The sequence below is a fragment of the Macaca thibetana genome, chromosome 5, assembly GCF_024542745.1.
Source record: "Macaca thibetana thibetana isolate TM-01 chromosome 5, ASM2454274v1, whole genome shotgun sequence".
Classification (NCBI taxonomy): domain Eukaryota; kingdom Metazoa; phylum Chordata; class Mammalia; order Primates; family Cercopithecidae; genus Macaca; species Macaca thibetana.
This window is the reverse complement of record NC_065582.1, coordinates 121,390,579-121,462,667: the sequence shown is the minus strand read 5'-3', so window position 1 is coordinate 121,462,667 and position 72,089 is coordinate 121,390,579. Positions and strand designations below refer to the sequence as shown.

Genomic DNA, 72,089 nt, shown 5'->3' with positions numbered 1-72,089 from the left:
TGCTTACTTTATTTCTGTAATCCCTATCTATAATAAGGAAAATATAATTTAAAAGTTAAAACTTTATCTGTGGCATCATGTTGCTGAGAATCAATAGTGTTCTGATCAATTTAGTTATATTCCATCAATATCATCTCACATTTGTAATGTATAGTTAAAATTCAGTTGAATTCAAAATCTTTACTAAGAAATAGTCATTATATTTGTTTGTAAATTTGGAATATTACTAAATTTAAATCTCAACCTAAGCAAGATTATTTGTATACAATTACCCTTCAATCACAGCTTTTATTTTTCCGATAGGTATAATTATTTCAGTTTTACTTCAAAATAATAACTATAAATGCATTTTACCAGAATAAAAATGGAGACTCAGTAACAACATCAGTCAATTCATATCAATGTATGTACGTCTATTTTTAAAATATTTAAGAAATTCTGTCATTAGTAAACATTGCATACTTTCTCAAAATTAAATCTATAACATGTGTATAAAATAAAAAGTCTCAATATTCTGTCAAACTAAGATATATATTCAGACTGAAAAGAATCACTTACATAAAATTTGGAATATGAATGATCTAACCCTGCTACAGGTGCTGTACTTATTTCAATGCACATTTTTAAGAGCACTGCTGATGCTGGGTCATAGTCTAACCCCTCATGTTACAAAAATAAATTTTAACTCTAATAATTTTTTTCTCTCTCTTACTTTCTCTCTTTATCTGTGTTTTTGTGTGTCTTTCACCTTTGTTTCTCCATACAGTACTTCACCACACTACCAGGTGGTGTGTTAACATGAAACAAATCGTAGATAGTATTGCACCATTCATATATATATTTCTTAGTAAAAAGGCCTAATAAAGCAATGAAATGGATTCCAGAAAGCACAGTAAAACCCCACCTTTTTGATCATTTCATCACTCCATGAGATGCACTGAGCACATATATAGATATATTCAGGGTTCAGTTCCTCTCTGCTGGTGTGTAATCATGACTTAGAATCAGAGTACTTGCCTAAAAAAACACTTGGAGTTGTGTAAATCCTTCGTCTCGGAGATCCTCTTTATGTAGCTACCCTGAATCCTGTAGCTACCGTGAATCATCTCTCTCAAGTTCAAAGTTCCATAAATCTTTAGGGCAGGGGAAAAATGCTGCCAGTCTCTTTGCTAAAACATAGCAAGTCACCTTTGCTCCAGTTCTTCATTTCCATCTTAGCCTACCTCAGCCTGGACCATATTGTTCATATCACTTATCAGCATTTTTTGTCAAAGTTATTCAGCAAGTCTCTCAGAAGTTCCAAACTTTCCCACATTTTCCTATTTTCTTCTCAGCCCTCCAATAGCCCTGACTATTTTATTAGTCCATTTTCTATCTAGTAATAAAGTCATACCTGAGACTAACAAGAAAAAGAGATTTAATGGACTTACAGTTCCACATGGCTGGGGAAGCCTCACAATCATGGCAGAAAGCAAGGAGTCACTTCTTATATGGATGGTGGTAGGCAAAGAGAGAGCTTGTGCAGGGAAACTCCCGTTTTTTAAACCATCAGATCTCTTGAGATTCTTTCACTATCACGAGAACAGTGCAGGAAAGACCTGCCTCCATAATTCAATACCTCCCACTGGATTCCTCCCACGACATGTGGTAATTTTGTGAGTTACAATTCAAGATGATATTTAGGTGGGACACAGCCAAACAATATCACCCAGTCTTGGGAAGTTCATTATAGTAGTGTAAGAATGGACTATTACAGTAAACTGGTACTGAGGTAGTGGGGTACTGCTATAAAGATACTTGAGGCTGGGTGTGATGGCTCACGCCTGTAATCCCAGAACTTTGGGAGGCTGAGTCGGATGGATCATGAGGTCAGGAGATCGAGACCTTCCTGGCTAACATGGTGGAACTCCATCTCTACTAAAAATACAAAAAATTAGCCAGGTGTGGTGGTGGGCGCCTGTAGTCCCAGCTACTCGGAAGGCTGAGGCAGGAGAATGGCCTGAACCTGGAAGGCAGAGCTTGCAGTGAACCGAGATCTCGCCACTGCACTCCAGCCTGGGCGACAGAGTGAGACTGTCTCAAAAACAAAAACAAACAAACAAAAAATAGATACTTGAAAATGTGGAAGTGACTTTGGAACTGGGTAACAGGCAGAGATTAGAATAGTTTGAAATACTCAGAAGAAGATAGAAATATGTAGGAAAGTTTGGGACTTCCTAGAGAATTGCTGAATAGTTTTGACCAAAATAGTAATAATGATGTGGACAATGAAGTCTAGGCTGAAGTGGTTTCGGATGGAGAAGAGAAACTTTTGGGAAACGGGAGCAAAGGTTACTCTTGCTATGCTTTAGCAAAGACACTGGCAGCCTTTTGCCGCTGCCCTAGAGATCCATGAAACTATGAAGATGAGAGGGATGATTTAGAGTATCTGTCAGAAAAAAAAAAAAAAAAACAAACCTATGCAGCAAAGTGTTCAAGAAGTGACCTGTTTGATTTTGAAAGCATTCAGTCTTATGTGTTCATAAAGAGATGGCTTGAAATTGGAATTTATGTTTAAAAGGGAAGCAGAGCACAAAAGTTTGAAAGATTTGCAGGCTGACCATGTAGTCAAAAAGAAAAACTCATTTTCTAGGGAGGAGTTCAAACCAGCTGCAGAAATTTGCATTAATAATGAGGAGCCCAATGTTAATTCCAAAGACAATGGGGAAAATGTCTTCAGGGCATGTCAGAGCTCTTAACAGCAACCCCTCCGTCACAGATCTGGAAGCCTAGGAGAGAAAAGTGGTTTTGCAGTCCTGGTCCAGGTCTCCATTGCTGCTCTGTGCAGCCTTGGAACTTGATGCTCTGTTTCTCAGCCATGTCTAAAAGGTACTAAGGTATGGCTAAGTCCATTATTTCAGAGGCTGCAAGTTGCAATCCTCGGTGGCTTCCACATGCTGTTGGGCATAGGAGTCCACAGAAGTCAAGAACTGAGGTTTGGGAACCTCCACCTACATTTCAGAGGATGTATGGAGATGCATGGATGTCTAGGCAGAAGTCTGCTGCAGGGGTGGGGCCATCATGGACAACCTCTGCTTGGGCAGTGCTAAAGGGAAATAAGGGGTTGGAGGCTCCACATTGAGTCTGCACTGGGACACTGTCTAATGGAGGTGTGAGAAGTGGGCCACCATCCTCCAGATCCCAGAATTGTGGATCCACCAAAAGTTTGCACCACACACCTGGAAAAGCCACAGACACTCAACACCAGCCTGTGAAAGCAACAGAGAGGGTCACTGCACTGGGCAAAGCTGCCCATGACCATGCAAGCTCACCTCTTGCATCAGCATGCCTGGATGGGAGACATTAAGTAAAAAGGAGATCATTTAGGAGCTTTAAGATCTAATGACTGTTCCACTAGATGTCTAATGTACTTGGGCAGTATAACCCCTTTATTTTGGTCAATTTCTCCTATTTGAAATAAGAGCATTTACCCAATGCCTGTACCCTCATTGTATCTTGGAAGAAACTAATATGCTTTTGATTTTACAGGTTTCTATGTTGAAGGAAATTGCCTTATCTCAGGTTAGGCATTGTACATGAACTTTCAAGCTAATGCTGAAATGAGTTAAGACCTTGGGGGACTGTGGAATAAATATGATTGATTTTGTAATGTAAGGAAAGGAGATTTGGAAGGGGCCAGGCATAAAATGATATGATTAGGCTTTGTGTCACCACCAAAATCTCATCATAAATTGTACACCCCATAATCCTTATATAGCAAGGAATAAACCACATGGGAGGAAATTGGACTATGGAGGCAGTGTTCATCCCACGATATTCCTGTGATAGTAAGTTCTCATGAGATCTGATGGTTTTATAAGTGTCTGACAGTTTTTCCTTCACACACTCATTCTCTTGCTTGCCACTTTATAAGACATGGTTGCTTCCTTTTCTACCATGATTGTAAGTTTCATGAAGCATCCTCAGTCATGTGGAATTGTGAGTCAATTAAGTCTCCTTCTTTTATAAATTACCCAGTCTTGGGAAGTACTTTCTAGTAGTTGGAGAATGGGTGAACACATAAGGATTTAGTCATAAATTGTTTCCAAAGGCAAATGTCCAGAATGGTGTCTCCTAGGTTTTATTCTAGGATTCTTATAGTTTGAGATTGTAGAGTTAAATCTTTAATTCTTTGTTGTAGATCATTTTTTGCATTGTTATAAAGTAATGCATGTGGTTGCATAACTTATGAAGAATGGAATTATATTTGGCTCACCGTTTAGTAGGTTGTACAAGCATCACCCCAGCATCTGCTTCTAGTGATGGCTTCCTGAAGCTTACAATCATGGAAGAAGTGAAGTTAAGACTTTGGGGAACATTTGGAAGGACATAATGGTATTTCGAAATGTTAGGACATGAGATTTGGAGGGACGAGAGGCAAATGATATAGTTTGGCTGTGTCTGCACCAAAATCTCATCTTGAGTTGTAGTTCCCATAATTCTCATGTGTCATGGGAGGGACCCAATGTGATGTAATTAGATCATGGGAGTGGTTTCCCCCATGCTATTCTCACAATAGTAAGTTCTCAAAAGAACTGATGGTTTTATTAGGGGCCTCCCTCTTTGCTCAGCTCTCATTCTTGTCCTTGCTGCCACCAGGTGAAAAAGAATATGTATACTTTTCCTTCTGCCATGATTGTAAGTTTCCTGTGGCTCCCCCAGCCCTGTGGAATTTGGGGTAAATTAAACTTGTTCTTTATTAAGTTACCTAGTTTTGGGTATGTCCTTATAACAGCATGAGAACAGACCAATACATCATAAAAAATCTAGTTCTTAAAAAAATATCTTCAACTTACCTTCTCTCTCTTCCTTCCATTCTCTCCCTTTTACTCATGCAAGCCTGTCTAGCAAGTGAATGCACTGAAGCCCACTTGAATAACTCTCCTGAAAAGCTATTTTCATTTCAACCTAATGTCTATTCTGAGAATATTCCAAACTTTTATGCTCTTTTTCTTTTTCTTCTTAAATATACGTTTTAACTTTAGGTTCTTTCCTTGCTCCTATATCTTATCATAGGCTGTTAGAAACAGACAGGTCACATCTTGAATGCTTTGCTACTTACAAATCTCTTCCACTCAACACTCTAAGTCACCACTCCTAAGTGTAAACATTCAGAAATCCCTAGGACATGATCATAATGCAGCCAAGATTTTTGGTAAGGTGTAATATGGGTGACCCTTACTCTGGTTCCTCATATCTTCCTCATTTTCACCTGGTACCTTCTCAGTCTGTCCCTCACTGTCCATACTTGTGTCAGAATTGTGGTCACAAACATCACCCCAGTTTCAAATGAGTTCCAAACATTTTCTTAACTTTCTTTCTTCCTCTAAGCCCTCAAATCCCTACTAACCTGAGCCCATTACCCATTTCCAAAGCTACTTCCATATTTTCGGGTATCTCTATGCCAACATGCTACACTTGATATCAATTTTCTGTGTTGGGCTATTTTTGGCATTGCTATAAAGTAATAAATTAGGCTGGGTGATATGGTTTCTTTTATTATTATTATTATTATACTTTAAGTTCTAGGGTACATGTGCATAACGTGCAGGTTTGTTACACATGTATACTTGTGCCATGTTGGTGTGCTGCACCCATCAACTCGTCAGCACCCATCAACTCGTCATTTACATCAGGTATAACTCCCAGTGCAATCCCTCCCCCCTCCCCCTTCCCCATGATAGGCCCCAGTGTGTGATGTTCCCCTTCCCGAGTCCAAGTGATCTCATTGTTCAGTTCCCACCTATGAGTGAGAACATGCGGTGTTTGGTTTTCTGTTCTTGCGATAGTTTGCTGAGAATGATGGTTTCCAGCTGCATCCATGTCCCTACAAAGGACACAAACTCATCCTTTTTTATGACCGCATAGTATTCCATGGTGTATATGTGCCATATTTTCTTAATCCAATCTGTCACTGATGGACATTTGGGTTGATTCCAAGTCTTTGCTATTGTGAATAATGCCGCAATAAACATACGTGGGCATGTGTCTTTATAGCAGCATGATTTATAATCCTTTGGGTATATGCCCAGTAATGGGATGGCTGGGTCATATGGCACAATTTGTATTCCTGTATGAATCTCATGTTGAATTGGAGAAAGGGCCTGGTGGGAGGTGATTAGATCATGAAGGTGGATTTCCTCCTTGCTGTTTTCTTGATAGTGAGTGAGTTCTCATGAGATCTGACAGTTTAAAGGTGTGTGGTACTTCCTCCTTTTCTCTCTCTCTCTCTTTCTCTTTCTCTCTCTCTCTCTCACTGTCCTGCCACCTTGGAAGATCTGCTTGCTTCACCCTTTACTTTCTCCATGATTTTTAGTTTTCTGAGGTCTCCCAGTCATGCTTTCTGTCAAACCTGTGAAACTGTCAGTTAATTAAGCCTCTTTTTTTTCATAAATTACTCAGTTTCAGGTAGTTCTTCAGAGCAGTGTGAGATAGACTAATATGCTGAATAATTTATAAAGGAAAGAGGTTTAATTCGTTCACAGTTCTTTAGGCTGTGCAAGCTTGTCTCCAGTACCTGCTTCTGGCAAGGACTACAGAAAACACACAATCATGATGGAATTTATAGAAGGAGCCAGGGCATCATATGGCAAGTGTGGGATCAATAGAAAGAAGGGATGTTCCCAGCTGTTTGAAGCAACCAATTATTGTGTGAATTACCTGGGTGACAATTCACTTATCACCAAGGGGATTGTGATAAATCATTCAAGAATGCTTCACCCCCATAATCCAATCACCTCCCACTGTACCAAAAGAGGGTCTGGGTGCTCACTGCTTATAGAAATAAGCCACAATAACAAAAGCAAGGTATAATAAGAAAGACAGTAAATTTTATTACTGTTGTCAGCAGAGGAGAAAGTGGCCAGAAGCATTTTCAAAATTTACCACTTCTCAACTTCTGGAGACATGGTAATGATTTAAGAAGAGGGACTTGGAATGCAGAAGAGGCAAGGTGGGATAGGACGTGCCAGGTGGTGTGACACACTCCAGAGGTATATCTTGAATTATTGTTCCATCTAGTGAAGGTGAGAGCATTATGTGCTCAACCTGGTTGCAAATTAATCACAGAGAATCGTACAGTTACTCTAAAGCTGGGAGTGAACTCCAGCCTTGAAGTAATCTCCTGCTGGGAAGAGAATTCCACAGGTGCCTGCTGCATGTGAGGCTTTGATCCCTGAAGCTTCTAATGTGTATATGGCCAGATAAGTTAGCATAGTGTGAGGTTAACAGGTATCTTGGTAAATAAATGTGCATAAGACATGGGAGCTTAAAGCGGGAAAGGAGAGTGGAGTTTTAAAGCACATTCTAATGCTGTATTTCAAGATGAAAGAACACACATCCGTAGACTGCCTCAAAGCTATGTCTTGAGACTGGAGAGAAAGAGGAAATAAAAAAGTTTTTAAAATGTTGTTTTAACCTAAGCTGCTTGGTTACACACTGATACAATTTTTGCAAAGGTGATATTGATATCTCTTTTGGCTTTCATATATCTTATTCTTAAGTTTGTGAATATAGAGATAAAAAAAGGGTCAAAACCAATTTGGCTTCTTCCTCCTGACAGAAGCATAGGTAAGGAGTTAGTCCCAGGGAAATAGGAGGGAAACCACTGCTGTGAAGCTAGCTATCTGCATGTCCTCATGAGTGTATAACAAATATGTTAATATTCTCACCCACAGTTCTAGTACAGCACTTACGTGAACAGTGACTATAGAAAGTCACTCAGTTTTAGAAAGACAGACTCAGTTAAACAACAAGAGCAAACTTAAATACATCATCCTATATCTATTTAGTCAGTGTTCTAGTCCTGAGACCAGATGAGTTCAGTTAAACAGATGTTTCCCATATCTGTTTAAGGAGGCAGCATTGAAGATGAGCTAAGCCTCTGTATGTAGGAAAGAAAACATATGTTTAATGAAAGGCAGTTATGTAGAGACCAAAGAAAAACAAAAGGTTAATGTTGAGCACAATTTTTCTATACATTAGACTTAAAGGATTTTTATTTATAGAGGAGTAAGGTAATATCAATTCCACAAGCTTTTCTCTCACCTGTACTACAAAGAACCAAAGCCTCAGAAAAGATGTAGTAACAATTTTATTGCAACCAAGTCAGAAGAAGAATTAAAATATAATTTGCAGGCATTACTTTTGGGACTTGTAACCAAGAAAGAAATCAGGATTAAGTCCACATTGCAGAAAATAATAAAATCTCAAAAATAATAGACAGAACTAGAATCTAACAACAGGTGTGCTATATTATTTTTCTGAAACATAATTTTCCTTTCTTCAATTCCCATTTTTACAAAAAACAAAAAAAACAAAAAAAAACAAAAAAAAAAAAAACATAGTAGGACAAATGTATTTGCAAAAAGTATTAAAAAAAATTCCTATTAAATTTGGCCTGAGTTTTTGTATAAAGTTAATAAGAATAATTATTTGCCTCATAGATTTCTTAAAACTAGCTTTGCTGGAACCTTATTGCATAAGAAATCTTAGCTTAGACTTTTCAAACCCTCTGTGCCTGCAAATATCAGTATGGATTGGATGAATTTCTCACCTTGAGGTCCCAAGATAATGTGGGGCTCCCGAGACTCGTTGAAAGTGACATGCTTGGCCGGGCGCGGTGGCTCACGCCTGTAATCCCAGCACTTTGGGAGGCCGAGGCGGGCGTATCACAAGGTCAGGAGATCGAGACCACGGTGAAACCCCGTCTCTACTAAAAATACAAAAAATGAGCCGGGCGCAGTGGCGGGCGCCTGTAGTCCCAGCTACTCGGGAGGCTGGGGCAGGAGAATGGCGTGAACCCAGGAGGCGGAGCTTGCAGTGAGCCAGGATCGCGCTACTGCACTCCAGCTTGGGCGACAGAGCAAGACTCCGTCTCAAAAAAAAAAAAAAAAAAAAAAAAGAAAGTGACATGCTTTACTTGCCATAGGGAAAGAATTCTTACAAGAATTGTGTAGACAAGTTAAGAGGTCAGATTTACTAAGGGGCTTTTATTGGCTCTATTAGTCAACTTTGATCCCTAAAAGCAATCTGAAATTATGCCATTCCAGTTGAAGCTTTGATATATATTTCCTAATAGTGTCCTGTTATTAAAAAGGAAAACAAAACAAAACAAAAAAAAGCTTCTTGTTTAACTTTTACATTAGTTTTAAAAATTAAATTTTATAAATTTAAAAAAAAAAAAACTTAACTAAAAAACATTGTAACTAAAGTAACTATACTGTCATAAATTAAGTAAACTTAAAATGAGTCTTCAAATCCTGCAGAAATCAGGTAGAGAGAGAAATATGTTTTAAATTTTGCTCAAAGGAGTGTACATTACCCAATTGTTAAAAGTTGTATGTGGCTCAAAAGGAAAAAAAAAAAGTTTTCTAATTTCTAAAAAGCAAAATAATTAGCAATGTTTCAAACAAAAATCCACAAAAAATTATTTTGAGCTTCCATTAGTTAGGTGTGGTTAATTTACTCCTGTTCTTTTCAATATTATCTCTTTATGAAAATCTCGGAAGTTTTGTCCTCCATTCTAGTGTAACAAACACCACAGTTATCAGAAACCTGCATTCAATAGCACTAGTCAGAGTTCTGATTATGAAGTGATCTTGAAATAACCAAATAAGTAAAATAATTGTGAATAATAAAACACTTAGAAAAACCATACGTAAAGTCTGACAATATCTTTAGCACACAATAATTAATGTAATCATCAAAATTTTTACTGAAAACATATGCTGTGTCATATCAGAATTATAAAAGCTTTATGTAATTCTGGAACACACAACAGTAACAGATTTCTATAGAAACATTCCCTAAAAAAGCCAAACACCATTTTATACTTGACAAAGCTACACCAAATATGTGTTTGTTTGTTTGTTTTGTCAAATATAAAAGTTTTAAACCATTCATGTTATAAAATAAAATTCTAGGTCACTGTAAGTCATTTATTTAGCCAAAAGGAGAACTAAAATATTTATAAAAAGCAAGAATGAAACAGAATGAAATAAGAATGAAACAAAAGAAATTTTGTTTACCATAAATGGTAAACAAAGATCTTTCATTTTTTAATATTACATGAAAATCATGTTTATAGAGAAATCAAAATTCTACCTTTGCATTAGTGTACTATTAATGCTCAATTCAATTACTAACTTACTTAATAGTTTACCTAAAATATTCCTAAAAACTGTGATAGTTGTCTTTTGAAGTTATTTTGCTATTAACCATTTTTATGACCTATGAATTTCATGAATTTATATAAGTAAAGAACTTAAACATATGAATGTTTTACCAATAACAGAATTTAGTTGCTTTGATTCAACAAACAATATTAAATGTCTTTTTTAGCAAAAATTACACCAGCAAAGATTATTCTGTTTGGAGTGGAGTTCATAGTTTTATAAACCTTATACCAAATTTTGACACCTTATAGTACTTGGCAGGGATAAGTATGAAACTGCTTGATCAATAAATGGAACAAAAAATGCTGACAATTATTAAGACATCTCTAATAGTACCTTACCAATAATTTTAAGGCTAGCTTTTTAACTGAAAATTTTACTTAAGTCTCATGAACTTGAAAGTCAGTTGCGCTTATTTTTTTTTTTAATTTATAAGTGTTCCTTAACTTTAATTTAATTTGATATCTTGCAGCCATAACACATAAGAAAATATGTGTATAAACACATAAAAACATACCTACACAATCATACAAAGATCCTATAACTTTTACGTTTGAACTCTGTCATGAAATGTTGATGTAAACTCATTTTTTACATGAACAAAACAAAACAATAATGGCTGGATTCAAATAGTTTATAAGAGCATATTTAAAGTAGGTGGAAAACAAACAAACAAACAAAAACACTTAGAAACTTTCTAGTTGGGTATCAATTTTGGGGTTCTGAATTTTTACTTGTGTGATTTGCCCATCAGTTTAAAATGTGCACAACAGACCATAATTTGTAACCAGTTGGAGTACTAGAAAACTTGGCATGCCCTCGAACTTCATTTTACACAAACATTTGCAAGTAGATGTTCGATCAAACCAATAGAGTGCTTAAAAGGGGTTTGGTTTCTTTGTTTTTCCTCATTCTTAAATTGTTTCTTACTTTTTTTTCTTAAAAAGAGGAACCAAGTTATGGCCTAATGTTTTATGTGTATGGTGGGTCACTGTGCACTGATTGTGGGCGAGACTTCAGTGTTTGACCACTAAGTTGTGTCTGCTTTCTTATGCATCTTAGTTTCTCTTTCCACAAGTCTATCGCCTCAGAGAAGGGTGAAAACACTGAGGGATAAGCTCTTATATTCATTTGCTGAATAAGCCTTTTGAAACTAATTATGTTGGGGCATCCTCTGCAGGGACACTGCATATAATGGGGGTGGGAGAAAAAACACCTAGATGTTCCCACTTAGCCTCTGGTCACCCAGGACCCATTTTCTGGGAGGAGCAAAATGTTCTTTCTCTTTAGAGCTGAGAAGCTTAGTCTCTCATTTATCTATGACAGTTCTACTCTTCTTGCAAATGTGAAGACAAGCCAATTGAGTTTATCTTTTCGAGAAAAGACAATGAAGAAGACACTTCTGGATTCACCCCAGAATTAGAATTAGAATACCAAACAACTTTTTAGGAAAAAAAATAAGCTCAGGAAAAAACAATGTCCTTCAATGAAAGGAAGATCCAGGGCTCTAGAGGACTTACCAGTTCCATCAGAGGAGCTTAAAGTTAGAAAAGCCTTCAATGGGCCCCTTCTGGTAACTTAGCTTCAAATTCAGGCAACATTTTGGGGATCCTGAGGTTTCTGTGAGTTCCCACATGTTCAAGTGTCAAATTGCTGTGAGGAAATGAGTCAAACTCTGTAAAATATTCAAAGAGATTTATTCTGAGCCAAATAGGAGTGACTGATGGCCCATGACACAGCCTTCATATTTTTAGAACATGTGCCCAATGTGCTCAGTCTACAACTTGGTTTTATACAATTTAGAGAGACATTCGACATCAATCAATACATGTAAATGATACATTGGTTTGGTCTGAGAAGGTGGGACAACTGCAAATGGGATTCTGAAGGTCATAGTTAGATTCAAAGATTTTCTGATTGGCAACTGGTTAAAAGAATTATCTTATTGTCTAAAGCATTAGAATCAATAGAAAAAAAATTGTATGTTAAGAGTCTGTGGATACCAGGGTTTTATCATGCAGATGAAGCCTCCAGGTAACAGGCTTCAGAAAGAATAGGTTATAAATGTTTCTTATCAAACTTAATGAGTCTACTCTATCAGTCTTTTGTTCTGTGGTGATGTAATGCTGTCAACTTTTCCTGAATTCCAATATGGAGGAGGCTTTAATGGAGCATGTTCCAATTCCCCCATTTCCATCATGGCCTGTGTTATGCCCAGACCGTTTATTCCCCGAAGAAGACCCCCAGAGTCCAGAGTCAAAGCTAAGCAGCAAGGATCTTTATTACAGGTTCGAACCTGGAACTCTCCCTCACTCGTGAAACGAGACGGGCAGGAGAGCTCCCCCACTGAGCTCCGAGCAGTGTTATATAGTCTAAGAAAAGTGGGAATAGAGTTATTATACAAATCAGATATATGATTGGCTAGTGTTTGAACAAGGCGATTTGGCTAACTATGATTGGTTCCCGCCATTTCTGATATTTTGGTTCAAACTTTGAGGCGGGAGAGCAGGTTTATGGCAGCAAGAGTTTTATCTTACTTAAACACGTCTTGTGACCTTGCCTCAGAACTTACAAAATCTCTGGTATGTGCAAAACAAAATCTCTGGTACATGCAGAAAACCAGGTACTCACAGAACTTACGAAATCTCTGGTATGTGCAAAGATTAGAGAGCAGAACAAGGGTGTAGCGGGTGGGGGGCGGGTACACATCTATCTTTGTGTCCTTTCACCTGAACTAGTTTTTCAGGTTAACTTTGGAATGCCCTTTATGAGAGGAAGTGTTAATTCAGATGATTGTGGGCCTTAGAATATTATTCTTGATTTACATTTTTCCCCTTCTTGCCAGGGTTTGCAGGAGGCAAGGTCAATAGCGAACAACCTCTTATTTTGTTCCATAGCATTGCTGGGATGGCATGGCTGCCAGCCCTGGGCTCCTACTGTCCATGGTTGAGACACCTATGGCTAAGAGACTTAGAGCCAAAATATTTACAGTCAATTTAAATGTCCTATACAAGACAGGAGTGAATATGGACAAGCATTATATTTGACCTTTAAAATTTTTAAACTAATATAAAACCAAGAAACAAAAAGTCAAAGGTCAAAAAACTAACTTATCTTTAACCGCTATGTGTAGCTAAGGTAATCTTAGTTACAGATTTATCGCACTTAGTTATACAATTAAGAGGCTTTTACTGTGCTGCAAGACTTTTTGAAGTCTTTTAGTAATTTATTCTCACGTGGTTTAAAAAATTTGTTTCAAATCTGTATCTAGCTAAATAAAATATCATAATTGTGAGCATTATATCCAGGACACTTTGTCATGAGGAATCGTAATATTTTCTTTATTATAATTTTACTTTAGTTCTACAGGAAGCAGAAAATTCTTTAAGGTTGGGATAAATAAACATGTGCCATATAATAGCTCAGAAAGTGAAGTTCCTAGTTTTACCAGCTGTTTATCTTCAATTCTTTATTTAGAGGGTCTGAATTAATTCTGTCCCTCAAAACTGGCCCTTACAATCTCATGCTCCCACCCTTTCTGTGGTAGTCCCTGGAAACAGAAGGTAGGTACTTGTATAGTTGTGTAGCAGGGCATTTGCAATAAAAACTAAATCAAGATGAAAAGAATGAAATAAATCAGGCACATTCCTCAGCCCCGGGCTCAACTTCCCAAGCCCAGTACAAACACATCCCCCCATATATCTCTCAACTTCCCAAGCCCAGTACAAACACATCCCCCCATATATCACTCAACTTCCCGAGCCCAGTACAAACACCACCTGGAAAGTCTCCGATAAGGACACAGCCGTTCGTGGATTTACTGAAAGCACGGGAACCAATAGAAAACTGCTAAATGTATAACTTAAAATGTTAACCAATTGTAGTGCTGTAACCAAAAGAATTCCTTTGTTCCTCTGTAACTTGACGTATCCTATTTACCTCGGGCTATAAAAGGTAAGCACTTGCATTGTTCGGGGCCCTCCTATATGCGGTGGAATGGAGGGACCAAGTTCGAACTTGTAGTAAAAGATCCTTGCCACTTGGCTTTGACTCTGGACTCTGGTGGTCTTCTTTGGGGAACAAACGGTCTGGGCATAACAAAGCCCAATAGGATTTCAAACGAGGGAGATGAACAGGTTTTGTCAAATGATCTCTAGACTTCAGAACAGCTTTATTCTGATTTTCTCAGAAGTGAAATTGGGAAACATTAATAACAATAATTTGACAAAAGAGAATGTGTGTGTCAGATCAGGAAAAGCAAACAAACAAACAAACTATTCCAGTAGGGTGCAAAATAAAAACATGAAGAAAAGTGATAACCTGGCATTCTTTAGGAGATTATTGCAGCCAAGAAATGAGTCATGATTCAATCTGCATTCAAAAATAAAAGTCACTTTTCTTTTGAAACAATTTCTCTGTCTCTCTAGTTCTTTTTCATACTAAAAAAAACCTTACAGTAAGACCAATTTGTGTGTAAAATAAGCTTTAGGATTATTATACTTGGCCTTATTATTCACATAAAGTGCATCAAGAATTGATCAACCACACTGGCTCTTTTCAAGTTAGCTTTGCTGGAACTTTACCTAAAAATATTCTAGTCAAAGCCTTGATAAAATAACTAATGTCTCCAATTGTCCTATTTTAAAAATATGTATTTTTAGTAAACTTATGCCAATAACAATATTGTCACAAAATCAAGACTCATGAACAGTTTCTAAATTTTGGAGAAGTCAGATAGAAAGGTAAATTTGCTTACAAAAGCAAATTTTACCCAATTGCTCTAAACTATAAAAAACTCATAAGAAAAAGATTTATTTGACGCTTCTTTAACTGAAGCAGCAGCTTTCCAAACAAGATGGCGTCTGTTCACTTTTGAACTGCCATTCACAAGATAAGCAGCTCTTGTAATAGTGAGAGCTTTTTATTAAGCACTGTAGAATATAATAGCTTCTTGCATAGTTAGAGTCCATCCTAAAGGAAAAAGAGTCTCCCTGCTCATAAATATGTCCTTCTTGCATCCCAGGTAGCAATATCCTGTATAAACCATTTTTATTTTACCATGGAGCTCTTTCAGTCACCATTGTTCCCACTAGCATAGAGGTAGTTTCAGTTAACATCCCATAGCAAAGCTGTAAATGATTCTCAAGTGGAAATTCTCTAGTCCAAAGTCCCAGTAATTGCCATTTGAAAGTGCTCACAGGCTTTTGCCCTAAGCCTCAATAAACTTTCCACAAAGGGCCATGAAGTGGAAAATTTGTCTCAACCAGGACTTCGGCTAGTATTCATTTAGCTGTCCAAATAACATTTCTTAAAGAGCAGGTTTACATGCCTTCAATTTTATACAACTACACTGGGAAATATCACGCAGTCAGATAGAATACCCATTTTCATAAGACATTTAGTTAAAGGAGTCACAACCACCTTACATCCAACCTGTTTAAACATCTCAAATTTCAAAATCCTCTCAATATTTACAATTTTATGTCCTAATCCCAGGAGCTTTTCTTCTTTATCTTCAAACCAATTTACCTTTCTGGTAAAAAATAAACTCTCCTAAAATAGGGTTGAGCCAAGAGACTCAAGGTCTTTTGTCAATCTTTATCTAAACTTGCCTCAACATTGCCACAGGCAATGCCAGCTTTCCCATTAGATTACAAATCTTGCTTTTTTTTTTTTTTTTTAGAGAAAAATATTATCCAATCTAAGGCAAACACCACAAAACTGGTGTAGGTCCCTTTAATGTTTGGAGACCAGTAGGCGCTCCCTTTGGTTCACCCCACATTTGATAGCATTGTAAAAGTCTTTGTTTTAAACCTGTCGATTTTTATTTTATTTATTTTATTTCTTAATAATCATCTAAAGATTTCCACCTTGATGGGATGAGACCTTTGACTCCCTTTTGCCTTCCCTATTTTTAAAAATTACCCTAATGTTTTAATAGCATTGGTAAGATCCATGAGGAATAGCAAATTTGGGAAGGCTTCTCAAACACTTGTTTGATTCTGCAGGAGTAATGTCACGGGGGATGCCCAGGTAGAAGGGGTCCAATTAACCATAGCATTTACTATGACCAGGGTAATAGATATATTTAGTTGAATAATATTCTGGTCATCATAAAGCCAGTCCCATATTGCTTTCATATGAAGCATATCAGGGGCTTCATCTGGGGAACTCCACCTGGAATTTTACAGGGTGAGTTGGGCAGTCCCTCTCTCAGGATGATAGAACATTACAGTGGCAATTATTCAGTCCACTAGGCTGCTTGTTTTCTTAGGAATCACCTTTTGTGAAGCTGGGTCACATATACTCCTCAGTGATTGTTTAATCGTGAGTTGTGGGAATTGCATAAACCCATGCTCTTTCATTCTGTAGCACTTAATATAAAAAATATTGTCTTTAAATTACTTTTTCCAATCCATTATAGTAAAGGTTTCTCAGAAACTGATTATATTACTCTACAAAATGGAGCAATTTCTTTACATTGCACCCTCTGGGTTTAATAGTTAACTTGGTGTTCCCTTTCTCCGCATTGACAACAGGATCTTGGTAACTACAGGTCTCAAAAATAACTTTGTTGCACTGGCTTAAGTTGTGTGTGTGTGTGTGTGTGTGTGCACGCGCGCGCACGCGTGTGTGTGTTGTGTGTGTCGCTTTGAGGCTAGGTGAGAAAGACCCACATAAATTTGGTCCAGTCTTAAGGCAAAACCCAGCATTCTTTTTCTTTCATTTTAGTGATTACAGATAGCACTAACTGAAGGAATTAACATTTTGTAGTTTCCTTATTAGTTTACATTTGGTTATGCATTCAGTGAACTAACTCCTGAGGTGGGAAAGACCCACATAAATTTGGTTCAGTCTTAAGGCAAAATCCAGCATTCTTTTTCTTTCATTTTAGTGATTACAGATAGTACTAACTGAGGGAAGTAACATTTTGTAGTTTTCTTGTTAGTTTACATTTGGTTATGCATTCAGTGAACCAACTACCTGGGAGTATGTCTATGATCCATCTCTAAATTCCACTGGTAACTTTTACCTTTAGTTAGTGAATGCAGTCCAGCTACAGCTCCTGAAGGCGGGTGACCATGTAACCACCCAAGAGTCAAAAGTTTCTCATTCCCTGAGTTTTCATTTTTCTATTTATCCATTTGGTCTATCTATCTATCTATCTATCTATCTATCTATCTATCTATCTATCTATGCCCCCTGCATTTTTGTTTTGTTTTGTTTTGTTTTTGAGACAGAGTCTTGCTCTGCCACCCTGGCTGGAGTGCAGTGGTGCGATCTCAGCTCACTGCAAGCTCTGCCTCCAAGGTTCACACCATTCTCCTGCCTCAGCCTCCCAAGTAGCTGGGACTACAGGTGCCCACCACCACACCTGGTTAATTTTTTGTATTTTTTTTTTTTTTTTTTTTTTTTTTTTTTTTTTGGTAGAGATGGGGTTTCACCATGTTAGCCAGGATGGTCTCAATCTCCTGACCTCATGATCCACCCATCTCACCCTCCCAAAGTGCTGGGGTTACAGGCATGAGCCATCACGTCCGGCCCATCCTTCTGTTTTTATAAACCTCTCCCAAAAAACCTTTTTATTCTACAACTATTTTAACTGTTAGCAACATAAATTATCAGTGTCCATACTGAGGGTTACTTAATTTAATATAACATAAGTCAGATTTTATACTATTGGAGAGAATTTTGAAGTTAAATTTTCTAATTTAATGTTACCAAATATTACTATAGTCATGTGAACTCAAAGGTATCCAAGCTAGCTTTTATTAGTATGATAAGCAATTAACTTTTCTTTAAGTCAATTGATTAGAGCTCTTTCATAGATTTTGATATTGAAATATCACTTCTACATGACACAAGTAATATATGAATATAACAGAGATACAGACAAAGGCAGATGTTGGAAACAGGCCTCCAAATATGGCCATAATCTGGTCCCAAAACTGGCAATAAACAAAGTCTCTGCAGCAATGTGACATACTCATGATGGTCATGACACCCACACTGGAAGGCTGTCAGTTTACTGGAATGAGGGCAAGGAACATCTGGTCCACCCGGGGCAGAAAACCGTTTAAGGTGTTCTTTTTTTTTTTTTAAATGAGAAATTATTATTATTATTATTATTATACTTTAAGTTCTATGGTATATGTGCATAATGTGCAGGTTTGTTACATATGTATACATGTGCCATGTTGGTGTGCTGCACCCATCAACTCGTCAGCACCCATCAACTCGTCATTTACATCAGGTATAACTCCCAATACAATCCCTCCCCCCTACCCCCTCCCCGTGATAGGCCCCGGTGTGTGATGTTCCCCTTCCTGAGTCCACGTGATCTCATTGTTCAGTTCTCACCTATGAGTGAGAACCTGCGGTGTTTGGTTTTCTGTTCTTGCGATAATAGCATAAGTGATCTGTGCCTTAAGGACATGTTCCTGCTGCAGGTAACTAACCAGAGCCCAACCCTTTGTTTGGGCTTTATTTCCCATAGGAATAATTTTAGTAAATCTTATCACTGGCTTGCTGTCAATAAATATGGCGGTAAATCTCTGTTCCAGGCTCTCAGCTCTGAAGGCTATGAGACCACTGATTTCCCACTCCACATGCTGTATTTCTGCGTGCGTGTCTTTAATTCCTCTAGTGCCGCTGGGTTAGGTTCTCCACGACTGAGCTGGTCTCGGCAGGCAGAACCAAAATATGTTTTTCATGCCTGTTTTCAAAAACTGTCTCCCATACTTTATTAATAAAAAGAAATGTTATAGAATTTAACAAAAGTTTAAGGAGAGAGTTACCATCCCAGGCCTTCTCAAAAGGGAAGAAGAGCTGAAGCAGCAGGTACAGCAGAAACTAAACTTCTATTAAACAGATTATACAGTTTAAAAATTGAAATATTCTTGTATTAACTCAATTTTTTAATATAATTTTTTACTCCAAACATTAGTTTTGTATTAGTTTAATTTTAATATTAAAGTCCAATTACCAGAACGACTATTATAGATTCTTTTAATTATAGCTAACATAATCATATATATTTCATATATTTTTTTGAATACATTTCATTTTACTAAACTTACTATGACCTACACAGATTATTCATAACATACTTAGACATTGAGATTTCTCTTAAACATCCATATTCTTAAACAACCTGTTATTTTATTTTAGAACACAAATTTACCATACAAGATTTATTTTCTTGTAATCTTTCTTACCAAAGGTTACTTTTTATATTGATGCTTCTTTAACTCTCTCTTATTCCCTAGTTTCTTTTGCCTTGTATTATATATACCCTTTAAATAAACTTTGAACTAGAAAAATAATTGTCTTTTTTTTTTTTTTTTTTTTTTTTTTTTTTTTTTTTTTTTTTTTTTTTTTTTTTTTTGAGACGGAGTCTCACGCTGTTGCCCAGGCTGGAGTGCAGTGGCGCGATCTCGGCTCACTGCAAGCTCCGCCTCCCGGGTTCCCGCCATTCTCCTGCCTCAGCCTCCTGAGTAGCTGGGACTACAGGCGCCCGCCACGCGCCCGGCTAATTTTTTGTATTTTTAGTAGAGACGGGGTTTCACTGTGGTCTCGATCTCCTGACCTTGTGATCCGCCCGCCTCGGCCTCCCAAAGTGCTGGGATTACAGGCTTGAGCCACCGCGCCCGGCCGAAAAATAATTGTCTTTTAATAAGAAAACATTTTTAAAGTTTCCTTATAATTCTTGAAATCAAATATTACCCATACATTTAACAAATATCTATTATTTAATATAATTTTAGATTACAAATTATATGACATTCATTTTATTACAGTCACATAATAAATTTATTTAATAGTTTACCTAGATTATTTATAAAAACTGCGACAGTCATCATTTAGTTATTTTTTGTTGTTGTTGTTAACCATTTTCATACCCTATGAGTTTCAGGTATTTACCTAACTAAGAAACTTAAAGTTAAATATATGGGTATTTAAACTATCACTCAGGATTTATTTGCCTTCATTAAGCCAACAGTATTAAATGTCTTCTTTACTAAAAATTACACAAGCAAAGATTATTCTGTTTGGGGCTGGGTTCATAGTTTTGTAAACCTCATGCCAAATTTTGGCACCTTACAATATTTTGCAGTTAAAAAAATATATTTGGCAAGAATAAGTAAGAAACCACTTGATCAATAAGTGGAAAGAAAAATGGTGACAATTCTTAAGACATCTCTAATATTAGGTTACTTATAATTTTAAAGCTAGTTTATTCATTAAAAATTTTACTTAAGTCACATGGACTTGAAAAGTCATTAGGCTTGTTGTTTCTTTGATTTATGAGGTGTCCTTAACCTTAATTTTATTTGGCTCCTTGTAGCTACAACACATAAAAAAAAAACACATATGTACAGGTAGACATATGCACACTCAGACAAAGATTTTAGCGCTTTTACTTTAGAACTCCAGACATGAGATGTTGATACAAACTCACTGGTTTACAAATAATAATAATCAAAATAAAAAGAAAATCACCAAAATAATGGTTCTAGCTAAAAGGTAATTTTTTTTTCTCAGTAGAAAACTGCCAGTAGACTTAAAGCAGGTAGGAAAAAATATGTAAAAATAGAGAAACTAGAAACTTTCTAGTTACATGTAAGCCTTTGGGTCTAAATTTTTACTTAGTGGAATTTGGCCATCAGTTTAAAAAATGCAAAACAGAACATAATATGTAACTATCTGGAGCCCTAGAAAGTTTGATACTCCATTATCACATAGTTATAAAGAACTACCTGAGACTGGGTAATTTATGAATAAAAGAGGTTTAATTGACTCACATTCTACAGGGTGTATATGTAGCATGACTGAGGAGGCCTAAAAAAACTTATAATCATGCCAGAAGGTAAAGTGGAAGCCAACATATCTTACATGGCTGGAGCAGCATGAAGGTGGGGGGTGGGGGGTGATGCACACTTTTAAACAACCAGATCTCATGAGAGCTGTATCACAAGATAACACTAGGAAAATGGTGCTAAAACATTAGAAACCATCCCCATGATTCAATCACCTCCCACCACCCTCAACATCTAGCACCGAAATTAACAATTCGTAATAGTTCATTATCACACTGCTAATAAAGACATACCCAAGACTGGGTTAATTATAAAGAAATTTATAATTTATGGTTCAATGGACTCACAGTTCAGCATGACTGGGGTGGCCTCAGGAAACTTACTGTTATGGTGGAAGCAGAAACAAACATGTCCTTTGAACAAAAGGGGAAAACACCCCTTATAAAACCATCAGATCTCATGAGAACTCACTATCATGAGAATGGCAGCATGGGAATAACCGCCCTCATGATTAATTACCTCCCACTGGGTCCCTCCCAAAACACATGAGGATTATGGGAACTACAATTTAAGATGTGATTTGGATGGTGACACGGCTGAAACATATCACAATTTAACATGAGATTTGGGTGGGAACATAGAGCCCCAAACTGTATCATTCTCTCCCTGAACCCTCCCAAATCTCATGTCCTTCTCACATTTTAAAATAAAATCATGCCTTCTCCACAGTCCCCCAAAGTCTTAACACATCCCAGCATTACCCAAAATGTCCAAATCCTAAGTCTCATCTGAGACAAGGCAAGTCTCTTCCATTTATGAGCTTGGAAAATAAAAAACAAGAGGGTTACTTTGAAGATACAGTGGGGATACAGCAACTGAGTGAATGTTCCCATTTTAAAAGGAAAAAATTGGCCAGAAAAAGGGAGTTACAGTCCGCAGGCAAGTCAAAAACCCAGCAGGGCACTCATTACATCGTAAAGCTCCAAAATAATTTCCTTTGACTCTGTGTCTCAAAACCAGGGCACATCAGTGCAACGGGAGGGCTCTCAAGGCTTTAGGCAACTCAGGCCCTATGGATCTGCCTGTCTTTTTCTCATCTTCCTGTGTTATTCTGAGCCCTCCAAACTGTTCCAACCTCTGCCTATTACCCAGCTCCAAAGTTGCTTCCACATCTTCAGGTATATTTATAATAATGAACCACATCTCTAGTTTTCTGTATTCATTTGCTGTCCCATTGTTCTCACATCTTCTGTATTACTTTGTTTTCACATTTGTTCTCATATTGCTATAAAGAACTACCAGAGACAGCAGTAATTTATGAAAAAAAGAGGTTTAAATTACTCCCAGTTCCCCAGGCTGTATAGGTAACATGGCTGAGGAGGCCTCAGGAAACTTTTAATTATGAGGTGAAGGGGAAGCCAGCAGGTCCTACCTGACTGGAGCAGGAAGAAGGTTGGGGGAGCCGCTACACACTTTTAAACAATCATATCTTCTGAAAACTCCATGACAAGACAGCACTAAGGGGGTGGTCCTAAACCATTAGACACGGAATGCCCTCAAACGTCTCCATTTTACACAAATGCTTGCAAATGTGAGCCCAATGAAACTAAAAAATTGCCCCAAAAGAGATTTTGTCCTTGTCTTTCCTCATTCTTAAATTTTTTCCCACTTTTTTTCTTAAAAGGAGGAACCAAACTGTGGCCTAGGGTTTTTTGTGTGGTGCGTCAATGTTTGCTGAGTGTAAGTGAGACTCCACATGTTTTAACGTTGAGTTGTTTCTGCCTGCTTACATGTCTTAGCGAATCTTTGAAATGCTTTTTCTTCAGTGCCATAAAGAAATAACACCTGAACATAAATTTAATTTCTTCAGCAAGGCCATTTTTTTTTTCTACTTTCTGCAGAAAGTATGCACTAACCAGCAGTTTAGTCATGAAACTACACTGAAAAAAAGAGACAGGGTCATTTATAACTTGACGTGTCCACCTTACTGCTGTGTCTGGTTTCTACTGGAAGGAATAGGACCTCACATTCTCTATTAGGGCAGATTGGCTAACAACTTAGAACTTTTTAAGAGGCAAAGGCAGAGGAGAACAAAGGAAGGAGGAAGTAACTTGTGGAATGCTGAGAAAGGTAGAAACACCTTCAAATAAGGAAAAGGAACAGGCTATTACCTAATGCTTGCTTGGACCAGTGTAAGCATGCCAGGGCAAATATTTAGACTAAATTGTGGGAGTTAAAAACATAAAGTATATTGATTTCTTTATTACGGCTAGCAGATATTTAAGAATGTTAGCACAGGTCTTTGAACAAATTTTGCTTCTAAGAGAAGTTACTATTTATTCTTAATTAGAGGGGAGGAAAGTCTTTGAAGAGGAACCTGTACTTTACTTTTTACAGTGAAGCAGCCTAGGGTCACTGGAGCAGTCTTGTTGTTGAGGTATGACTGGGAGCTCTTGAGAGGGTTGTCATTTCACAGTAGAATGCAAAGACTTTTATTAAAAAAAAAAAAAAAAAAAAAAAAAACCTAATGGGGCAGAGTGTTTCATTTGCATAAGACACGAAAAACCAGTCAGGATTGGATGTCTTATTTGCATACATACAAATTCTTGTTAGTTTCACTTCTTCCCTCTAGTGTGTATGCACGTCCTTAGCCTGACTTATTGCATGTTGTTTTATTTTGCTTACTATGTATGTGTCACAGAGGCGTGTCTGGTTCTGTGTAAGTTTCCTTATGTATACAGTCACAGGTCTGTCTAAGGCAAGCACCTTGTTCAAGTTCCTTTATCCGAGTATGCCCAAAAAGAAAAGGAATATGCTCACTGAAGGCCATCGTATATAAGCAGAGCTCACTGGTTCAAAGGCTTTGGGCTTTGCTTCCTTATCTGCGCTTGCAGCTTGATTTCTTAAACACTGTTATTTTTGGGGGGATGACTTCTACCAAGAACCTTATCCTAACTATCTGCCTAACTGGTTTCTTATTTTCTCTTCTCTCATTAGTTTCTCTCTCCAGACTTCTATCACCTCCATGAGGGTTCAAAACACTGAGTGATCAGCTCCTACATGCATTTTCTAGATGAGTTTTTTTAAACTCATTGTGTTGGGAGGGATTCTCTGTTTGACCACTATACATCATGAAGATTTTAACACCCCAGAAATTCCAAATAGGCCCCTTTGGCTGGGAGGAGCAAAATGTCCTTTCTCTTCAGTGCTGAGAAGCTCAGTCTCTCCTCTCTTATTTATCTTCAAAAATAATAGTTCAACTTCTCATGCAAATGTGCAGAGAAGCCATTTGAGCTTATCTTTGGGAGAAAAGGCAATGGAGAGGACCCTTTAGAATGAACTCCTGAACTATAATTAGGATTCTAAAAGTAGGATTCTAAAAGACAACCTCTAAGGAGAAAATTTTAAAAGTTCAGAATAAATCAAGGACTATAAACCAAAGAGAGATGTAAGACTCAAGAGGACTTACCAGTTCCACTGAAGAAGCTCAAAATTGGAGAGGCATTCAGTGAGCCTCTGTTGCTACCTTAGCTTCACGTTCAGGCAAGTTTTATGGTGTCCTGAGTTTTGTCTGAGGCACCAGATGTTCAAGTGTCAAGTTGTTATTGATGAAAAGAGTCAAACACTTTAAAATATTTGAAGAGTTTTATTCTGAGCCAAATATGAGTCAGTAATAGCCTGTGACATATCCCTCTGGAGATCCTAAGAACATATCATCATGGTGCTCAGGCTACAACTTAGTTTTAATGCAATTTAGAGAGACATTAGACATCAATCAATATATGTAAGTTTTACATTGACTTGGTCTGGATAGGCAGGACAACTAGGAGTAGGGACTTCCAGGTCATAGGCTATTTCAAGGATTTTCTATTGACAATTGGTTGAGTTATATTGTTGTCTAAGACATAGAATTAATAGACAAGAATGTCTGGGTTAGCATAAGGGGTGGCTAATACCAAGGTTTTTTCATGCAGATAAAGCTGTCAAGCAACAGGCTTCAGAGAGAATAGACTGTAAATGTTTCTTGTCAAACTTAATAAGTCTGTTCTATTGGTTTTAAGGTCTGTGTTGATGGTAGTGCTAATAAGTTTTTCCTGAATTCAAAAAGGAGGAGGGTATAATGAGGCATGTCGTATCCCACCACCCCACTTCCCATCATTGCTTGAACTAGTTTTTCAGATTAACTTTGAAATCCTCTTTGCTGAGAGTAAGGGTCCATTTAGATGGTTGGGGATACTTAAGATTTTATTTTTGGTTTACATCTACATAGAGTTGTTGAATAATTAGAACAGTAACCACAGGAAAAATAACCCAGTTAGATCATATTGATTCTGAAAACTGCTCTAAATTTTGTGCATAATATTTTACCTAATGTCATTATCTGCCTTCTGCTAATTAAGACAGAAACAACAACCATGTTTTTTCTCTTATACATTTTTTCCTATCTCAGATATTACCAGTAAATACAAATTTAAAATTAATTTTTTGCATTTACTGTTAACAATTTATGTTTCTTTCCATTAGGTTGACATGTCTCAGTAACTAATATAAAATTTTTATCATTTTCCCTATTTTTAAATTCTTACTTTTACATACCACTCTGTTGAGATGTAAGAGTTTTTTGCTAAAGAAAACTTGATCTTGTGACTGTCCTTTAAAACTTGAGTAAATAATTATTTGCCTATAAATTATCATTCAAACTCATAATTGCTTATTTAAAACTGTGTTCTCCTGTTTCAAACTAACTTTCTTCTGAAACATCCTGCCCTGAACTTTCTCTGTGATCACTACTCACTGGAATGATTTTCAAGTATCCTATACTTTCATCATGCTTCTGTTGATTGTGAAATGTTTCCTTTGGCAACAATAAATCCTACCAAAGCTTTCATTTCACCTCCTGAGTCAAATGCCTTACTAAAGTTTTTATTAATTATCCCATATTAAAGCAATTGTGCATTTTTCCCTCTGAAACACTGAACACTGTGTACTTATTATATAAAATTAATCAAAATAGTTACCCAAAGTCTCCAAGTGTATTTTCAGTAAATCTTTGTATTGTCCTTTGTGAGCAAGGGATGTGAAACATGTGCTGTCCTAAACCATCTGATACTTTGGACTTAGTGTGGAATGAATGTAAGTGTGATTGTATGCATGTTTCTGCACATGAATCATTAAATCTAAAGATTTAAAATTTTTTTTCTTTATCATCAGTATAGATAATAAAAGTATCTTTATGTATTTTATTTCTAAGTTCTAGAAGGTTGGAACAACGTTTCCCTGTTACATTGCACTTCTTTTTGATACCTTCAATAAATGTTATACTGGCAATCAACCACTGAACTTTACTCTTAAGATATTAATTTTTAACTTCTGTGCTTATATTGTCATTTCAACTCCATGCTTAGTAACTACAAAACCATTGCAGATCAGTGTGTGAGGGAACTGCCGCCATGAGGTCTGAGAAGTCAGCTTTGGTATTTCTGCTCCTGCAGCTCTTCTGTGCTGGCTGTGGATTCTGTGGGAAGGTCCTGGTGTGGCCCTGTGACATGAGCCATTGGCTTAATGTCAAGGTCATTCTAGAGGAGCTCATAGTGAGGGGCCATGAGGTAACAGTATTGACTCACTCAAAGTCTTTTTTAATTGACTACAGGAAGCCTTCTGCACTGAAATTTGAGGTGGTCCATATGCCACAGGACAAAACAGAAAACAAAGAAACATTTGTTGACCTAGCTCTGAATGTCTTGCCAGGCTTATCAACCTGGCAATCAGTTATAAAATTAAATGATTTTTTTGTTGAAATAAGAGGAACTTTAAAAGTGATGTGTGAGAGCTTTATCTACAATCAGACACTTATGAAGAAACTTCAGGAAACCAACTACGATGTAATGCTTATAGACCCTGTGATTCCCTGTGGAGACCTGATGGCTGAGTTGCTTGCAGTCCCTTTTGTGGTCACACTTAGAACTTCTCTAGGAGGCAATATGGAGCGAAGCTGTGGGAAACTTCCAGCTCCACTTTCCTATGTACCTGTACCTATGACACGACTAACAGACAGAATGACCTTTCTGGAAAGAGTGAAAAATTCAATGCTTTCAGTTTTCTTCCACTTCTGGATTCAGGATTATGACTATGATTTTTGGAAAGAGTTTTATAGTAAGGCATTAGGTAAGAGATTTTGTTTTATTTTTAATTTGGTTATCAAAAGAAATATTTTTAAAAATTGCCATACATTGTCTATGACATACATATGCAGGTCAATGAGTTTTTATTTTAGAAAACGTTGTAACTGTTTTTCATAAGGGAAGTATATTTGTTCTTAATATCAGTAATATACTTAAAAATGATCATCATTAACAAAGAGATTACATTTTATATTTCCTCCAAATAGCGCAAATCTACATCACATATTTAGAGAATCATTGATTGTTAATCTGATTTTTATACCAGTTCTATTGAAATAAGATGCTAATAATTCTTTTCTCTCTCATCATATATTTAAAAAGCAATCTTCACAAAGTCCTCTTTGAATTATTTTTTCAAGAGTCACTAAAATGAAACATTTTCTAGAATTCTTTAATTTCTTAGGTGATTACTTCACAAAAACTTGAAAAAAATATTATTAAAAGTTAAAAACCTATGGTCTTGTGGGGCATGAGATAGTAGAATGTTTGCTTTACTGATATACACCCCCGTTTGACTTATTTTTATTTCTTTGCTTTACTGATAAAAAGTTGTTTTGCTTTGCAATTTTCATATACAGTTGTGATCTGAGCTAGTCAATGCAAGACATGTTTTTATCCAAATATGTTTGAGAAATATGTAGAAACACGAACAAAAGAATAATCATATTAGAAACTAAAATACTGTTTAATGTATTCCACTGAATTCTAATATATAGACTGTTTCACAGAAATAATATTCAGAGGATCCTACTTCAAATGTCCTTAGCCTTAGGCATGATTTTGATTTACATGTATTGATTTGCCTTAAATAATTTTGTATTCAGTAATCTCTGACTAGCAGCAAATAGCCTACCAGGCTTTATGGATGTAGGTAAATAATTCAAAGACCTTGGCCTCAAGTCTATATTAAGATATGAATTGAAAGAGGTACAGCTATGTAGAGATCACTGGCAAACTTTGGTAAATTATGACTATAGTTAAAGCCCCCTGATAAGACTGAAATTTAAAATAAAACAAAACTGTTATCAAAGATGAAAAAAGGGGTGAAAGAGTATTTTCCTATAAACAAAAGTAGGTTCTGGCCATGCGTTCAGAAAGCCCCCAACAATTCTTTAAAAATCATTTCACTGATTTTTAAAAATCATTTAAAAATCATTTCAATTCTTTAAAAATCATTGAGCGGTGGCTCAAGCCTGTAATCCCAGCACTTTGGGAGGCCGAGACGGGCGGATCACAAGGTCAGGAGATCGAGACCATCCTGGCTAACACGGTGAAACCCCGTCTCTACTAAAAAAAATACAAAAAGCTAGCTGGGCGAGGTGGCGGGCGCCTGTAGTCCCAGCTACTCGGGAGGCTGAGGCAGGAGAATGGCGTGAACCCGGGAGGCGGAGCTTGCAGTGAGCTGAGATCCGGCCACTGCACTCCAGCCCGGGTGACAGAGCGAGACTCCGTCTCAAAAAAAAAAAAAAAATCATTTCACTTGATCATTGAGCAACTTGAAAAATTAATAACTAGATTTATTCCATAGCTCCAACTTACTAAATTATTGATTATTATATATTTTATAGAATTATCTATTGTGAGTCTAAATCAAGAGTACATATTAAAACAACTATAGGAAAAATGATATCAATCAATTTCAACTCATGGTTTTATTTCCATAAGTTCTTATGCACAGGCATATTTCATTTTATTATACTTTGCTTTATTGTGCTTCACAAAAAATGAAATTTATAAATTAAAGGTTTTTGAAAACCCTGCATCAAGCAAATCAGTTTTGCATAATATTTCCAACAGAAAGTATATACTTTTTGACTCTATCTCATATTGTCATTTATTGGACTTTTTCAAATGTTTCATTATTATATCTGTTATGGTGATCTGGGATCAGTTTTCTTTGATGGTTACATGTTATCCAGCTTGGGGGCACCTTGGTTTCTTTCCGTATAAGACTGCAAACTTAATTATAAATGTTGAGCATGTACTAACTGCTTCACTGATTTGTTTCCCCATCCCACTTCTTCTCAGGCCTCCCTATTCCCTGAGACACAGTAATATAACATAAAACGACTTCTACATGTTCCAGTGAGAGGAAAACTAGCAGTTCTCTCAATTTAAATCAAAATGTAGAAAGGAATAAGTTTAACGAGTACTATAGTTTAGATAGAGTTTGCTTGTCTCTACAAAATCCTGTGTTGAAATTCGATCACCAATAATGGAGGTGGGCATTGATGGGAGATGTTTGGGTAATTAGAGTAGATCCCTTATGAGTACATTAATGCTCTCCCTGGGGAAAAGGGTGAGTAAGTTCTCACTCTATTAGGTACTAGGAGAGATAATTATTAAAAAGAGCCAGGAACATCCATCCTCTTTCTCTTGCTTAATCTCTCATTTTCTGATCACTGCACTTACTGGCTCCCAACATCTTCTGCAATGAATGGAGGAAACCAGAGGTCTTCACCAGATGCAGATGTTGGTGCCATGGTGCCATGTTTCTTGTATATCCTGAAGAATTGTGATCCAAATAAAAACCTTCTTGTTTTACAAATTAGACAGGCTCAGTTATTCCTTTATAGCAACAAAAAGGACTGAGACAGGCCAAAACCTATACCATTGCACTAAACAGTTAAACAGGATGTGAATGCAAAGGAAAAGTTTTTGGAGGAAACTAAAAGTGCTACTCTAGCATACATACAAATGATAAGAATAAACAAACATTATCACTGCAGATATGGAGAAAGTTTTAGTTGTCTGGAGAGAAAATCAAATTAGCTAGCTAGCTGCAGTGATTCATATCTGAAATCCTAGTGACTTGGGAGGCTCAGGTGGGAGAATGGCTTGAGCCCAGAAGTTTGAAGTCCAAGGCTGCAGTGAGCTATGATTGCTCCCCTGCACTCCAACCCAGATGATAGAGCAAAACCACTTTAAAAAAAAAGGAAAGAAAAGAAAAGAAAAGAAAAGAAAAAATTAAACCAGCCACAACATTGCCTTAAGTTTTGGCTTTAGCTAAAAACTGATACATAGTAAAACCTTAACTATTCAGTTGCATGAAGCCTTAGAGAGAAGAGGAAGGTGCAGAAAACAGACTGAAGCTAGCAGAGGTTGATTAATGAAGCTTACAGAAATAAACTGCCTACATGATGTAAAAGTTCAATGTGAATCAGTAGAAAGTCATGCAGAAGACTTAGCTAATATTCTCAGCAAAGGCGGTTGCAGTAAACAACTGATTTTCCATGTAGACCAAACAGCCTTCTGTTGGAAGAAGATGCCATTTAAAACTTTCGTAGCTAAAGAGGAAAAGCTAATACTTGGCTTCAAAGCTACAAAAAACAGGCTGAATCTCCTGTAGTGGCTAATACAGCTGGTAACAAAGTTAAAGCCAATGCTCATTTACTATTGTAATAATTATAGAGGACTCAATAATTATGTTAAATCTACTTTCCCTGTGTTCTATCAATGGAACAACAAAGCCTGGATGATATCACATCTGTATATGACATGGCTTATTGAATATTTTAAGCACACTGTTGACCTTTAATGCTCAAAAAAAAAAAAAAAAAGGATTCCTTTCAAAATATTGCTGCTCATCGACAATTCACATGGTCACCAAAGAGATATGATTAAGATGTACAGATATTAATATTGTTTGCATGCTTCCTATCATTACATCCATATTACATTCCATGGATCATATAACCTTGACTTTCAAGGCTTATGTAAGATATATATTTTGTAAGACTATAGCTCTCAGTAATAGAGAAAGTGTTTTAAAAATCTTCTCAAAAGGATTTTTCATTCTAGATTCCATTAAGAACATTCATGATTCATGAGAGGAATTCAACATATTTACATTAACAAGAATTTGGGAAAAAATGATTCCAACTCTCCTGGATGATGTTGAGGGATCGAAGCCATCATTTGAGGAATTCACTGTGGATGGGGTGGTCATGGAAAAAGAAATAAAATTATAGGTGGGCCTGAAGGTTTATCTAAATTGCTATAATATCATGATAAAACTAAAACCTGTAAAACAGATGAGGAGGTGCTTTTTAAACAGTTGCTTTTTATAGATGAACAAAGAAATTGGTTTCGTGAGTTGGAATCTTCTCCCAGTGAAAATGCTATGAACATTGTTGAAATGGCTACAACTGACTTAGAATATTACACAAACTTAGTTGATAAGACAGCATCAGGGTTTGAGAGAACAGATTCAAATTTTGAAAGAAATTCTACTATGGGTAAACTGCTATGAAACAGCATCATATGCTACAGAGAAATCTTTCATGAAAAGATGAGTCAATTCATGCAAAAATCTTCATTGTTGTATAATTTTAAAAAATTGTCCAGCCACCCTGATCAATCAACAGTAATCAACAGCGAAGCAAGACCCTACACCAGAAAAAAAACAAACAACAACAACAAAAACCTCACTTACTGAAAGCTCAGCTGACTATTAGCACTTTTTAGCCATACTTTTAACTAAGGTATGTGCATTGTTTTTTAAATGTGATGATATTGCACAGCTAAAAGACTACAAGATATGGTGAACATAACTTTTATATGTCCTTGGACCCAAATTTGTGTGAATCACTTTATTGGCATATTCCTTTTATTGAGATGAACTGCAATTTAACCCACAATATCTCCAAGACATGTGTGTATGGCATTTCAAATAAGATGTAATTTATCTACTTTAATATAAAAAGCAAATTTAATTTTCTTTCCGTTGATCATCTTTATATACGTTACTGTATATTTATCCTTAAAATATTGAATGACTCCAATTGTTCAAAACTGAGTCTTTTTTAAATGAGAACTAATATCACATTAATTAAAAACATCTAGAGGTTGGTAATGCAGGTAGCATGTGAGGCACAGAAAACAACAAATCTAGAGGACGTAAATGCATTTGCTTGGAAGTTGAGAGATAGCTCTATTCTAATTTCTGGTAACTTCAAACTGAGTATCTTCAGTACAATTTATTCAATATCAAATTAAAGACATTTGGATTTATGACCTAGGAAAAAACTTCAAACATTAAAATGTGATGACTTTAAAAAAGAGGTTCTCCACACTATGGTGTATAACACCACCAACTTTGATTTGAATTTTAAAGAGAAAAGAATTATCTTATGGGGTTTTATCTTTTTATGAGTTGCAAAATATGTTTTTGTAAAGAGATATGAATTACTTCATTATTTGCAGTCAGCCATTCTTCTGATTAAAAGCCTAAAATTAAATCTTGAAAATGTGTTTTTCTTCAAAACACATCTTTTGAGAGAAACACTAAAGTAAGTGTATGATAATCATAGTATGTACATGGGTGCTTCACAACCCAAAAAGAGGATTGTTATGGGTAAAAATTAGTCAAAGAATTCCTACTAATAAAACAATAACCTATTAATTAATGATATGCAATTCAGCATGTTAAAAGGAACCGATCCTGGTGGGATTATGGAAAGATACACCTCTGACTATAGATTAGAAAACACAGAGATGTTGTTTGGTGAAGATATTGTGGGACTCATCTATCATCTGCGATTAACTTGAAGAGGTAAAAAATGAGTAATAAATTTATTTGTATTTTGGAGTTGTGTCTTTTTTTTAAGTTGTGAAAATACACTTAAATATGACTGTCCTTCCTTCCTTCCTTCCTTCCTTCCTTCCTTCCTTCCTTCCTTCCTTCCTTCCTTCCTTCCTTCCTCCTCCCTCCCTCCCTCCCTCCCTGCTTCCTTCCTTCCTTCCCTCCTTCCTTCCTTCTTTCCTTCCTTTTTTCCTTCCTCCCTTCCTTCCTTCTTTCTTTCCTTCCTTTTTTCCTGCCTCCCTTTCTTCTTTCTTTCCTTCCTTCCTTTTTTCCTGCCTTCCTTCCTTCTTTCCTTCCTTCCTTCCTTCCTTCCTTCCTTCCTTCCTCCTTCCTTCCTTTCTCCCTTCCTCCTTCCTTCCTTCCTCCTTACTTCCTTTCTCCCTTCCTTCCTTCTTTCCTTTCTTCCTTCCTTCCTTCCTCCTTCCTTCCTTTCTCCCTTCCTTCCTTCTTTCCTTTCTTCCTTCCTTCCTTCCCTCCCTTCCTTCCTTCCTCCTTCCTTCCTTTCTCCCTTCCTTCCTTCTTTCCTTCCTTCCTTCCTTCCCTCCCTCCCTTCCTTCCTTCCCTCCCTCCCTTCCTTCCTTCTTTCCTTCCTTTCTTCCTTTTTCCTTACCTCCCTCCTTCCTTCCTTCCCTCCTTCTTTCCTTCCTTCCTTCCTTCCTTCCTTCCTTCCTTCCTTCCTTCCTTCCTTCCCTCCTTTCTTTCTTTGTCTTCTTTCTTTTTTCCTTTCTTTCTTTTTTTTCTTCTGTATTATTTCAATAATTTTCCCTTTCATTTGACATCTAAAAGCCATGCTGTTCTAGAGGACCTAAACTTATTTTTTTCTTAATAGTTTATTGAAAGATTAGTGGTACAATTTTTATTTAAATTGTATGTTAATTCATTCTGTTATTTATTTTATTTAGGAAGGCCCACTACATTATGTGAGACTGTGGGAAAAGCTGAGATATGGCTAATACGAACATATTGGGATTTTGAATATCCTCAACCATACCAACCTAATTTTGAGTTTGTAGGAGGATTACACTGTAAACCTGCCAAACCTTTGCCTAAGGTAGGACTATTATATTAAGGAATATTATGTACTTTATGGCATGACTTGTTTTCCCCTGAAAGATTACAACCTTAGTTATAGAAAGATGATGTTGAATGTCTTCTGTTTGCAACTCTGTATTTATTTTCCATGCCACAGGGGCTTTTATAGGTGATATATGTCTTTTCTGCATTATGATAAGAAAGTAGGCAGAAGAATGTCATGATTAGAATAGATTTTAAAATACTAGTGTTACAATAGTTTGGATAATACATTGAATTAGTATGGAATTGGAGCCATGAAGATCACTAAAAAGAATGTTCAATCCTTTCTCACAATCAAACTGGGCTTATGAACAAGGATATTTGTCATGATAGTACAGAAATAATCGTATTTTCATGAGACATATTGGATACATTCCACAGGAGTTGGTGAGTGAGAGAAAATAAACGATGAAGGAAGACAAGAAATAAAGGAAATTTTCTATAAATGGAATATTTAAGTGTTTAAACATAATGATGGCTTTTACTCAAATAAGTACTTAGAAGTAATCTTGTTTGTGATTTATGTGATGAATTCTGTGTTGTGACTATTCACTTAGAGCTCATGAGAATTTTAGATGAGGTTTTATAAAAGCCACTTGAGAAAAACAAGGTTTCAATCTCTGTAGACAGAAATCTAAATATTGATAGTCATCAAGACAAAGTAGAGCTCATGGAAATGATTTTGCAGCCTGCAGGTTTCTTTTGGAGTGAAAACAAAATTGTATACTATATTCCTAAATGATCAGAGGAAAAAATTATAGTTCAAGGAATGTTGAAAGAAACAATATTGAGAAGCAAAAGTGAGTAATAGCTGCTCTAGTTTTTTAATAGTTTTGTAAGTATGTCTTGAGTTCATTGTCCCAAAAGTGGCTATTAGCTCTAGCTTTGACCTGACAAGGTTCCAGGGTATTTAGTCATGGAAATTCATAATCTACCTCTCATGAGATACTTTTTATTCTGATGAACAGCCTAATGCCTAAGTGTGCAATCTATACCAAGATTGTTCTTATAGGGAACTTGTTTACACTGGAAGACACCAATGTGTCTCTTGTATGTCCTATGTCTTCTTTATTTCTACAAAGATAACCACTCTATAGGAAATCGTGACCAGGCCAGATGTTATGTTTGTGTTGGTCAAGTGAGAAACAGAGGAGAAACTTAACCAAATACATAAAATAACAGAAGCTGTGCACTTTCACCATTTCTAGAGAAAAGAGTTCAGTATCTCTTATAGGAACATTGGGAATAAGAAAGTTCTCTGGGAAAAGCACATTCAACCAATGAGTGGAGACCAAGAAAGAGAGTGAGGGATCTGTGTTCCAAAATGTTTACTGGGATCCAGGGTGTTACCTACGTGGGTTTCCAGTGGGGAACTGTAACTGGGAGGTTTAATGCAAGCAGGCACAAGTTCCTTGGAGGCATTCTGAGACTGAAAGGTAGTCACTTGGGCATATCTGCACAGTCACTGTGGAGTACAGAGGATCAGTGATGCAAGTCCAAGTGGGTTGTATCTAGATGTCCTATAGGATGATTATCAGGAGGCAGTGTGTAAGCAAAGATACTGACTGAACACATTGAAGAAATGGAAGGAGGTGGAAGATTTTAAGCAGAGTCAGTGTTGACTGAGACCTGCTTCTGCTATGGGAAAGTTCAACTTATATTTTAAATGCATAGCTAGACAACATAAAATTGTAAGAATTTACCACTGTAGCTATGGTAACAATACTAGGTTTACCAATCACTACAGGGTGAAAAGAAAAACCTCATTTCCTGTTTTATGGAAATATAATCAAAATCCTTTTAGGAAGGGTTCAGAGCCATTAGGATTTCCAGAAAAATTATGGGCTTTGTGGTAAGATGTGTACTGATGAACACAATTTTATTTAATAATTGTTAATATAATTTTACTTACCAGGAAAGTTATACCAGAAAATCAAGCTCTCGTAAGTCATGGCATCTGTATCTAAAATAGAGATACAGAAGGAGGGGTGACAATTTTCATCATTCTCTAGGTAATCTCCCATGCCATACTAGCTTTTATTCTCACACTCCAGATTTTACACACACACACATGCAAATGTACACACACAAACACACACTCACATAAATAATCATAGAAGTCATTTTTTTAAAAAGTTGGATCCATACAGTATTAATTTATTAGGTAAAAGCTTTCGTGCTGATAATTTTACAAGTTTAATTGAGACACAGTTTAGGGCTGTCTTACACTAAATATTTCTTTTTCTTTTTCTTTTTAAAATTTGACATGTAATAACTGCACGTGTTTAAAAGAAATGCTGTGGTATTGCAATACATTTATACATTGTATAATAATGATATCAAGATACTTAATAAACCCATCATCTAAATACTTATCATTTCTTTGTGGTGATAACATTCAGAAACTTGCTTTCTAACTATCTTGAAATATGTAATACATCACTATTAACTATAGTTACCCAACAACTTAATATAATAACAGAACACATTCTTCCAAATTATAACTTTGAATCCCTTGATCCACCATTTCTCATTGCCCTCCCTACTATCTCTTCACCCTCTAGTAACCACAATTCTACTCTCTACTTCCATTATGATTAATTTTTCTGATTCCACATATAAGGGATACCATGCTATCTCTGCCTGGATTATTTCAGTTAACATTATGCTCGGCAGGTTGATTCATATTTCTACAAATGACAAAATTTCATTCTTTTATATATATATTTAATGAAATGGATATATATATACACACATTGGAAAAAATATATATATCTCTCTCCAGTGGAATGCTATTGAGCTATTAAAAAAGCTTATATATAATAGAAATAGCACTTATATATATCTAATGGAATGGATATATATATATATATAATGGAATTGATATATATAGCTATACAGAAAAACACACATAATACATATATCCATTCCATTGAATATATGTGTATATATATATTCAATTATATGTATATTAATTCCATTGAATATATATATTCAATTATATATATATATTCATTCCATTGAAAATATATATATATTCAAACAAGCATATATATATCCAATGGAATAGACACATATATATGTATATATTTTTTCCATATTTTCTTTATGTATTTCTTCATTAAAGGATGTTTATAGGTTGACTCATTCCTTGGGTATATGAATAATGGTGATGTAAACATAGAAAGACAGCTATCTCTATGACTTTTTAGTTTATTTATATATATACCCAGTAATGGAAATGCTGTATCATATGGTAGTTTTATTTTCAATTTTTGAGGAACTACCATACCGTTTTCCTTACTGATTGTAATAATTTGCATTTTCCTCAACACTTTATAAAAGATCCTGTTTCTCTGCATACTTGCTAACACTTGTTTTTTTGTTTGTCTTTTTGTTAATAACCATAACAAAGATGTTGTGATATCTCATTTTAGTTTTGATTTGCATTTCCCTGATAATTAGTGATTTTGAGCATTTTGCAATATACTTCTTAGTCACTGAGAGTCTTCTTTTGAGAAATGTCTATTCAGGTATTTTACTTATTTTTTAATCAAATTAGTAATTTATTTTTATTGACTGATGTTACTTCTATGTATATTTGAGATAGTAACTCATTGTCAGATTCATAGTTTGCAAATTTTTTTCGTGTTGTGGATTGTCTCTTCACTCTATTGTTTGCTTCATTTTCTCTGCGCAAGCTCAATACTTTGATATAACCCATTTATATAGTTTTGCTTTTGTTGGCTGTGCTTGTGAAATCCTATCCAAAAAAAAATCATTGCCTAGACCAATGTCACAAATCATTCCTCCTATAGTTTCTTCTAGTAATTGTATAATGTTTGGTCTTACTTTTAAATTTGTAATTCATTTTTACTTACTTTGTATACGGTGAGAGAAAGGGGTCTAGTTTCATTTTTTGCATGTGGATATGCAGTTTTCCTAGCACCACTTAGTGAAGAGGTTGTCTTTTTTCTATTATGTGTTCTTGGCACCTTTGTCAAAAGTCAATTAGCTGCTATCTTCCTCCATTTGTGTTGTTATAAAGGAATACATGAGACTAGAAAATGTATATAGCAAATAGAATTATCTGAATCATAGTTCTGCATACTGTACAAGAAGCACAGAACTGACTTCTGCTTGGCCTCTGGCAAGGTTCTCAGGATGCTTCCACTTGAGGTAGAAGGCAAACAAGAGGTGGTATATGCAAAGGTCACATGACAAGAGATGAGTCCACAAAGAGGGGATGTGGGAGAGTGCCAAGTTTTGCTAAACAACTAGCTCTTATAAGAACTAATAAACATACCCCTCCCAGGCAGGGGATTAATCTATTCATGAGGGATATGCTTCCATGACACAAGCACATTCTGTTAGGTTCTACCCCCAATATGGGGGATCAAATTTTAACATGAAGTGTGGAGGGCTCAACTATCCATACTATGATAGCAGTAAATGCATAAATTTATTTTGTGGATCTCTATTCTATATAGCATTGGTCTATGTATCTGTTTTCCTGACACTGCCATACCGTTTTGATGATGACATCTATATATATAATCCTTTAAGTTCTAAGGTAAATGTACATGATGTGCGTGTTTGTTACATAGGTACACATATTCCATGTTGGTTTACTGTATGCATCAACTTGTCATTTACATTATGTGTTTTTCCTAAGGCTATCCCTCCCCCAGCTCCCCAGCCAACAACAGGCCAGATGTGTGATTAATTCTATTTTTAGAATTAATAGATTCCCTGCCCTGTTAATTCTATTTTTAATATTTTTTGAGAAACCTCCATACTGTTTTCTAGTAGTGCCATTTTTTCCCCCAGTGTGTGATGTTCCCCTTCCTGTGTCCAAGTGTTCTCATTGTTCAATTCCCACCTATTTCAATTCCCACCTATGAGTGAGAACATGCAATGTTTGGTTTTCTTTTCTTGAAATAGTTTGCTGAGAATGATGGTTTTCAGCTTCATCCGTGTCCCTCAAAAGGACATGAACTCATCCTTATTTATGGCTGCATAGTATTCCATGGTGTATATATGCCACATTTTCTTTATCTAGTCTATCATTGGTGGACATATGGGTTGGTTCCAAGTCTTTATTATTGTGAATAGTGCTGCAATTAACATATGTGTGCATGTGTCTTTATAGTAGCATGATTTATAATCCTTTGGGTATATTCCCAGTAATGGGATCACTGGATCAAATGGTATTTCTAGTTCTAAATCCTTGAGGAATCTCCACACTGTCTACCACAATGGCTGGACTAATTTACATTCCCACCAACAGTGGAAAAGCGTTCCTATTTCTCCACATCCTCTCCAGCATCTGTTGTTTCCTGACTTTTTAATGATCACCATTATAACTCACATGTGATAGTATCTCATTGTGGTTTTGGTTTGCATTTCTCTGATGACCAGCAATGATGAGCATTTTTTCATGTGTCTGTTGGCTTCATAAATGTCTTCTTTTGAGAAGTGTCTTTTCATATCCTTTGCCCACTTTTTGATGGAGTTGTCTGTTTTTTTTCCCATAAATTTGTTTAAGTTCATTGTAGATTCTGGATATTAGCCCTTTGTCAGATGGGTAGATTGCAAAAATTTTCTCCCATTCTGTAGGTTGTCTTTAACTCTGATGGTAGTTTCTATTGCTGTGCAGAAGCTCTTTGGTTTAATTAGACATCATTTGTCTATTTTGGCTTTTGTTACCATTGCTTTCGGTGTTTTAGTCATGAAGCCCTTGCCCATTCCTATGTTCTGAATGGTATAGCCTAGGTTTTCCTCTAGGATTTTTATGGTTTTAGGTATAACATTTAAGCCTTTAATCCATCTTAAATTAATTTTTGTATAAGGTATAAGAAGGGATCCATTTTCAGCTTTCTACATATGACTAGTGTGTTTTCCCAACACCATTTATTAAATAGGGAATCCTTTCTCCATTTCTTGGTTTTGTCAGATTTGTCAAAGATCACATGGTTAGAGATGTGTGGTGTTATTTCTGAGGCCTTTGTTCTGTCCCATTAGTCTATATATCTGTTTTGGTACCATTACCATGCTGTTTTGGTTACTGTAGCCTTATAATATAGTTTGAAGTCAGGTACTGTGATGCCTCCAGCTTTGTTATTTTTGCTTAGGATTTTCTTGTCAATGTGGGCTCGTTTTCACTTCTACATTAACTTTAAGGTAGTTTTTTTTCCAATTCTGTGAAGAAAGTCATCAGTAGCTTGATGGATGGGCATGGCATTGAATCTATAAATTACCTTGGGCAATATGGCCATTTTCACTATATTAATTCTTCCTATCCATGAGCATGGAATGTTATTACATTTGTTTGTGTCCTCTTTTATTTCATTGACTGGTGGTTTGTAGTACTCCTTGAAGAGATCCTTCACATCCCTCGTAAGTTGGATTCCTAGGTATTTTATTCTGTTTGTAGTAATTGTGAATGAGAGTTCAATCATGATTTAACTGTTTGTCTGTTATTGTTGTATAGGAATGCTTGTGATTTTTGCTCATTGATTTTGTATCCTGAGATTTTGCTGAAGTTGCTTATCAGCTGAAGAAGATTCTGGGCTGAGATGAAGGGGTTTCTTAAATATGCAGTCATGTCATCTGCAAACAGGGAAAATTTGATTTACTATTTTCCTAATTAAATACCCTTTTTTCTTTCTCTTTCCTGATTGCCCTGGCCAGAGCTTCCATCGCTGCATTGAATAGGAGTGGTGAGAGAGGGCATCCTTGTCTTGTGCCAGTTTTCAAAGGGAATGCTTCCAGTTTTTGCCCACTCAGTATGATATTGGCTATGGGTTTGTCATCAATAGCTCTTATTATTTTGAAATGTGTTCTATCAATTCCTAGTTTATTGAGAGTTATCAGCATGAATGGTGTTGAATTTTGTTGAAGGTATTTTCTGCATCTATTGATATAAACATGTGGTTTTGTCATTGGTTCTGTTTATGTGAAGGATTACATTTATTGATTTGTGGATGTTGAACCAAACTTGCATCCCAGGGATGAAGCCAACTTGATCGTGGTGGATAAGCTTTTTGACATGCAGCTGGATTTGGTTTGCCAGTATTTTATTGAGAGTTTTTGCAGTTATACTCCTCAGAGATATTGGTCTAAAATTCTCTTTTTTGTTGTTGTGTCTTTGCCAGGTTTTGGTATCAGGATGATGCTGACCTCATAAAATGAGTTAGGGAGGATTTGCTGTTTTTTCTATTGATTGGAATGGTTTCAGAAGGAATGGTATCAGCTCCTATTTGTACCTCTGATAGAATTTGGCTGTGAATCCATCTGGTCCTGGACTTTTTTTTTTTTTTTTTTTTTTTTTTTTTTTTTGGTTGGTAGACTATTATTGCCTCAATTTTTGAGGCTGTTATTTTTCTATTCAGAGATTCAAATTTTTCCTGGTTTAGTCTTAGGAGGGTGTATGTGTCCAGGAATTTATCCATTTCTTCTAGATTCTCTAGTTTATTTGCATAGAGGTGTTTATAGTATTCTCTGATGGTAGTTTGTATTTCTGTGGGAACAGTGATGATATTCTCTTTATCATTTTTATTGTGTCTATTTGATTCTTTTCTATTTTATTCTTTATTAGTCTTGCTAGTGGTCTGTCTGTTTTGTTGATCTTTTCAAAAAACCAGCTCCTGGATTCATTGATTTGTTGAAGGGCTTTTTGTGTACCTACCTCCTTCAGTTCTGCTCTGATCTTAGTTATTTCTTGTCTTCTGCCAGCTTTTGAATTTATTTGTTCTTGCTTCTCTGGTTCTTTTAATTATGATGTTAGGGTATTGATTTTAGATCTTTCTTTCTTTCTTTTGTGGGCATTTAGTGCTATAAATTTCCCTCTACACACCGACTTAAATGTGTCCCAGAGATTCTGAAACATCGTATCTTTGTTCTCATTGATTTCAAATAACATCTTTATTTCTGTCTTCGTTTTGTTATTTCTCCAGTAGTCATTCAGGTGCAGGTTGTTCAGGTTCCATGTAGTTGTGCGGTTTTGAGTGAATTTCTTAATCCTGAGTTCTAATTTGATTGCACTGTGGTCTGAGAGACAGTTTGTTGTGATTTCTGTTCTTTTGCATTTGCTAAGGAGTGCTTTACTTCCAACTATGTGGTCAATTTTCGAATAAGTGTGATGTGGTGCTGAGAAGAATGTATATTCTATTGATTTGAAGTGGAGAGTTTAGTAAATATCTACTAGGTCTGCTTGGTGCAGAGTTGAGTTCAAGTCCTGGATATCCATGTTAACCTTCTGCCTTGTTGATCTGTCTAATATTGACAGTGGGGTGTTAAAATCTCCCATTATTATTGTATGTCTCTTTATAAGTCTCTAAGAACTTGCTTTATGAATCTAGGTGCTCCTGTATTGGGTGCATATATATTTAGGATAGTTAGCTTTGCTTGTTGAATTGATCCCTTTACCATTATGTAATGGCCTTCTTTGTCTCTGTTGATCTTTGTTGATTTAAAGCCTGTTTTATCAGAGGGTAGGATTGCAACCTCTGCCTTTTTTTTTTTTTTTTTTTTTTTTTGAGACTATGTGTGTCTCTGTATGTGAGTTGGGTCTCCTGAATACAACATACTGATGATTCTTGACTCTTCATCCAATTTGACAGTCTGTGTCTCTTAATTGGGCCATTTAGCCCATTTCCATTTAAGGTTAATCTTCTTATGTGTGATTTTGATCCTGTCATTATGAGGTTAGCTGGTTATTTGCTCATTAATTGATGCAGCTTCTTTTTTTTTTTTTTTTTCTCGATATTAAAGTTGCTTTATTCAGTGTGGGTTTCTCACATTTTTTTCTTTTTTTTTAAATTATACTTTAAGTTCTAGGGTACATGTGCATAATGTCCAGGTTTGTTACATATATATACTTGTGCCATGTTGGTGTGCTGCACCCATCAACTCGTCAGCACCCATCAACGCATCATTTACATCAGGTATAACTCCCAATGCAATCCCTCCCCTCTCCCGCCTCCCAGTGATAGGACCCAGTGTGTGATGTTCCCCTTCACGAGTCCAACTAATCTCATTGTTCAGTTCCCACCTATGAGTGAGAACATGCAGTGTTTGGTTTTCTGTTCTTGTGATAGTTTGCTGAGAATGATGGTTTCCAGCTGCATCCATGTCCCTACAAAGAACACAAACTCATCCTTTTTTATGGCTGCATAGTATTCCATGGGGTATATGTGCCACATTTTCTTAATCCAGTCTGTCACTGATGGACACTTGGGTTGATTCCAAGTCTTTGCTATTGTGAACAGTGACGCAAAAAAGATACATGTGCATGTGTCATTATAGCAGCATGATTTATAATCCTTTGAGTATATACCCAGTAATGGGATGGCTGGGTCACAAGGTACTTCTAGTTCTAGATCCTTGAGGAATCGCCACACTGTTTTCCATAATGGTTGAACTAGTTTACAATCCCACCAACAGTGTAAAAGTGTTCCTATTTCTCCACATCCTCTCCAGCACCTGTTGTTTCCTGACTTTTTAATGGTTGCCATTCTAACTGGTGTGAGATGGTATCTCATTGTGGTTTTGATCTGCATTTCTCTGATGGCCAGTGATGATGAACATTTTTTCATGTGTCTGTTGGCTGTATGAATGTCCTCTTTTGAGAAATGTCTATTCATATCCTTTGCCCACTTTTTGATGGGGTTGTTTGTTTATTTCTTGTAAATTTGTTTGAGTTCTTTGTAGGTTCTGGATATTAGCCCTTTGTCAGATGAGTAGATTGCAAAAATTTTCTCCCATTCTGTAGGTTGCCTGTTCAACTGATGGTAGTTTCTTTTGCTGTGCAGAAGCTCTTAGTTTAATGAGATCCCATTTGTCAATTTTGGCTTTTATTGCCGTTGCTTTTGGTGTTTTAGACATGAAGTCCTTGCCCATGGCTATGTCCTGAATGGTATTACCTAGGTTTTCTTCTAGGGTTTTTATGGTATTAGGTCTAACATTTAAATCTCTAATCCATTTGAATTAATTTTTGTATAAGGAGTAAGGAAAGGATCCAGTTTCAGCTTTCTACTTATGGCTAGCCAATTATCCCAGCATCATTTATTTAATAGGGAATACTTTCCCCATTTCTTGTTTTTGTCAGGTTTGCCAAAGATCAGATGACTGTAGATGTGTGGTATTATTTCTTAGGACTCTGTTCTGTTCCATTGGTCTATATCTCTGTTTTGGTACCAGTACCCTGCTGTTTTGGTTACTGTAGCCTTGTAGTATAGTTTGAAGTCAGGTAGCGTGAGGCCTCTATCTTTGTTCTTTTGACTTAGGATTGTCTTGGAGATGCAGGCTCTTTTTTGGTTCCATATGAACTTTAAAGCAGTATTTTTCCAATTCTGTGAAGAAAGTCATTGGTAGCTTGAAGGGGATGGCATTGAATCTATAAATTACCTTGGGCAGTATGGCCATTTTCACGATATTGATTCTTCCTAACCATGAGCATGGTATGTTCTTTCATTTGTTTCTGTCTTCTTTTATTTCACTGAGCAGTGGTTTGTAGTTCTCCTTGAAGAGGTCCTTTACATCCCTTGTAAGTTGGACTCCTAGGTATTTTATTCTCTTTGAAGCAATTGTCAATGGAAGTTCATTCATGATTTGGCTCTCTGTTTGTCTGTTACTGGTGTATAAGAATGCTTGTGAATTTTGCACATTAATTTTGTATCCTGAGACTTTGCTGAAGTTTCTTATCAGCTTAGGGAGATTTTGGGCTGAGACAATGGGGTTTTCTAAATATACAATCATGTCATCTGCAAACAGGGACAATTTGACTTCTTCTTTTCCTAACTGAATACCCTTTATTTCCTTCTCTTGCCTAATTGCCCTAGCCAGAACTTCCAACACTATGTTGAATAGGAGTGGTGAGAGAGGTCATCCCTGTCTGGTGCCAGTTTTCAAAGGGAATTTTTCCAGTTTTTGCCCATTCAGTATGATATTGGCTGTGGGTTTGTCATAAATAGCTCTTATTATTTTTAGATACGTTCCATCAATACCAAATTTATTGAGAGTTTTTAGCATGAAGGGCTATTGAATTTTGTCAAAGGCCTTTTCTGCATCTATTGAGATAATCATGTGGTTTTTGTCTTTGGTTCTGTTTATATGCTGGATTATGTTTATTGATTTGCGAATGTTGAACCAGCCTTGCATCCCAGGGATGAAGCCCACTTGATCGTGGTGGATAAGCTTTTTGATGTGCTGCTGGACCCGGTTTGCCAGTATTTTATTGAGGATATTTGCATCGATGTTCATCAGGGATATTGGTCTAAAATTCTCTTTTTTTGTTGTATCTCTGCCAGGCTTTGGTATCAGGATGATGTTGGCCTCATAAAATGAGTTAGGGAGGATTCCCTCTTTTTCTATTGATTGGAATAGTTTCAGAAGGAATGGTACCAGCTCCTCCTTTTACCTATGGTAGATTTCAGCTGTGAATTCATCTGGTCCTGGACTTTTTTGGTTGGTAGGCTATTAATTATTGCCTCAAATTCAGAGCCTGCTATTGGTCTATTCAGGGAATCAAATTCCTGGTTTAGTCTTGGGAGAGTGTAAGTGTCCAGGAAATTATCCATTTTTTCTAGATTTTCCAGTTTATTTGCGTAGAGGTGTTTATAGTATTCTCTGATGGTAGTTTGTATTTCTGTGGGGTCGGTGGTGATATCCCCTTTATCATTTTTAATTGCGTCGATTTGATTCTTCTCTCTTTTCTTCTTTATTTGTCTTGCTAGTGGTCTGTCAATTTTGTTGATCTTTTCAAAAAACCAACTCCTGGATTCATTGATTTTTTGGAGAGTTTTCTGTGTCTCTATCTCCTTCAGTTCTGCTCTGATCTTAGTTATTTCTTGCCTTCTGCTAGCTTTCGAATGTGTTTGCTCTTGCTTCTCTAGTTCTATTAATTGCGATGTTAGAGTGTCAATTTTAGATCTTTCCTGCTTTCTCTTGTGGGCATTTAGTGCTATAAATTTCCCTCTACACACTGCTTTAAATGTGTCCCAGAGATTCTGGTATGTTGTATCTTTGTTCTCATTGGTTTCAAAGAACATCTTTATTTCTGCCTTCATTTCGTTATGTATACAGTAGTCATTCAGGAGCAGGTTGTTCAGTTTCCATGTAGTTGAGCGGTTTTGATTGAGTTTCTTAGTCCTGAGTTCTAGTTTGATTGCACTGTGGTCTGAGAGACAGTTTGTTATAATTTCTGTTCTTGTACATTTGCTGAGGAGTGGTTTACTTCCAATTACATGGTCAATTTTGGAGTAAGTACGATGTGGTGCTGAGAAGAATGTATATTCTGTTGATTTGGGGTGGAGAGTTCTATAGATGTCTATTAGGTCTGCTTGCTGCAGAGATTAGTTCAATTCCTGGATATCCTTGTTAACTTTCTGTCTCGTTGATCTGTCTAATGTTGACAGTGGAGTGTTGAAGTCTCCCATTATTATTGTATGGGAGTCTAAGTCTCTTTGTAAGTCTCTAAGGACTTGCTTTATGAATCTGGGTGCTCTATTTAGGATAGTTAGCTCTTCCTGTTGAATTGATCCCTTTACCATTATGTAATGGCCTTCTTTGTCTCTTTTGATCTTTGATGGTTTAAAGTCTGTTTTATCAGAGACTAGTATTGCAACCCCCGCTTTTTTTTGTTCTCCATTTGCTTGGTAAATCTTCCTCCATCCCTTTATTTTGAGCCTATGTATGTCTCTGGGTGTGAGATGGGTCTCCTGAATACAGAAGACTGATGGGTCTTGACTCTTTATCCAGTTTGCCAGTCTGTGTCTTTTAATTGGAGCATTTAGTCCATTTACATTTAAGGTTAAGATTGTTATGTGTGAACTTGATCCTGCCATTATGATATTAACTGGTTATTTTGCTCGTTAGTTGATGCAGTTTCTTCCTAGCCTCGATGGTCTTTACATTTTGGCATGTGTTTGCAATGGCTGGTACCGGTTGTTCCTTTCCATGTTTAGTGCTTCCTTCAGGGTCTCTTGTAAGGCAGGCCTCAGGGTGACAAAATCTCTAAGCATTTGCTTATCTGTAAAGGATTTTATTTCTCCTTCACTTATGAAACTTAGTTTGGCTGGATATGAAATTCTGGGTTGAAAATTCTTTTCTTTAAGAATGTTGAATATTGGCTCCCACTCTCTTCTGGCTTGGAGAGTTTCTGCCGAGAAATCTGCTGTTAGTCTGATGGGCTTCCCTTTGTGGGTAACCCGACCTTTCTCTCTGGCTGCCCTTAGATTTTTTCCTTCATTTCAACTTTGGTGAATCTGGCAATTATGTGTCTTGGAGTTGCTCTTCTCGAGGAGTATCTTTGTGGCGTTCTCTGTATTTCCTGGATTTGAATGTTTGCCTGCCGTACTAGGTTGGGGAAGTTCTCCTGGATGATATCCTGAAGAGTGTTTTCCAACTTGGTTCCATTTTCCCCCTCACTTTCAGGCACCCCAATCAGACGTAGATTTGGTCTTTTTACATAATCCCATACTTCTTGCAGGCTTTGTTCATTTCTTTTTCTTCTTTTTTCTTTTGGTTTCTCTTCTCTCTTCATTTCATTCATTTGATCCTCAATCACAGATACGCTTTCTTCCAGTTGATCAAGTCGGTTACTGAAACTTGTGCATTTGTCACGTATTTCTCGTGTCATGGTTTTCATCTCTCTCATTTCGTTTATGACCTTCTCTGCATTAATTACTCTAGCCATCAATTCTTCCACTTTTTTTTCAAGATTTTTAGTTTCTTTGCACTGGGTACGTAATTCCTCCTTTAGCTCTGAGAAATTTGATGGACTGAAGCCTTCTTCTCTCATCTCGTCAAAGTCATTCTCCATCCAGCTTTGATCCATTGCTGGCGATGAGCTGCGCTCCTTTGCCGGGAGAGATGTGCTCTTATTTTTTGAATTTCCCGCTTTTCTGCCCTGCTTTTTCCCCATCTTTGTGGTTTTATCTGCCTCTGGTCTTTGATGATGGTGACGTACTGATGGGGTTTTGGTGTAGGTGTCCTTCCTGTTTGATAGTTTTCCTTTTAACAGTCAGGACCCTCAGCTGTAGGTCTGTTGGAGATTGCTTGAGGTCCACTCCAGACCCTGTTTGCCTGGGTATCAGCCGCAGAGGCTGCAGAAGATAGAATATTTCTGAACAGTGAGTGTACCTGTCTGATTCTTGCTTTGGAAGCTTCCTCTCAGGGGTGTACTACACCTTGTGAGGTGTGGGGTGTCAGACTGCCCCTAGTGGGGGATGTCTCCCAGTTAGGCTACTCAGGGGTCAGGGACCCACTAGAGCAGGGAGTCTGTCCCTTCTCAGATCTCAGCCTCCGTGTTGGGAGATCCACTGCTCTCTTCAAAGCTGTCAGACAGAGTTGAATGTGTCTACAGAGGTTTCGGCTGCGATTGTTATTGCCCTGTCCCCAGAGGTGGAGTCTACAGAGACAGGCAGGTTTCCTTGAGCTGCTGTGAACTCCACCCAGTTCGAGCTTCCCAGTGGCTTTGTTTACCTACTTAAGCCTCAGCAATGGCGGGTGCCCTTCCCCCCCCAGCCTCGCTGCTGCCTTGCCGGTAGATCACAGACTGCTGTGCTAGCAATGAGGGAGGCTCCGTGGGTGTGGGACCCTCCCGGCCAGGTGTGGGATATGATCTCCTGGTGTGCCTGTTTGCTTAAAGTGCAGTATTGGGATGGGAGTTACCCGATTTTCCAGGTGTTGTGTGTCTCAGTTCCCCTGGCTAGGAAAAGGGATTCCCTTCCCCCTTGCGCTTCCCAGGTGAGGCAATGCCTCGCCCTGCTTCAGCTCTCGCTGGTCGGGCTGCAGCAGCTGACCAGCACCGATCGTCCGGCACTCCCCAGTGAGATGAACCCAGTACCTCAGTTGAAAATGCAGAAATCACCGGTCTTCTGTGTCGCTCGCACTGGGAGTTGGAGACTGGAGCTGTTCCTATTCGGCCATCTTGCTCCGCCTAAAATTCTTTTCTTTAAGAATGTTGAATATTGACCCCCACTCTCTTCTGGCTTGTAGAGTTCCTGCCGAGAGATCTGCTGTTAGTCTGATGGGCTTCCCTTTGTGGGTAACCCGACCTTTCTCTCTGGCTGCCCTTAAGATTTTTTCCTTCATTTCAACTTTGGTGAATCTGGCAATTATTTGTCTTGGAGTTGCTCTACTCGAGGAATATCTTTGTGGCATTCTCTGTATTTCCTGAATTTGAATGTTGACTTGCCCTACTAGGTTGGGGAAGTTCTCCTGGATGATATCCTGAAGAGTGTTTTCCACCTTAGTTCCATTTTCCTCCTCAATTTCAGGCACCCCAATCAGACGTAGATTTGGTCTTTTTACATAATCCCATACTTCTTGCAGGCTTTGTTCATTTCTTTTTCTTCTTTTTTCTTTAGATTTCTCTTCTGGCTTCATTTCATTCATTTGATCCTGAATTGCTGATACTCTTTCTTCCAGTTGATCGAGTTGGTTACTGAAACTTGTGCATTTGTCACGTATTTCTCGTGTTATGGTTTTCATCTCTGTCTATTCGTTTATGGCCTTCTCTGCATTAATTATTCTGGTTTTCAATTCTTCCACTCTTTTTTCAAGAGTTTTAGTTTCTTTGCTCTGGGTACGTAATTCCTCCTTTAGCTCTGAGAAGTTTGATGGACTGAAGTTTTCTTCTCTCATCTCATCAAAGTCATTCTCCATCCAGCTTTGATCTGTTGCTGGCGATGAGCTGCGTTCCTTTGGAGGGGGAGATGCTCTCTTATTTTTTGAATTTCCAGCTTTTCTGCCCTGCTTTTTCCCCATCTTTGTGGTTTTATCTGCCTGTGGTCTTTGATGATGGTGACGTACTGATGGGGTTTTGGTGTGGGTGTCCTTCCTGTTTGTTGGTTTTCCTTCTAACTGTCAGGACCCTCAGCTGTAGGTCTGTTGGAGATTGCTTGAGGTCCACTCCAGACCCTGTTTGCCTGGGTATCAGCAGCAGAGACTGCAGAAGATAGAATACTGCTGAACAGCGAGTGTACCTGTCTGGTTCTTGCGTTGGATGCTTCCTCTCAGGGGTGTACTCCACCCTGTGAGGTGTGGGGTGTCGGTCTGCCCCTAATGGAGGATGTCTCCCAGTTAGTCTACTCAGAGGTCAGGGACCCACTTGAGCAGGCGGTCTGTCCGTTCTCAGATCTCAACCTCCGTGTTGGGAGATCCACCGCTCTCTTTAAAGCTGTCAGACAGAGTTGCTTGCATCTGCAGAGGTTTCTGCTGCTTTTGTTGTTGTTGTTGTTGTTGTTGTTTAGCTGTGCCCTGTCCCCAGAGGTGGAGTCTACAGAGACTGGCAGGCCTCCTTGAGCTGCTGTGAGCTCCACCCAGTTGGATCTTCCCAGGGCTTTGTTACCTACTTAAGCCTCAGCAATGGCGGTGCCCCTCCCCCAGCCTAGCTGCTGCCTTGCAGTTAGATCGCAGACTGCTGTGCTAGCAATGAGGAAGGCTCCCTGGGTGTGGGACCCTCCTGGCCAGGTGTGGGATATAATCTCCTGGTGTGCCCGATTGCTTAAAGTGCAGTATTGGGGTGGGAGTTACCCGATTTTCCAGGTGTTGTGTGTCTCTGTTCCCCTGGCTGGGAAAAGGGATTCCCTTCCCCTTTGTGCTTCTCAGATGAGGCGATGCCTCGCCCTGCTTCAGCTCTTGCTGGTCGGGCTGCAACAGCTGACCAGCACCGATTGTCCGGCACTCCCGAGTAAGATGAGCTCAGTACCTCAGTTGATAATGCAGAAATCACCTGTCTTCTGTGTCGCTCACGCTGGGAGCTGGAGACTGGAGCTGTTCCTATTGGCCATCTTGCTCCGCCCCCTTGATGCAGTTTCTTCATAGCATTTCTTGTCTTTACAATTTGGCATGTTTTTGCAGTGGCTGGTACCAATTGCTCTTTTCCATGTTAAGTGCTTCCTTCAGGGTCTCTTGTAAGGCAGGCTTGGTGGTGACAAAATCTCTCAGCATTTGCTTGTCTGTAGAGGATTTCATTTTTCCTTCACTTATGAAGTTTAGTTTGGCTGGATATCTGATTCTGGGTTGAAAATTATTTTCTTTAAGAATGTTGAATATTGGCCCCCACTCTCTTCAGGCTTGTAGGGTTTCTGCTGAGAGATCTGCTCTTTGTCTGATGGGCTTTCCTTTGTCGGTAACCTGACCTTTCTTTCTGGTTACGCTTAGCATTTTTTTTTCTTCATTTCAACCTTGGTGAATCTGACAATTATTTGTCTTGGGGTTGGTCTTCTCAAGGATTATCTTTGCGGTGTTCTCTGTATTTCCTGAATTTGAATGTTGGCCTGCTTTGTTATGTTGGGAGATTTCTCTTGGATAATATCCTGAAGAGTGTTTCCTAACTTGGTTCCATTTTCTCCATCACTTTAAGGTATGCCAATCAAACATAGATCTGGTCTTTTTACATAGTCCCATATTTCTTGGAGGCTTTGTTTCTTTCTTTTTACACTTTTTTCCCTAAACTTGTCTTCTTGCTTTATGTCATTAATTTGATGTTCAATCACTGATATCCTATTTTCCAATTGATCAAATTGGCTATTGAAGCTTGTGCATGCGTCACAAAGTTATCATGCCATAGTTTTCAGCTCCACCAGGTCATTTAAGGTCTTCTCTACACTGTTTATTCTACTTAGCCATTCGTCTAACATTTTCTCAATGCTTTTAGCTTCTTTGCAATGGGTTAGAATATGCTCCTTTAGCTTGGAGAAGTTTGCTATTACAGACCTTCTGAAGCCTACTTCTGTCAAGTCATCAAAGTCATTCTCCTTCCAGCTTTGCTCCATTGCTGGTGAAGAGTTGCAACCCTTTGGAGGAGAAGCAGCACTCTGGTTTTTAGAACATTCAGTTTTTCTGCTCTGGTTTCTCCCCATCTTTGTGGTTTTATCTACCTTTGGTCTTTGATGTTGGTGACCTACAGACGGGGTTTTGATGTGGATGTCCTTTTTGTAGATGTTGATGCTATTCCTTTCTGTTTGTTAGTTTTCCTTCTAATAGTCAGGTCCCTCAGCTGCAAGTCTGTTGGAGTTTGCTGGAGGTCCACTCCAGACCCTGTTTTCCTGGTGTCAACAGCAGAGGCTGCAGAACAGCAAATACTGCCGAACAGCAAATATTGCTGCCTGATTCTTCCTCTGGAAGCTTCCTCCCAGAGGGGCACCCACCCGTATGAGGTGTCTGTCGGCCCTACTGGGAGGTGCTTCCCTGATAGGCTACACAGGGATCAGGGACCCACTTGAGGAGACAGTCTGTCCATTCTCAGAGCTCAACCGCCATACTGGGGGAACCACTGCTCACTTCAGAGCTGTCAGGCAGGGATGTTTAACCTTGCAGAAGTAGTCTGCTGCCTTTTGTTCAGCTATGCCCTGCCCAAAGAGGTAGAGTCTATAGAGACAGTAGGCCTTGCTGAGTTGCAATGGACTCTGTCCAGTTTGAGCTTCTTGACCACTTTGTTTACTTACTCAAGCCTCAGCAATGGCAGATGCCCTCCCAACACCAGGCTGCCACCTCTCAGGTCACTCTCAGATTGCTGCACTAGCAGTGAGCAAGGCTCTGTGTGTGTGGGACCTGCCAAGTCAGGCACAGGAGAGAATTTCCTGGTCTGCCATTTGCTAAGACTGTGGGAGAAATGCAGTAGTTGAGCAGGAGTATTCCATTTTATCAGGTACAGTCTGTGATGGCTTCCTTTGTCCAGGAAAGGGAAATACCCTGACCCCTTGCACTTCAGCTCACCTTCCTTGGGCTGCACACCACCCTGCTTAAGCTCACCTTCCTTGGGCTGCAACCTCTGTCCAACTAGTCCCAATGAGATAAGCCAGGTACCTCAGTTGGAAATGCAGAAATCACCTGCTTTCTGCATCAATCATAGTGTGAGCTGATGACCAGAGCTGTTCTTATTTAGCCATCTTCAAATGGAAGCCCTCTAAGTGATATATTTTGAAGTCAGGTAGTGTGATGCCTCCAGTTTTGTCTTTTAGATCAAAGTTGCTTTGGCCTTGGTCTTTTGTAGTTCTGTACAAATGTAATGTGTTTTCCTATTTCTGCTTAGAATGTCATGGTATTCTGATAGAGGTTGTTAAGAATCTGCAGTTTCCTTTCGGCAGTATGTACATTTTAATAATACAAATTCTTCCAATTCAAGAATGTGACATATCTTTCCAAGTATTTGTGTCTTCTTAAATTTCTTTCATCCTTGTTTTATAGTTTTCATTGTAGATATGTTATGCCTCCTTCATTAAACATATTCTTGGGGGTTTTATTTTCTGTAGCTCTATTGAATGAAATTGGTTTTCTAAATTTTTGCAAATAGTTAGCTCTTTGCATACAGAACAATACCAATTTATGGATTATAATTTTGTATTATAAAAGTTTACTGAATTTGTTTATCAATCATAAGTGTTGTTTTCATGAAGCCTTTAGGTTTCTCTCTACATAAGGTCATGTCATCTGCAAGAAGGAGCCATTTTATTTCTTCCTTTCCAATTTTTATGTCCTTTATTTCTTTTCTTGGTTAATTACTCTGGCTAGACATTCAAGTATTAGGTTGGATAAGAGTGGTAAATGTGTGCATCTTTGTCATGTTCCAGATCTTAGGTAAAAGAAAACCATTCTACTTTTCCCCACTCAATATGATGGTAGCTGTGTGTTTACCATGTCTGGGCTTCATTGTTCTATGTATGCATTTGTTAGAAACTTAATGTTTTGAGAATTTTTATCCTGAATAAATATTGATATTTTATTAAATGACTTTTCTCTATCTATCATCTATCTATCATCTTTCTATCTACCTATATTTTTTTTCCTTCATTCTGTTGATGTGGTGCATTACATTTATTGACTTGCATATGTTGAATCATCCTGGCATCCCTGGGATAAATTCCAGTTGATCATATTGTGTAATCTTTTTAATACGCTGTTGGATTTGGTGGGCTAGTAGTTTGTTGATGACTTTTGCATCTTTATTCATCAGGTATATTGGCATATATATATATATATGTTAATATAGGCCTATACATGTATGGCATACATATATAATATATATTAAATATCTATTTAATTATGTATTAAATATATATTTTATATGTATACACACACACACACACACATCTCCTTGTCTAGTGTGGGATCAGGGTAATACTAGCCTCACAATATGATACTGAAGTATTTTTGCCTTTTTGATGGTTTGGAAGAGTGAGAAAAATTGATATTATTTATTCTTTAAATTTGGCTGAATTTCATAGGGAAGACCTTAGCGCACTGACTTTTTAAATGAGACTTTACTATTGCTTTAAACTTCTTCCTCATTATTTATCTCTCCTTGTTTTTATTTCTTCATAATCCAGTCCTATTTTACTGTATGTGTCCAGTAATTTGTTTATTTTCCTAGATTTTTCCAGTTTTTGGCATATATTTGTCCATAGTAGCCTCTTATAGTCCTTTTTATTTCTAGTGTCAATTTTTTTTTTTTTTCCTTTTTTTAAAGAATCTTTAAGATTTTAGAGATGAAGTGTCACTTTGTCTCCCATGCTGGAATGTGGTGACCGTATTATAGCTCAATGAAGCCCAAACTCCTGGGTTTAAGCAATCCTTCTACCTCAAATTCCTGAGTAGCTGAGACAGGCATACACCACCAAGCCTGGCTAATTTATTTCAAATTTTGCAGATATGGGTTCTTACTAAGCTATTTTCAAACTTTGGACCTCGAATGATTCTTCAGCCTCTGTCTCCAAAAATGCCGGGATTATAGATGTGAGCCCATCTGCCTGATTTCCTTTTTCTCTTTGTAATCTCCCATTTTATTTGAGTATTTTCTGGTTTGTTATGTTTTGTTTTGTCCTGTTTTCAGTTACCTTGCTAAAGTCTTGTCAATTTTATCTCTTCAAACAACTAACTCAATATTTTGCTGATTTTCTATATTGTATTTTATTTCTATTTCATTTATTTCTCCTGTAACCTTTGTTAAATATCTTGTTTTCCTAAAAATTTTGAGTTTCCTTGTTCTTGTTTTTCTAATTCCTTGAGATGTTATCATAAATTGTTTTTTTGAAATCTTATTACTTTTTTGATGCGTGTGTTCATTGTCGTAGACGTTCCTCTTAGAACTGATTTTGCTGTATCTATTCATCTTGCTATATTATGCTGCCAGTTTTGTCTCAAGAAAATGTTTAAATTTACTTTTAAATTTGTTCATGTACTCATTGATCATTCATGAACATACTGTTTAATTTCCACGTAGTTGTACAGTTTATAATATTCCTTCTTTTATTGATTTTATCTTTTTTCACTGTGATTATAAAAATTATATGAGATGATTTAACTTTTTAATATGTGCTTTCTCTTTTGTAATCTGACAGAAAATGTTCTGTGTGCTGTTGAGAAGAATATGTATTCTGCAGTTTTTGAGTGGCATTTTCTGTAAATGTATGTTAGTTTTATTTTGTCTAGAGTGCAGTTTAACTCCTATATTTTGTCTAGAGTGCAGTTTAACTCCTATGTTGTTCTGTTGATTTTCTGTCTTGATTATCTGTTTGTTGCTGTAATTAGGGTTTTTAGTTAGTCTACTATTTTTGTATTACAGCTTATCTCACTCTTTAGGTCTATTAATATTTGTTATATATTTTCCCTGGCATGAGAGACACACATGTTTACAATTGTTATATTCTGCTGCAATATTAACCCTTTATCATTATGTAACGGCTTTGTCTTTTTAAAAATCATTCTTGACTTAAAGTCTATTAAATCTGATATAATAATAGCTACTCCTGCTTTTTTTTAATGTTTATTTTTCTTTTCCACTGGAATTAAATACCTTTTTCTACTTCTTTACTTTTAGTTTATGCATATTTTTATAGGTATAGTAATTTTCTTATAGGAAAAATATAGTTGGGTATTTTTATTTTATCCATTTAGCCATTTCTATATATGTTAATTGAAGAATTTAATCCATTTACATTTAAGAATATTATTAACAATTAAAGATTTAATACTGCCATTTTTAAAATTTTTCTCTGGCTGTTTTCAGATTATTTTGTCCTTTACTCCCTTCTCTTACTGTGTTCCTTTGAGGTCAAGTAACTTTCTCTAGTAGTATGTTTTAATTCCATTTAGGTAATTTTACTGTATCTATTATAGGTTTTTGCTTTGAGGTTACCAGGAGGCTACGGAAACACTTTATAGTTATAAGAGGTTATTTTACATAAATTACAACTTTAATTCGAAAGAAAAAAATTAAACTGCATTTTCACAATATTTACCCAATTGCTGGACTTTTTCATGTCTCAATTTACATCTTTCTATGTTGTCTATCTCTTAATTATTGTAGTTATTACCTTTATTAGTTTTCATTTATACTTTTATACTAAATATCAGTTAGAGCATTAGAGTATTCTGACTTTGTCTATGTATTTACATTTACAAGTTACTTTTTATATTTTATTTGTTATCTGTTAGTGTCCTTTTCCTTTAGAGTGAAAAATATCCTTTGCATTTCTTTTAAGAGAGGTTTGGTGTTGGTGAATTCTCTTAGCTTTTACTTGCATTGAAAAATCTTTATCTCTTCCTCATACATGAAGGCATGTTTTGATGAGTATAGTATTCTTGGATTAAAGGCTTTTCAAATTTTTGTTTACTTCAGCATTTTGACTATATTATCCCACTCTCTTCTTGCCTACATGGTTTTTATTTTATTTTTGCTGAGAAATTCACTGAAAACAGTTTTGGAACACTATTGAATGTGTTATGTTTTGTTGTTGTTGTTGTTGTTGTTTTGTTTTGTTTTTGTCTCTCCTTCTGCTTTCAGTATTGTTTTTGTTCTTTGATTTTTGGTAATTTGATTATAATCTGCCTCTGGAAATTACTTTCTGGGTTGAATTTGTTTGGTGATGTCTAAGCTAACTGTTCCCAGATAAGTATTGTCTTTCTCCAAATTTGGAAAATGTTGAGTCCTTGTTATCTTGAGTTGGTTTTCTAGTCCTTTCTTTTCTATCTCATATCCGTTGGAAACTTATATTATGTGGAAGTCGTTCCCTTCACAGTGTCATATAAGTTCTGTGGCTGCCACTATGTCTTTTTTCTTTTTATTCCTCTGATTAGGTAATTACATGTTTTCTTTCTTTGACCTTACTGATTCTTTCCTGTTTGATCAAGTCTGCTGTTGGAGTTTTCTAATTAGTTTTTCAATTTAACAATTTTATCCTGCATTTCAAGGATTTCATTTTTTTATTATTATGATTTCTTTCTCAAATGCCTAATATTGTGTCTGCATTATTTTCCAAGTTTATTTAGCTTAGTTTTTTGTTTACAGTTTATGTGATTACTGAACTTGTCAAAGAGATTTATTGTGAATTTGTTGTCAGATATTTAAGCATCTTCAAATCTTTTGGTGCATTATTGAAACTTGATTGGGTTCTTTTGGAGATGTTCATATTTCCCAGCTTTTTTTGTTGCTGTTGTTTAACAATGCTTGCTCTTTACATTAATATCTGCATGTTTAAAAAGATAGCCATCTGATTCAGCTTTTTAAGGTGTTATGCAGTGGTGTTAAAACTTTACTATTTAATATCAGAGCTGAATCAGTGCCCTAAGGATTCTTTCTCTTCTGAGGAGAGCTTATAGTTGATAGCAGAACCTAAATAGTGCACTAGAGCTAAATCTCTTCCATGCTGTTGTTTTCCTGTCTGGGGAAGACTTATCATTACCATGAAAACATAATGCTGTGCCAGAACTTAAACCCAAACCTGTAGTAATGTCTGGGTTGGGGAAGGCTTAAGAAATAACTGGAACTTAGTTACTGGCCTGATAGTTGTTTCTGGGTCAGAAAAAGGCTCTGTATGATCACCTGGAATATTTGTAAAATCTAACCAAAGACTCTAGCCTTCCCTTGGATTGTGCCTCCTGTACTATTGTAGTGCTGCCTAGCCCCTCTCAGTGTGAATTCACTGCTGATAGGACCGCAAAGCTTCTGCCTTGATCTGTTTGCCATTTTCTATGATCAGTGCTTCTGCTTTTTGCTTCCAATTCAACCCAGGTGGTTCAGGCTTTCTGACACTCTTAATACCTCCTATGGGATGGAACAAAGAAGGCTTCTCACAATGATTCACACACTGATATGGGGATTGAATGTCCACCTGCAATTATTTTCTTCCACCTGTGTAATTGCAGGTACAGAGAAGTTTTCTGTGAGTGGTGCTATTTTGGTTTGGAGAATGGGTTGATGCAGCACAAATGAACTTTCTTCTTTCTGCTCATGGATTTTTAAATTTCAATGAACCCATAAGATTTTTCATTTTTCTCCTGAGCTCTGATGCTTTCAGAGTGGAATTTTTGTATTTCAGTATTTGCTAGTTGTATTTTTAAGAGGCACTGATGCTGGAGGTCTTCTATTCCACCATCTTGCTGATGTCATTCCTCAAATAATAATTTTATATTTTAGCAAATTATTTAGTTTTTAGGATTTTGTGTCTACATGACATGGACATGAAAAGAAATGTACTCTTATCACTGAAACTTTTTGTATATATTTTGGTTGTGTGCCTTTTCTAGTAATGAATGATTATATTTTAAGCCATATGTTTTATACATACACTTTCCTATAAAGAGACTAGGTGGTTCTGTGCATCAGCATATAGGGACAGAATATAACTACACATTAATAATTTCTCAAGTCTTTATTTTAGAAGTGTAAGCAACCTTTATTTTAATCTTTGTTATGTTACACCTCTGTAATGCAGAGAAATTTTTATCTTCAGGAAATGGAAAATTTTGTCCAGAGTTCAGGGGAAGATGGTATTGTGGTGTTTTCTCTGGGGTCACTATTTCAAAATGTTACAGAAGAAAAGGCTAACATCATTGCTTCAGCCCTTGCCCAGATCCCACAGAAGGTCAGTAAAACCTGCAATCCTGATAAGCAGCTACTCACATAATGAGACAGCACGGCTTTATTTGGGTCTTGAATCTCATTTTTCACTCAGTATAACAGGCACCAAAATTTGTACCAAAATTTGTAAAGCATTATAGTAGTGTACATGGGCATAATTGATCATTTGCCTACTGATTCTTGCTGTTACTGGAAACAACTCTCTTGACTGTCATTTGTTTATAATAAAATAGAAATAATAAATTAAGCCCCACTTTATATTTTAGGTTTTGAAATCTAAAAACATGTGCCAACTATTACAAAAAAAATTCTGACATGTATTATTTCAAAGGACCAGAAAAAGGAAAACTGATATAAAAAAATGTGAAGAAGAATCAATCTCAAGAATATCCCTTCTTATATTTGAGTGTATAAAACTGTATTCAGGGTACTTTTACTTAGAAATAAAAGCTCAGATTAATGTAGTCTTTCTAAATAATTAGAGGTTTCAAAAGTTAAATGTCAATTACAATTATATTTTAGTAACTTAATTATTTAAGTAATGTAATTATGATATTCAACTAATTTTAACTTTATTACTGTAATTCTAGAATTTCACACTTTAGATAGTGGTATATATAAACTATCCAAAAGATATTTCATTTTATGTTTAGCTAAAATACATCAAACTCAATAAAGGCAAGTATACTAATTAGGAATTTGAAATATTATAATTTTAATTATGAAATTATCTGTTAAGTAGTTTGAAATATCTATGCCATCCTTTGTTTTCAAGTGTACAAAATTTTTATAGGTGTACCACAAATACAAATTATGTAAAAAAAAGGTCCAATCCCAAAGAAAATTTATCATGGAACAATGGAATTTTCTAGCTCATTCCTCTTCAATAAAACTATTAAATATAAGAAGAAAGAGACCAGGAAGAAAATAGAGAAGAAAAGACACCCGATTATCCAAAATGCACACATAATTGAAAGCAAATTATATCTGTGGGGAACTGTAAATCTGATGGTAGAAGTAAAATGGTCCCATGAGTTAAAATGACACAGAGATCAGGTACTTACACAATTTTTAATTCTTATATGAAAAAGGATTAGCCAGTACTGAATTATTTTTTAAATATTCACTGATATTCTCATTCTCAAATATTTTTAATTGGTAATAAAATAATAGAATACTTAATAGGCAACGGGTACACATTATTTTTAAAGATCTTTGTAAAACGTCCAACCATATCTTTCAGTGTTTACACGATACCTCTGCATATCCCTGTCGGAACCATCACCTGAAGTACAATGAGTTTATAATTTATAACTATATCTACATCCTTAGAATGCTAATATCCTGTGGTTTAATCTGTGAAATACATGTGTTTCTTCCACAGGTGTTATGGAGATACAAAGGAAAAAAACCATCCACATTAGGAACCAATACTCGTCTGTATGATTGGATACCCCAGAATGATCTTCTTGGTAGGACTATGAGAAAGTAAAAATATGAACTAGATGAGGAAAAAATGAATAAATGTTAAATAGCAAGCAAATTCAGCAAAGATTTAAAATTATAAAACTTTATTTTACTTACACTTTTGAAGCAGATATAATTAAAGGATTGACTAAAATGGTATAGATTAACACTTTCTATTGTTAAAATGAGAGTGACATGAAATGCAAAAGGAATTAATGCCTCTTTTTCTGAAGATAGAAATGATCTTTAGTAGCAATGCTCCATGTGCACTCCTTTTAAAGAAAATGCTGTACGCTTCAGTGAGTTATCTAATAGTTTCGATTTTTAGTCCTGAAATTACTTTAAAATTTTAGAATAAAATAATTCACAATTTCTCATCCAATTTGCATACTAGGTCATCCCCAAACCAAAGCTTTTATCACTCATGGTGGAATGAATGGGGTCTATGAAGCTATTTACCATGGTGTCCCTATGGTGGGAGTTCCCATTTTTGGTGATCAGCCTGATAACATTGCTCACATGAAGGCCAAAGGAGCAGCTGTAGAAATAAACTTCAAAACTATGACAAGTGAAGATTTACTGAGGGCTGTGAGAACAGTCATTACCGATTCCTCGTAAGTACTACTGCTTGTACAGACTGATCTAACGTTGATTATGTTATACATTATGCCAGAAAATGTTAAATATCACCCTGGTAGACATTTTTAGGGATTTTTCCCTGCAATATTGAGTCATTCATCAGCTTTGTATTGGGATAGTCCTGGAAAGTATAGTTCATAGAGTGTCAATGTTTCTTCATGGAAATATTAGGTTTAAGTTAACAATTGGCTTACTAAGCTTCTATTCACATCTTTATTTTACCCCATTTTGTTAAGAATATACTCTTTTTCAGTCTCTCCACTGTATCTCTTTAATGCTATGCAACCAACAATGTTCTTGTCACAACCAGAATCAATCTTTTACTCACCAAGTTTTTGGCTTGCATAACATATACTACGGTTTATCTACCTGTCTTTTACGAAAACAAAATGACAACTTTCTAAGTTCTATGGTGTTTTTGCCTTCCAGTTATAAAGAGAATGCTATGAGATTATCAAGAATTCACCATGATCAAAGTGTAAAGCCCCTGGATCGAGCAGTCTTCTGGATCGAGTTTGTCATGCGCCACAAAGGAGCCAAGCACCTGCGATCAGCTGCCCACGACCTCAACTGGTTCCAGCACCACTCTATAGATGTGATTGCATTCCTTCTGGCCTGTGTGGCAACTGCTATATTCTTGTTCACAAGATGTTTTTTATTTTCCTGTCAAAATTTTAATAAAACTAGAAAGATAGAAAAGAGGGAATAGATCTTTCCAAATTTAGGAAAGACCTGACAGTGTAATCCTGTTAATTCCAGCCACAAAGAATATAGTGAAAACACGTTACCTTTCTATTTTCATATTATCTATTCTGATATTTTATCTTAGCTATGAAGCCTAGAATTCCACGATCATGAAGTTATGAGCATATCTTATTCTTTCATTGTATTTTCCTAGGTGTCTTTACTCTCTTCTCTCACTTTGTGACACAAGGACATGAATACATCTAAATTTTCCTATTTCTGATATTACTGTTTTCATGATGTCATTACTTCTATAACCCTAAGTGATAGGGTGACATGCAATATGCTGATTCCTGGTGTGTGCCCGAACACATGGATGTAAAGAAGTAAAACATGTAAAATTAAAAAAAAAAAATCAGTAAACCACACAAACCAGGTAAGTGTTCTATGAGATTAGCTTGCTATGAGAAACATAATGATGTTTCTTTTTCAATTTAAATAAGCCCTTCTCCATACCCAGTATCAGTGATCTCAGAAAATGAATTGCTAATAATGATGATACAGCATTACACTTGGAAAAGTTTGCTATATTTCCATAGACCACATCTTGTCATGCCCTATATTTCTGCCATCACTCAACCAATATTTTTTGTGTTTTCTTGATGATAAAAAAGATCATTCTCATTATTGCCCTCAAACAATAAAATAAACTATTTTTTTCTCACATGGAGAAAATGTCAGTAAGATATTCAAGGTGAGCAGATTATGATGGGATAAGTAACCATTAGAAATATATGTTGTTGTTACTATTATTATTATTATTATTTTTGAGACGGAGTCTCACTCTGTCGCCTAGGCTGGAGTGCAGTGGCACCATCCCGGCTCACTGCAACCTCTGCCTCCCGTGTTCAAGCAATTCTCCTGCCACAGCCTCCTGAGTAGCTGGGATTACAGGAGCCCGCCACCACCTCCAGCTATTTTTTGTATTTTTAGTAGAGACGGGGTTTCACTAAGTTGGTCAGGCTGGTCTTGAACCCCTGACCTCGTGATCCACCCGCCTTGGCCTCCCAAAGTGCTGCGATTACAGGCATAAGCCACCGCACTCGGCCAGAAATATATGGTTTGAATTACTGAGTTTATAAAATTTGTTTGATGGTACACTTAATAAAGAAGATTTAAATGTCTATTATTTAAAAATGATGAATACTCATGATTCTAATCTCTATAATCAAAAGTATAATTTCCTGTAGAAAAAGAAAGAGATGCTTGCTCTGAAAGTAAGACCAGTAAACTGCTTTCAGGTCTCAATCTTTAAGAATTGCAAATTCATCAAATAATTGCTTACATGATAAAAGTTTAAGGTATTAGAAAACCTGCTTAACAAACAATATTATGTATTAAATATTTTGATACGTAAAGCTCTACACAAAATTAAATATAGTTTAATAATCTTTACACTAATAAGCAAATATGTTAATCTTTTCATTTTTTTGCTGTCATGTAATCTTAGTGATATGCCTATTTATAATTTTAATTTAAGGACTTGATTTATTAAATAAACAAATTGGCTCAACTGGCTTTTTTAAAATTTTGAAATTCTTATAGATGTTGATAAGGTATATCTATAAATTAACTTCAATTTTTAAATGATGATATAAAAATAAATATAAGTATTTTTCTTGTCTGTGTATATAATTAAATGTAAATAAAATTATTTACTATGTTTTTAAAGTTTCTTAAGGTTTTACACCAATATGTTTTTTGACTTTTACAATATTATCATAATCTAAGAAAAGCTGATTATATCTGTCTTAAGCCTCTTCTTTTCTCTGCAATTAAGCACAGCAATTGATTAACATGCTGTGACAGGTAGGAAGCCATTTCTGGAGTTAAGCCTGCTAACACTCTGAGGCTTTTTAGGTTAGACGTTCATAGTACGTGGGACACTCTGCCTCTCAAGAACTGTTGCTCATAAGACTCTCCTTCATCAATCTGGCATTGCCTTTTGAGATCAGTTCCAATTAGAATCCAACTGGCCTTACTGTTGTAATATGTTCTATCTTAACCAGCACTTTATTACCAGGAGTCTGCCCAGGTTTGTTCTCTCATTCCTGTGAGAAGCTCCCAGCATAGATATTCTAAATTTTGGACTATTAATCTATTAACAAACCTTTGGAACGTGTTCACTTTAAGTTGAGCATAGTGTGATGAGATACAAATTAAATTATAATCCTATATGTGTGTGTTATAAATTTTAAAGTGTATAAATTAAATAACATATTCTAAGTATCCGACAAGGGTCAAATAAATGATATAAAGTCACTAAATCAAGGCTATTTGATCTCATCTTGTTTCAGAAATCTGGTAACATCATCTTTTGTTTTTAAAATTATATCAATTACTGCAAACAAAGGAAATCTCAAAGGAATTTTTAATAATTACCTAGACTCTCACTTCTAGACCTAACAAATAAGAGCAAATTCCCATATTTTCATCACACCGTCTTTAAAATTTGCACATGGTGTGGTGGCAAAGTTGATGTTTTAAAGGTGGCAGAGTAGGAATGCCCTGTCCGTGTTCCCCCATGCAGAAAGAGACTTAACAACATCATACAGACCAAATTTTCATGGTGATAATCCCAGAAACTGGTGAAAAGGTTGCAGCACCCCAGAAAAGAGCAAAGCCAAGAAGAATTTTATTTTAATATCTAAGAAATATTGTACCATATCCTCTCTATAGATCCTTCTCTAGCCAGTACAGCTTTACACAATAGGAAAAAATTCCTTAGTCATCACTTTTCCCACAGGAGTGAAAGAAGAGTGGAATGTCTTCTAATGCTCTGGGTCTTCAGGGGACATCCCAAGGGTCTGATTTCTGTTACTGAACTTAAATCACTTATAGAAATCCCAGCCTTTGAAAGCCTGGGAATAAAGGCAGTGTGGCAGTTTTGGGCCTTACCAGAAGAGCTGCATTATCACTACAGAATGACAACAGCTGATGCAAAATATTACAAAATCCTGAAAACAAACAAATAAACAAAAAACCCTATTTAATTTGGTAATTACATTCAAACATTCAAACGTTGGAAATCACAACGTTTTAAGAAAAGCCCGGAGAGGATACAGCTCTTGGAATGGTTTGCAAAGCTCTCAACATCTCTAGCTGGGGTGATTGATGAAGGTCTTTCCCTACAATAAGCCAGGACATAAAGACTGGGAGATGTGGATGTTTCTTTAAAAATTTAAACAAAGAAATGCAAAACATGCAGACAATGGAAAGTATGACCTATTTTAAGGAACAAAATAAACCTTTTTTCAACCCTGAATGAACAAAGGTCTATTAATTACCTGTCAAAAAATTCAAAATATATTAAATGCCTAAGAAAATGTGGCATATACACACCATGGAATACTATGAAGCCATAAAAAAAGATGAGTTTGTGTCCTTTGTAGGGACATGGATGCAGCTGGAAACCATCATTCTCAGCAAACTATTGCAAGAACAGAAAACCAAACACCGCATGTTCTCACTCATAGGTGGGAACTGAACAATGAGATCACTTGGACTCGGGAAGGGGAACATCATACACCGGGGCCTATCATGGGGGAGGGGGAGGGATTGCATTGGGAATTATACCTGATGTAAATGACGAGTTGATGGGTGCTGACAAGTTGATGGGTACAGCATGCCAACATGGCACAAGTATACATATGTAACAAACCTGCACGTTATGCAAATGTACCCTAGAACTTAAAGTATAATAATAAAAAATAAAAATAAAAAAATAAACCTAAGCAGTCTAAAAAAAATTCAAAAATAATTAAAGATGCTTGATTCGCTAAAAGAACACAGAAAAGTTTTTAAAAATAAGGAAAATAATACATATATGAAATAAGAGTATCAACAAGACATAAAAAGTATAGAAAGGAACCAAATAGAAATTTTGGCACTAAATAATACAGTAACTAAATTGAAAAATTTGCTGGAGAAATTCAATAGATTACTTGATCAGCATTTGAAACTATTAAGGGAGAGGAGCAAAAAGAATGTGATAATAAAGTGAAGAAAGTTTGAGACTTATGGGGCATTGTTAACCTAACCAGTTATGCATTGTGAGAGCCGTCATGGGACAAGAGGAAAAGATTGAGACAAAAAGTCTATTTAAAGAATTAATGGCAGGCAGAAAATTTCTCAAATTTGAGGAAGAATATGGACATAGAATCTTTTTAAAACACAACTACTCTACACTGAAATCAAATCAAAAATTTTACACCAATAAATATTATAATCAATCTTTCAAAAGTCACAGACAAAGAAAGAATATTGGAAGCAGAAAAAGAAAAAAATGAATAATGACATAAAAGGGAATTCATATATCAACAAAATACCAGAAGATAAATTTTTAAACCAAAGTAAGCGACATAATATATTCAAAGTGTTGAAAGAAAAATAAGAATAAAACCCTACCACACAAGACATTCATTTGGCAAACATGTCATCCCAAAATTACGGAAAATGGAATATTTCCTCAGGTTAAAAAAAAGGTTGAAGAAGGTAATTATTACCACACCTGTCCTACATAAAAAGAAAAAAGAAGTCATTCAAGTCGAAATGAGGGATGCTAGGTAGCAAAATGAATGAATGTAAAAGTATAACTCTATCTGGTAGAGATAAGTAAGTAATTAAATATAAAGTCCCATAAGTTTTTAATGTTGATACACGTTACTTTTAATTCTGTTACACAATTTAAGAGAGAAAAGCATAAAAGTAACATTGCATTTATATTATTTGGGACACAATATAAAATATATAACCAGTGATAGTACTAACATAAAGTAGGAAGGGAAGATGTAAAGGAATAGAGTTTTCATATATAATTAAAGGTTTTTTGGTTTAAAATGGACTATTATTTTAAAATATTCCTATTTTATTTAATATTTATTTATAATTTATTTTGTATAATTTATAATTATTTATAAATAATTATATAAAATAATTTAATTTTATATTTATATTTTCATTTATATTTTATTTATTTATTTTTTTAAAATACTTTTTATTATACAATGTTTATTATAAAATTTTTTTATGCAATCCTCATGGTAAGCACAAAATGTACCTATAGAACAAGAGTGTTCAATCTTTTGCCTTCCCTGGACCACATTGGGAAAATAATTGCCTTGGGCCACACGTAAAATACACTAGCACTAGCCATAGCTGGTGAGCCGGGAAAAAATCACAAGAGAAATCACAACGTTTTAAGAAAGTTTACAAGTTTGTGTTGGGCCGCATCCAAAGCCATTCTGGGCTGCATGCAGCCCTCAGGCTGCAGGTTGGACAAGCTTATTGTAGAGGATACACACAAAGAAGTGAAAAAAAGCAAACTGAACTTACGAATGTAGCAAAAATAATACTATGAGGATAGTCTATAGTAATAAATGTCTATGTTAATAAAGAAGAAATATCTATAGCATTCTAACTTTACATATCAAAGAACTGCCCAAAATTATCAGAAAGAAAAGAATCATAAAGATTACAGCAGAAATAAATACAATAGAAAATAGAGAAAAATCAACAAAACTGAGTTGTTGCTTTATTTTTTTAAAAATATCAAGAAAACTGAGAAATTGTTTTCTCGACTATAAAAAAAGTGAATAGTTGTATAATTAAAACCAGGCTGAGCATGGTGGCTTATGCCTATAATCCCAGCAGTTTGGAATGCTGAGGCAGGCAGATTGCTTGAGCCCAGAAGTGGGAGACCAGTCTGGGCAACATGGTGAAATCCTGTCTCTACTGAAACTACAAAAATTAGCCAGGTATGGTGGCATGCATCTGTAGTCCCAGCTACTCAGGTGGCTGACGTGGGTGAATCGCTTGAACTCAGAAGGTGAGGGTTTCCGTGAGCTGAGATGGTGTTGCTGCTGTACTCCAGCCTGGGGACAGAGCAGAGACCCAGTCAAAAAAAAAAAAAAAAATCAGATATGAAAGAGAAGACATTACAATTGATGCCATAGAAATAAGTAGGTTGCAAGAGAGAAAATATTGGCAAATCGCTTATCTGCTAAGTGTTTTATATTCAAAATATAAATATATGACAATATATATATCTCCAAGATGTCTTATGGAGTTTAGACTTCCCATGTAATCTGAGCCTCTTTACTTTCCCTAATTTTGAAATAGGACTATTCAGTGTGTTGTTCAGGGGACTATTCAGAGAAAGAAATCCCAAGGCTCACCCACCTTGAGTCTAGGCACCCACTCAGCCAGGTAGTTTAGAGAAATAGAAAAACCAACCTGGCTTGATAGACTAGACCTTGCCAATGTCTGAAAGGAAGGTGTAACAGAAAGGAAGGGGACTGGATTCTGTCCTTAAGGTGGACCATGTTTAGTATAAAATGTCTCCCCAAAAGACTGCACTTCTAACCCATGTATTTACACTATCACCCACTTGAAGAAGAAGAGGATATTAGAAAGAGTCAAGGTCAGGTGTGCTGGCTCACACCTGTAATCCCAAGATTTTGAGAGGCTGAAGTTGGAGCATTCCTTGAAGCCAGGAGTTTGAGACCAGCCTGGGCAACATACAGAGACCCTGTCTCTATAAAAAGTAATAATGATAATAAAAAATAATAATAATAATAATAATAAATAGAAGTGTGCAGAGGTGCATGCCTGTAGTCTTAGTTATTCTCGAGGCTGAAGTAGGAGGACTCATCGAGCCCAGGAGTCTAAGATTGCAGTGAGCTATGATCACACTTCTGCACTCCAACCTGAAAGGCAGAGTGATACTGTTTCAAAAAGAAGAAGAAGAAGAAGAAGAAGAAGAAGAAGAAGAAGAAGAAGAAGAAGAAGAAGAAGAAGAAGAAGAAGAAGAAGAAGAAGAAGAAGGAGGAGGAGGAGGAGGAGGAGGAGGAGGAGGAGGAGGAGGAGGAGGAGGAGGAGGAGGAGGAGGAGGAGGAGGAGGAGGAGGAGGAGGAGGAGGAGGAGGAGGAGAAGAAGAAGGAAGGAGAAGGAGGAGGAGAGAAGGAGAGGAGAGAAGGAGGCAAGGGGAGAAGGAGAGAAAAGGAGAGAAGGAAAAGGAAGAAGAGGAGGAGGAGGAGGATAAGGACGAGAACGAGGACGAGGAGGAAGAATATCAAGCAAGGAGAGAAGTTCACATACCCCAATCCATAAAATATAGTAATAGTTAACTTTCTAATATCTACAACACAACTATGGTCTTTGAATACTTATGAAATGCTCTTTATTTTTATATTATATGTAGCTTTTTGTAATTACCTATACTATTTTTTTGGCTGCAAATCTGAAGTTACTTTTAGCACTCACATAAAAAATAAATTTCAAAACTTGTAAATTATGCACTACTTTATGAAGATTGCCTGGTAATTCCAAAATCCATACCTCATTTTGGTACTAGGCATGTACCAAATGGCTTGGCTATAGACAACCATATTAAACACTGCTGTCAATGCTTTGGAGTATGTCATTGAAGATTTAATAGTCTTTGAATAAAATTTAGCGTAATTGCAATTTTAGAATTTTTTTCAACAGGTCTGTTATTTATAAGATGCCAATCATTCTTTCCCACATCTAAATAATATCTATGCTAGCAAATGTATAATATTATGGATATATGTGAAAAATGCCACTTGAAATATTTTCTCTTTATATGTAATTCCTAAGCAGAATTAATTTATTTCTCATACAGAGATGATTACATAGATTTGTTTTCTTTGTAAATGAAAATATGTCAAACTCTAACTATGGAACAAGTGAATATAAATAAATTATCTCCCATTTCATTGTTTTAAAAATAAAACGCTTAATAATAAATTTGGAAGATGAGGGTGAGTATAGTACAAACATTAATTTAAAAAGTGTGGACCATTATTGGTTACTCCTCTTCACACTAGAATTATGACTGTCTAACAATTAAATACATGAATTTTATTATCTCAATTGTCTAAGTCACTATATATGAAACATGATGATTACATTTAACCTGATTTAATGTAAAAACAATTCCAGGACATATAATTGTCCTATTTACTTCAGTCTTCTAGTAGTTCTCATTAACTAACCTGTCTTATCCTCATTTATTTGTCTGCTATATAGAAGGCATTTAGCAGGGATCTCAGTCTTTTTAGAATTCTAACAAATATACTTTAATTTGAATTTGACTCAGAACAAAGTATTTTCTTTATATAAATGATTACATGGAAATTTGAAGACGGAAAATCAGATACCTTAGTACCAATACTTCGCTGTATAGTGGGTATTCCAGACTGACCTTGGTGAGACTCTGAAGAACAAAGATTGAAAACATGGGTAACAGCCAATCATGATGAAAATACTTCAACAGAAAACAAACAGATTCACCATTTATTATTTGAAAACTCAGAAACAAAATCTAACGTCTTTGTATTTACGTTCCACTCCTGGGGGGAAAAATACAATAAACTACAACAGTTGACATTTTTTTTATATACACAGTTACATTCTTTATGGCCAGAAAAAAATTATGGTTATTTCTATTCCAACTATAGTTACCACTTAAAAATAAAAGCTCAATAATTTTCTATTCTATGCTGTCTGTCTCCTAATTCAATCATTACACCCACCCTTTCTCCTTATGTTGGGATATTTCAATTGCAACTGAAAAATTACGGCCCATCCTTTATTTCCTGTGACTGCATTTTCTATGGGAATAAATCCCCAGTCTTTATCATGAAGTGGTAACACACTTCATACTGGAGGTGGCCTTTACTTCTTTTTGGTGGTTTTAGTGGAAATATTTGTCAGAGGTTCTAGGACAGTGCATAAGTTTTAAAATAGTCAAAAAGTGAAATAAGAGGAATTGCTGAAGATGGTAACAACAAATTACAAGGAAGACTGAGAATAAAGCTGAAGCAGGGAAACGTGAATATTATTAGAGTACTGACTAATTTTAGCATGTTTATGCCAGTCGCTCAGCATGAGAGCTCATCAAATGTTATTTTTTGAATAAATTTTATTTGCTATATTTAAGGTATACAAAGTGGTATTACCAGATACAAATACATAGTGAAAAGGTTACTGTAATGAAGCAGGTAAGCACGTCCATCATCTCACATTAGTTACTCAATTTTTATTGTTTTTAAAAGTCTTCCAAAATGCTTCATTTTCAGTAAATTGGTATGACATAATCAATCACTAGCTTCTCTTCTATTTAATTATAAGGAAATAATTTTGATACTACTGTTTTTATCCCATCACTGATAAATTGTAGACCACTAGATCTTTCAAATTTACCTTTTTAAAGCAATTGGAAAATTAAGATACTAGTATAAATGTTACTATATCCTTGTTATTGAAATTGTGGTTGCTTTTATCTTATTTGAAATAATTATAAAATAATGAACTTGAAAGAGATGAATTGGAATATTTTTGGTTAACAGCCAAAATGTCTGAAACCAGAAATACGTAGTTTTTAAATTATTTCAGTACATACAATAATTTTACTTATGCTATTACGATTGTGTTTTTAATATGAATTAATTTTAACAAACGTCATTCTAGTGTTGAAAAATAAAAATAATTTTTAAATAGTTGACACATGTTGAATGTATGTGAAATGACATGTATTGTATTGGTTCTTTGTATTATGTAACTTCTTGATTATAGTTTTATACAATTGTATTAAAAACATGTCAGGATTACCATTATCCTGTGAAAACACAGTCTTCCCATTGTGATTTTCAAATAACTAGAACAAAAGTTACCTCCATTGCTATTGTTACAGTGCCACACATTAGCATTTTGTAGTTTTAACTTTGTGAGCATATACTTATATGCATTCTTATTATTTGTCTATTAGTCCATAATTATTTCAACACTAAATGCCTCAAAGCATTCAATACAATGCCCCAAAGTAAAATGTTGAACACTTCTTAAATTCTAAAATCAAAATACAACAAGAAAAAACAGTAATAATAGCAAACATTTACTGATAATCTCTTTATGATGAGAATATTATTACCATGTATTCTAAGAATCATTGCATGACTATTCTGATTCATTCCATTTAACAATAAAAAAACTAGGAGGAGATGCGCTTTTTTAACTTATAGTCAGCATATATATAATTGATGAAAGTATATTTTTCAGTATTTTCTTATAAAATTTACATATATTGAAATGCATATATCTTCACTACACATTTTCCGAGTTTCAACAAATGAATACACCTCTATAAACCCAAACCCCATAAGACATTATTATCACCACAAAATTGTCCTTTTATGTCTCCTCCCAGTCCAACTCAGCCCTTGCTACCCAGAGATTGTTCTAGAATATCTTATATATGAAATTATGCATGGAGTATGTACTCTTTTGTGACTAGTTTCCACTCAGCCTAACATGCTTTGGACTCATCTGTATTTTTGCCTGTCACAGATGTATATGAGTAAACTGCATATTCTGCACCTCCATTTGTTTATTCATTCTCCAACTGGTGGACACTTGGATTGTATCTACTGCTATTTCAGTTCTTTCACAGTGTCTTGTGAGTGGGAGTTT

At 36.2% G+C, this 72,089-nt stretch overlaps 1 protein-coding gene across 1 annotated transcript; it reads left to right on the top strand.

The window, feature by feature from the left end:
• Window positions 1-26,418: 26,418 nt before the first annotated feature.
• Window positions 26,419-63,881, top strand: UGT2A3 (UDP glucuronosyltransferase family 2 member A3). Its single transcript, XM_050791408.1, has 6 exons — window positions 26,419-27,199; window positions 33,703-33,851; window positions 58,618-58,749; window positions 60,130-60,217; window positions 60,607-60,826; window positions 61,281-63,881. The coding sequence occupies exons 1-6, from the start codon at window positions 26,485-26,487 to the stop codon at window positions 61,558-61,560; spliced, it is 1,584 nt and encodes a 527-aa protein (XP_050647365.1). The 5' UTR covers window positions 26,419-26,484; the 3' UTR covers window positions 61,561-63,881.
• The last annotated feature ends 8,208 nt before the right edge of the window (window positions 63,882-72,089 follow it).

Excerpts from the sequence above, each read along its gene's own strand:
- UGT2A3 (XM_050791408.1), top strand. The coding sequence starts at position 26,485 with ATGAGGTCTGAGAAGTCAGCTTTGGTATTTCTGCTCCTGCAGCTCTTC. Across the intron at positions 27,200-33,702 it reads GTTTTATAGTAAGGCATTAG|GAAGGCCCACTACATTATGT; the intron begins GTAAGAGATTTT and ends TATTTTATTTAG. Across the intron at positions 60,218-60,606 it reads ACCCCAGAATGATCTTCTTG|GTCATCCCCAAACCAAAGCT; the intron begins GTAGGACTATGA and ends TTTGCATACTAG.